General features: G+C 41.7%; 2 protein-coding genes and 1 pseudogene across 2 annotated transcripts; all 3 read right to left on the bottom strand.

The window, feature by feature from the left end:
• LOC147342127 (pregnancy-associated glycoprotein 1-like) overlaps positions 1–2642 on the bottom strand; it is a 13375-nt pseudogene extending 10733 nt beyond the window's left edge.
• Positions 2643–26575: 23933 nt separating this feature from the next.
• Positions 26576–37015, bottom strand: LOC147342126 (pregnancy-associated glycoprotein 1-like). The gene is made up of 9 exons (XM_086384335.1): positions 36915–37015; positions 35691–35841; positions 33037–33154; positions 32819–32937; positions 31444–31637; positions 30401–30517; positions 28592–28733; positions 28406–28504; positions 26576–26725 (listed from the first exon to the last, which is right to left on the bottom strand). The coding sequence occupies exons 1-9, from the start codon at positions 37013–37015 to the stop codon at positions 26576–26578; spliced, it is 1191 nt and encodes a 396-aa protein (XP_086240461.1).
• A 22859-nt stretch (positions 37016–59874) lies between these two features.
• Positions 59875–69672, bottom strand: LOC147342125 (pregnancy-associated glycoprotein 1-like). Its single transcript, XM_086384334.1, has 9 exons — positions 69572–69672; positions 68348–68498; positions 67257–67374; positions 67039–67157; positions 65654–65847; positions 64617–64733; positions 62045–62186; positions 61859–61957; positions 59875–60186 (listed from the first exon to the last, which is right to left on the bottom strand). The coding sequence occupies exons 1-9, from the start codon at positions 69670–69672 to the stop codon at positions 60037–60039; spliced, it is 1191 nt and encodes a 396-aa protein (XP_086240460.1). The 3' UTR covers positions 59875–60036.
• Positions 69673–72089: the final 2417 nt, after the last annotated feature.

Genomic DNA, 72089 nt, shown 5'->3' with positions numbered 1-72089 from the left:
GGCCCCTTTTGCCCACTGTTTCTGCCTCCTGCAGGAGCCGCAGCCCCAACATCCCAAGGGGCATATCCAGATGAGCCCCCATGCTAAGATGGAGCACCAGGGGGCGCTGTGGAGCACCATCCTCCCAAAACACTCACATCCATGATGTTCCTCAGGGGGTGAATAGTTATATTTGAGCCACGAGAAGAAATCTGAGACAGTCTGTAAGCATGTTCCTTGAGGAAATTGTTCAGCATTTTTTTTCACTGAAGGTATTTCTCATGGTTTTCACTTTCCTTAGGGGTATTCTTTCACCAAACATTTGACAAAGAAAACAAAGAAGATGCTACAATTAGCTGTCAGTGTTAAGCTATAACTGTCATTGTAATGGCACTGTGTATTTTCTCATCATTTTTATGAGTAACCTTATTATAAGAATTTTATTCATATTCCATGGCAAAGACATAGGTTTGAATAAAGATTCTATTCTATAATGTTGGGTGACCACGTGGGGTCTCAGTCTCCCCTTTGGTAAAATGGTGGAATGTAACAATTCAAACCTTGCAAATAGAATATCTTGGGGAAAAGTGAAGTGATGGATGTAAGGCACCAGATAAATAGGAAGTCTCAACAACGACAGCCATTAGCATTGCTGTTGCCATCCCACTGTATCCTTCTCAAAGAAGCTCAGGGAAGGAGGTAGAAGGGGGATTCTTTTTTTTTTTAATTTTATTTTATTCAACTTTACAATATTGTATTGGTTTTGCCATATATCAAAATGAATCTGCCACAGGTATACATGTGTTTCCTATCCTGAACCCTCCTCCCTCCTCCCTCCCCATACCATCCCTCTGGGTCGTCCCAGTGCACCAGCCCCAAGCATCCAGTATCATGCATTGAACCTGGACTGGCAACTCGTTTCATATATGATATTATACATATTTCAATGCCATTCTCCCAAATTATCCCACCCTCTCCCTCTCCCACAGATTCTTATCCTCTTTTACAGGGGAGGAGTTTAAAATGCAAGAGGCTTGTGAATTGGATATGGACACACTGCTTGTCAGATATAAAGCAGTGTATAAGCAGCTCTCCCAATCTATCTTCAAGTTGAAAGACAAGAGAGAGTTGAAAGAAGAATCCAGGAGATAGGGAACAAGTTCAGGAAATGTAGAAAATTAAAAGAAAAGTTAAAAGAAAACACCACAGAGAAAAATACACTCACAGAGACTTCCAAAGGGATGGAGAGATAAATGATAGTGATACAGAGGTGCAGACATAGACATATACACACTGAAGTAGAGAGGGAACAAAGAGGACATGCTAAATAAAAGGTAGAAAAGTGCTATTCCACAGGACCACACCTACATCTGCATTGATGGTGCACTGAACAATTGCAAGGAGTTCCAATTTCAATAGGTCATGACATGACTAGACCCCAGAGTTGTGCAACTATGCAAATCTACACCAAGAACCTTGAATCTCACAGTTCCTATAGCAGGGTACTTATCAATAACTAAGGGTTAAACTTTAAGATTGTCAGGGAAATATTCCATTCCATTCTAAACGTGATGAGTAGAAGAATAATCAGGTGAAAAGAAAAATCACAGAAAGGAAGATGATGTGGCTTACAGTTTCCATACTTACATGACTCTGCAATCTGAGAAGGCCACCAGCCCGAGGAGCACAAGCCACTTCCTGCTTCTTTCCTGGCTCTGAGTACTCAGGGAATTTCAGGTTCTTAGCATGTAGTGGTGACAGGGAGCCCCTAGTTATATATGCTCTGACATGCCCTAGTTTAGCCATTTAGGCCAATAATAGGCCTGAAAAAAACACAAAGGTCTTGATGAAATCTTTACCTTCATCAGTGTCCTTGGCGAGTGGACTTTGAAGCTTCACAGAATACAGAGAAGTGAACTGTAATGTCTTTCTTGAAGCTTGGCTGGAAAATCAAACTGATCTGCATGGACATCTAAGAAGATGGAGAACCTTGCCTACTTGGAGAAAAAAACTGCTATAAAACATCATAAAAATGGATACTAAGGGCCATGCTCGACATTCGTGGTTTCATGTCTTCTTCCTAGATACTTCATGAGGTATGCATTGCTATCTTCATTGGAGAGGAGATTGCTAGGAGGATAAGTTGTCAAATGACAAAGTGAAGACCTCAGGGACAGCCCAGGGACATACAACTGGCTTTAGGTAGGGGGTCTAATGGCATACATCAGGGGCACTTATGATGCCAGACTGCATTAAATATTTAGGGCAGAGCAGTGCCTGGAGAATCCCAGGGATGGGGAAGCCTGGTGGGCTGCCATCTATGGGGTTGCACAGAGTCGGACACGACTGAGGTGACTTAGCAGTAGTACCTCAATTGCATGGTATCAGTATTGGAAGAAATGTCATATGCATCCACAAGATATTTTATATCATCCAACAAATGTACAAGGAAGAATTGTATGCTAGGTTCTGGGTTAAAGGCTTCAAAGTCAAAGTTGATGAAGACAAAAGTAGTCTTTATCCTAAGAGTGCTAGCAGTCTAGTTCTCACAAATTCATGGCCCCAGGAGGCAGGAGATATGATACCAGGACTAGGTGGCCGTGTTTAACCCTAGGCCACACAGGCCTTACCACTGGGATCAACCTTTCATCCACTTCACCCATGCGGGAAAGGAAGGCAGTTGGCCATGTTTTCAAGAGAATCGGAACTTAGGATATTTATGTACAATCTACTGATTTTAATGTTAGCAACTAATTTTTTTCCAAAAAAACAGTGGTAATGAAACCTTCACAGTGATGTGCTGGAATCAGCCTTCACTTTCTGCAGGTTTTTATTTCTTGCCTACAGTTGGGAGTGCAATGGGGACAGAGAGGAATTTAATTCATGTCGGTTGATTTAAAAAGAGACTGCATACTGAACATGTGTGTTTCCTTTATATTTATAAAGAAAGATCATCAGCGACATACAACCCAACAAAATTTAACTGCTGAAGATAAATGGATATATTTCTTATATAATTTCCCTTAGGGTCTATGTCATGAAAAATTTTCTCTGCCAAACCAAACATAGAAGAAAACAATTTTGAAAAGTCTTCCCAATCAAAGAAGACAAAACTACTGTGGCAGCCATAGTAAAGACAATCGTGTTTAATGATTCATCCAAGACTCCCAGGGCCTATTCCTGCTTGAGATCTATCCATGCCTGCCCCTTGAATACAACAGGGGCCTCTCCTGTTGCCAAGTGTGTTTACATGGGGCACTGTCACTTAATCCTAATTTTTGCATGTTGTTTAAATTCAGTTCTCCTGGTTAAATCCCAACAGGGGGAATATGACATCACTGACAAAGGACACACCTATATGCCTTTTGAACTATGGTGTTGGAGAAGACACTTGAGAGTTCCTTGGACTGCAAGGAGATCAAACTCATCCATCCTAAAAAAAATCAGTTCTGAATATTCACTGTGAGGACTGATGCTGAAGCTGAAGGTCCAATTATTTGCTCACCTGATGGGAAGAATGGAAACATTGGAAAAGACCATGATGTAGGAAATATTGAAGGCAGGAAGAGAAGGGGAAGATAGGATGAGACGGCTGGATGGGCATCAGCATGTCGATGGACATGAGCTTGAGTAAGCTCCGGGATTGATGATGCTTAGGGAAGCCTGGCATGCTGCAGTCCATGGCGTTGCAGAGAATGACACAACTGAAAAGACTGAACTGAACTGAACAAATTGAGAACAAAGAGACCAATAAATCTAATTGTATCAAGCTGGTGATTAGCTGTCCATAACAACACATTACTTAAGTGGCTTTAAAATTCAGAATTATGGCTACGGGAATATCTTCTAAGGAAAAACAAAAATACTGCCCATCCAAAAGAAATCAAAAGAAAAACAGGAAAGAAATCTGAAACTATATTCAACAACTTATTGTTCCTCATAACTTCTGTTATTGTGACAGAATCATAAGCATGTTAACTGGTAAAAGCAAGACAATAATCAATACTGATATTCTGAAGTAATCCTTTCAGTGGCTAGAAAAAGAGGTTCACACATAACATAAAGAAGTTTAATTCAACCCTGCTGTCTTAAATCTTGAACTGAAAGCATAAGTTTGTACCAACTAATTATATTTATCTTTATTTTATTTTTTAAGGAAAATGTGTACTTCCTACTCTGACCAATGTAAAGCCTACAAGCAATGACAGCTTGATAACAGTGACTATTCTGAGGTCTAACATGTAGCTTCTAAATACATTTCCCATCAGATAATGCATGGATTCTTAAAGAGATGGCTGATTTCAGGACTGGGTAAATAAATGCACAAAATAATCTTGGGAAATGTGAAGGACCAGAAAGCTAAGGCACTTCGAAGCCCAATGGGGACTGGAAAGAAAGTTTAGGAATCCAAAGGAAAAAGCCAAACATCTACCAGTGTGTTGGGCAGAATGATGTTTCTGCTTCTCAATACACTGTTTATGTTTGCCATACCTTTCCTGCCAAGAAGCAAACATCCTCTGATTTCATGGCTGAAGGCACCATCCACAGTGGTTTTAGAGGTTAAGATGAAGAAATATGTCACTGCTTCCACCTTTTATCCTTCTATTTTCCATGAAGGATGGGGCTGGATCCCATGATCTTAGTTTTATAATATTCAATTTTAAGCTGGCCGAATGTGTCCAGATGTTAATAGGCAACATCTAATTTGTTGCTGTGATAGATTGCTAGGGCACCAACTCACCATTCTGAGCACTGAGAAAGGAAAATGATCATGAATATTTATGCTATTTTTGTTTCTATTAAGCATATGTTATGTAACTACAAACAGTTCCAGGAAAACAAGCTAGACTGTCCCTTCTGGGAGTGATGAGAGAGTGACGGGGAGCAGCTATAATACAGAAGAAGCCTCACTCACTGGCCTGCAGCTCACCTACTGCTGTGGAGGTCTGGTTCCTAACAGACCAAGGACTGGTATTGGTCCTGACCCACTGTGCTGGTATTGTGGACTCCTGCTCTAAACCCAATAGTGGGACATTCTGTAAGACAAACCACCCTGTTTCCACCCAGTTTCTGAATAAATAAAAGGCATTAAAATTGGGAGAGGAACAGCGATTTATTCTTAAAGGAGAACAACCAAGTGCAACATATGACTACATTCTTTCAAGAAACTCTGAAAACTGCCTTTTGAGAATCAGGGATATTTGTACATGGACTGGATATTAGATGTTAATTTTATTGGGAACAAATGAGCATTTTTTTCACATCCTATCATTTTACCCCAAATACTCATTATGTATAATTTGTGAAATGTTCATCTTGTCCCTAAAATACTTCAGGAAAAATGAATAAGGAGTAAAAGAGAGAATGAAATGAGGGTCTGTCTTGATTTAAAAACAGAACTGCATAGCTGCTATGGATTGAATTGTGTCCACCCTTGACTCCCAGTGTGATGATATTAGGAAGTAGGGCTTTGAGAGGTACACAAGTTGACATGGGGTTTTGATGGTGGTCCCTAATGATAGGAGTATCCTCTCCCTCTTTTTCTCTGTTATTCTCCCTTTCGTCCTTCTCTTCCCCACCACAAATGAGAACATAGCAAGAAGAGAAAGATCTGATGCAAGTCAAGAATGTCTTCACTGGGAACTCAATTGGCCACCACCTTGATGTTGCACAGTCTCCGGTTTATGAAAACCTGTGAGAATAAGAAGTTAGTTTTTTAGTTATTGATGCCAAATGGTGAAATATAGGTTTCATGACCCTCTTCTTTATTATATTTGTTATGTTTGAAATCGTTTTGTAGTAAGAAGTTTATAGAATGAAGTTTTTGTCTTAATGATACCCTGAGGGGCCCAAGATAGCAGATTCAGGCAGGTCCCTGATGAGTGAGTGTTTGGAGAATCACATGCTTCTTACTCCGACTCTTCTCTTGTCATCTGAAAACCATCCCCCCATAATTGACAACCTTACCTTCAACGCTATCTGTATCTCCACTCCCCTGCTAAGCTACTGACTCATCTTGTTGGAGATCTAGATGATTCAGGACAGGCTCTGGAAGGAGAAGGAATACAGACAGTTTTAGAAAGAATGATCTGGACAGACCCTGCCTTGGTTTTCCCTTCTTTGTTGCCATCTGCAGGTGAGGGATAGGACCTGGGTAGAGAGGAAGCCACAAGTGAGACTGCATGGATATTTGCCAGAGAAGGGAGGAGGAATTCACAACCCAATAACCAGGAAGTGGGCAGCTTGCACAGGACCCAGGAGGGAAGGAAGAAGCACTGGGAAAAGAATTGCCTACCTGAGGGCCAGACATACTTGAATCTTCCTGTAAAACTTGGAGGTTGCATCCTTCCTGCTTTAATATCTGCTCCAGATGTAGAGGGGATAGAGCTGTACTCACTGCTAATGAGTCACAGGGAGAGGGACAGCCTCCCCAAGGAGCCCTTTGATTCCACTCTAACTGTGGGTATCATCCCAAGCCAGAGAGCAAATGGCAGGTCATCCAAAAGATGACCTACTTTAAATAGTATTTGAAATGCTACAAAATTTGTCTAAGAGTTCTGGCATATCTTGTTCCCAGTGTTTTTTAGGAGAGATGATTCATTAGCCTAATTTGAGTTCTGCTGAGGATTCTACAAGCTTCTGCATTGGTAACTTCTGACTTATAACTACCTGATCTGATCCCACTGAAACCATATGATGGTAAGTTCCAGTGGGCAAGGCCTCTAAGGTCCTCGGTGTCACAGCAGCTGTGTGCCAAGTGGTCTACCACTCCCAGTCCTGAGCCAAGAACCCATGAATATTACCAGACAGTTACATCCCCCTGCCTACCAGAGGCAGCCTCAGCATCCCCAGTGACACCCACCTCTGAGCCACTTGTCCACTGATTGGCACTAAGCTTTAGTCTGGAACAAGTATTTTGGAGCAAGTCCAGTCTCCCTCATCCAAGAGGTGGGAAACTGAACCCTGGGGTGTTTGATTAACCTTAAGGCTGCAGGTAAGTTAGTGAAGACTTGGGACCCAGGAACTCAGGTTCCCAGGCTAGGAGACTTCCAGGAATGGAAAGATGAGAGAAAGCTCAATTGCATCATACTGATGGGTAGATTTCAGATGTCTGCAAGCACCAGAGTGGAATTTCCATTCCCTTTGCCCCTGGAGTCTGGTTCCAATTTTATCAGCAGAGCTGCCTCCATGTAGCAGCACAAAAGCAATATTCAGGGCTGTTTCTTTTGGGTTCCAGGCACAGTGGGGGTACCCCAGCTGTAGTGACCTAAAGAGGCAGTCCTGCAGGTGGTTACAACTCAATCCGAACTCAGAATTCAAAGAGCTCCCAATCCTCATTCACACAACACAGACCTTGGGTGACTGGATAACATGCACCTGCATTCAGGCGAGAAGCATTCCTTTCTCAGCCTTCTGGTAACTTAGATAAGTGTCTTATGTTTCCTCATGGAACCCCTGTGTGAGCGAGGGTGGGGTTTGAGACTAGCCTGGATGAAACGGATGTGTTCCCACTTTGATGCTCAAAATAGACCTTGGGGCTTCAAAGGCCTTGAGAGGGTTACAATCACACTTATATTTTTTCAGGACTTTGCTTTATGAATCTGGTTGGAGAAAAAGGACAGAAACACAGGACAAGGCTGGACATCTCTGGGTCCCAGCTGATTGTGAGTTGAGTTTCATTCACCAGGCTTCAGAGTCAGGTGCTGATGTTATTCACAAGCCACCTTTGAAGAAGGAATAGATTAAAGAGTTTTTGGGCAGAGAATAGTGTGGTCAAAGGGCCGTGGGAATCACACAGGGTGAGATGAAACAAGAGTCATTACTTGTTTCTTTGCTCTATCAGTTCCTTGGCGTTTCTACTCATGAGAACAAGTACATGGAAATAGAGGCATTGGTGATGCTCCTGGCACCTGATGCTCCTGGTAATAACCAGTTTGTGGACACATCCCTCAGTCCACAGCATATTCAGCCTCATGATAGCCCTAGGTTCTCCCTTCTTGGGAAGGCTTACATGCCTCATTGCTGCTAACTCACAAGTGAAGCATGGGATGAGGTCATGGTGGTTGACCTGTAGGCCAAGTTCCAAGCATGGAAGGAAGGTTGGCAGTAGAAGGGTAGCTATTTATTAAGCTTTTTTTCCTTGGTACTTAGCAGGGTCTACTTCCCACATCTAAAATGATTTTCTCCCAGCATTTGCATGGCCAGGTCCTTCTCAACATTTACCATCATCTCAAATGTGTCTCTCTCAGGCTTGCTTTCCCTCACCACTGCACTCTCTCAACACAGACCCTGATCCAAAAAGTGCCTATAAACACTTCCCTCCATCAAAACAATAATTATAGTTATCAAAGTGGAAAGGTGGGAGAGGTATAAATTGAGAGTTTGAGATTAATATATGTATACTACTTTATTTAATAGATAATCAACAAATACCTACTGTACAGCACAGGAATTTTGCTCAGTAGTCTTTAATAACCTGTATGGGAAAAGAATCTAAGAAAGAATGGATACATGCATATGTATAAGGGAATTAATTTCCCATACCACTAATATTAATACAATACTGTAAATTAACTATACTCCTATATAAATTAAAAGCTGAATTTTGAAAAATGCTTATGTCTAGAGAATCATGGAGATCTTTAAACTCACAGGATTCCAGATATGATGCTGGAGATGGCAGAGTGGGGGCAGAAATCGAGACATTATCTGAGGTTGCATTTTCCTGAGCTTTGGTGTCTTTTTGCTTCTAGTGTCACCTTTGATTTGTCTTTGGAGGATCTAATACAAAGGCTCTGAGACACCAGTTCAGAGTTAGTTGAAGGATGAGAGGGAGGTGCTAGTGGGAGAGTGAAATCCCAGCACCCTAGTCTTGGGTTGGGGCACGTTTGAGGCATATCTTATGTCCAAAGTTCCCTATGAAAACAGGCTGTAGCTTCCCTCTGCACGACTTGCATGATATCAGATGCAGACTGTTTCATCCATTTTCATGTCCTGCTTCCCCTGATACCTAATTTATGTCTCTTTAAGAATATTTTTAATATAAATTGATTTACTTTAATTGGAGGCTAGTTACTTTACAATATGGTAGTAGTTTTGCCATACATTGACATAAATCTGCCACAGGTGTACATGTGTTCCTCATCCTTAACCCCCCTTCCTCCCCCCTCCCCATCAAATCCCTCTGGGTCATCCCAATACACCATCCCCAAACACCCTGTCTCATACGTCAAACCTGGACTGACAATCCATTTCACATATGATAATATACATGTTTCAATGCCATTCCCCGAAATCATCCCACCCTCACCCCCTCCCACAGAGTCCAAAAGACTGTTCTATACATCTGTATCTCTTTTTCTGTCTTGCATATGGGGCTATCATTACCATCTTTCTAAATTCCATATATATATGTTAGTATACTGTATTGGTGTTTTTCTTTCTGGCTTATTCATTCTGTATAATAAGCTGCAGTTTCACCCACCTCATTAGAGCTGATTCAAATGTATTCTTTTTAACGGCTGAGTAATATTCCATTGTGTATATGTACCACTGCTTTCTTATCCATTCGTCTGCTGATGGACAGCTAGGTTGCTTCCATGTCCTGGCTATTATATACAGTGCTGTGATGAACATTGGGGTACATGTGTCTCTTTCAATTCTGGTTACCTTGGTGTGTATGCCCAGCAGTAGGATTTCTGGGTCACATGGCAGTTCTAGTTCCAGTTTTTTAAGGAATCTCCACACTGTTCTCCAGAGTGACGGTACTAGTTTGCATTCCCACCAACAGTGTAAGAGGGTTCCCTTTTCTCCACACCCTCTCCAGTATTTATTGTTTGTAGACTTTTGGATAGTAGCCATTCTGACTGGCGTTACATGGTACCTCATTGTGGTTCTGACAACACCGAAATCAGATTGATTATATTCTTTGCAGCCAAAGATGGAGAAACTCTATACAGTCAGCAAAAACAAGACAAGGAGCTGACTGGCTCAGACCATGAACTCCTTATTGCCAAATTCAGACTTAAATTGAAGAAAGTAAGGAAAACCACTAGACCATTCAGGTATGACCTAAATCAAATCCCTTATGATTATACAGTGGAAGCTAGAAATAGATTTAAGGGCCTAGATCTGATAGATAGAGTGCCTGATGAACTATGGAATGAGGTTTGTAACATTGTACAGGAGACAGGGATGAAGACCATCCCCATGGAAAGAAAATGCAAAAAAGCAAAATGGCTGTCTGGGGAGGCCTTACAAATAGCTGTGAAAGAAGAGAAGTGAAAAGCAAAGGAGAAAAGGAAAGATATAAACATCTGAATGCAGAGTTCCAAAGAATAGCAAGAAGAGATAAGAAAGCCTTCTTCAGTGATCAATGCAAAGAAACAGAGGAAAACAACAGAATGGGAAAGACTAGAGATCTCTTCAAGAAAATCAGAGATACCAAAGGAACATTTCATGCAAAGATGTGCTTGATAAAGGACAAGAATGGTATGGACCTAACAGAAGCAGAAGATATTAAGAAGAGATGGCAAGAATACACAGAAGAACTGTACAAAAAGATCTTCATGACCCAGATAATCATGATGGTGTGATCGCTGACCTAGAGCCAGACATCCTGGAATGTGAAGTCAAGTGGGCCTTAGAAAGCATCACTATGAACAAAGCTAGTGGAGGTGATAGAGTTCCAGTTGAGCTATTCCAAATCCTGAAAGATGATGCTGTGAAAGTGCTGCACTCAATATGCCAGAAAATTTGGAAAACTCAGCAGTGGCCACAGGACTGGAAAAGGTCAGTTTTCATTCCAATCCCAAAGAAAGGCAATGCCAAAGAATGATCAAACTACCACACTATTGCACTCATCTCACATGCTAGTAAAGTAATGCTCAAAATTCTCTAAGCCAGGTCTCAGCAATATTTGAACCTTGAAATTCCAGATATTCAAGCTGGTTTTAGAAAAGGCAGAGGAACAAGAGACCAAATTGCCAACATCCACTGGATCATCAAACAAACAAGAGAATTCCAGAAAAACATATATTTCTGCTTTATTGACTATGCCAAAGCCTTTGACTGTGTGGATCACAATAAACTGTGGAAAATTCTGAAAGAGATGGGAATACCAGACCACCTGATCTGCCTCTTGAGAAATTTGTATGCAGGTCAGGAAGCAACAGTTAGAACTGGACATGGAACAACAGACTGGATCCAAATAGGAAAAGGAGTACGTCAAGGCTGTATATTCTCACCCTGTTTATTTAACTTATATTCACAGTACATCATGAGAAATGCTGAGCTGGAACAAGCACAAGCTGGAATCAAGATTGCCGGGAGAAATATCAATAACCTCAGATATGCAGATGACACCACCCTTAGGCAGAAAGTAAAGAGGAACTCAAAAGCCTCTTGATGAAAGTGAAAGTGGAGAGTGAAAAAGTTGGCTTAAAGCTCAACATTCAGAAAACGAAGATCATAGCATCCGGTCCCATCACTTCATGGGAAATAGATGGGGAAACAGTGAAAACAGTGTCAGACTTTACTTTTCTGGGCTCCAAAATCACCGCAGATGGTGATTGCAGCCATGAAATTAAAAGACACTTACTCCTTGGAAGGAAAGTTATGACCAACCTAGATAGCATATTCAAAAGCAGAGACATTACTTTGCCAACAAAGGTCCATCTAGTCAAGGCTATGATTTTCCAGTAGTCATGTATGGATGTGAGAGTTGGAATGTGAAGAAGGCTGAGCACTGAAGAATTGATGCTTTTGAACTGTGATGTTGGAGAAGACTCTTGAGAGTCCCTTGGACTTCAAGGAGATCCAACCAGTCCATTCTAAAGGAGATCAGCCCTGGGATTTCTTTGGAAGGAATGATGCTAAAGCTGAAACTCCAGTACTTTGGCCACCTCATGTGAAGAGTTGACTCATTGGAAAAGACTCTGATGCTGGGAGGGATTGGGGGCAGGAGGAGAAGGGGACGACAGAGGATGAGATGGCTGGATGGCATCGCTGACTCGATGGACGTGAGTCTGAGTGATCTCCGGGAGTTGGTGATGGACAGGGAGGCCTGGCATGCTGCGATTCATGGGGTCGCAAAGAGTCGGACGCGACTGAGCGACTGATCTGATCTGATCTCATCTGATAATGAGCGATGTTGAGCAACTTTTCATATGTTTGTTAGCCATCTGTATGTCTTCTTTGGAGAAATGTCTGTTTAGTTCTTTGGCCCATTTTTTTTGATTGGGTCATTAATTTTTCTGGAATTGAGCTGCAGGAGTTGCTTGCATATTTTTGAGATTAATTCTTTGTCCATTGCTTCATTTACTATTATTTTCTCCCAGTCTGAAGGCTGTCTTTTCACCTTGCTTATAGTTTCCTTTATTGCGCAAAAGTTTTTAGTTTAATTAGGTCCCATTTGTTTCTTTCTGCTTTTATTTCGAATACTCTGGGAGTTGGGTCATAGAGGAGCCTGCTGTGATTTATGTCGGAGCATGTTTTCTCTGTTTTCCTCTAGGAGTTTTAGAGTTTCTGGTCTTATGTTTAGATATTTAATCCATTTTGAGTTTATTTTTTTTTTGTATGGTGTTAGAAAGCGTTCTAGTCTCATTCTTTTCCAAATGGTTGACCAGTTTTTCTAGCAACACTTGTTAAAGAGATTGTCTTTTCTCCATAGTGTATTTTTGCTTCCTTTGTCAAAGATAAGGTGTCCATAGGTGTGTGGATTTATCTCTGGGCTTTCTATTTTGTTTCACGGATCTACATTTCTGTCTTTGTGCTAGTACAAGTACAATACTGTTTTGATGAATGTAGCTTTTTATTAGAGCCTGAAGTCAGGCAGGTTGATTCCTCCAGTTCCATTCTTCTTTCTCAAGATTGCTTTGGCTATTCGAGGTTTTGTATTTCCATATCAATTGCAAAATTATTTTTTCTAGTTCTGTGAAAAATACCATTGGTGGCTTGCTAGGGATTGCATTGAATCTATAGATTGTTTTGGGTAGTATACTCATTTTCACTATATTGAATCTTCTGATCCATGAACATGATCCATCTATTAGTGTCCTCTTTGATTTCTTTCACCTGTGTTTTATAGTTTTCTATAGATAAGTCTTTTGTTTCTTTAGGTAGATACATTCCTACATATTTTATTCTTTTCATTGCAATGGTGAATGGAAGTGTTTCCTTAATTTCTTTTTTATTTCCTCATTATTAGTGTATAGGAATGAAAGGGATTTCTGTGTGTTGATATATATCCTGAAACTTTACTATATGCAGTGATTAGCTCTAGTAATTTTCTGGTGGAATTTTTAGGGTTTTCTATGTAGAGGATCATGTCATCTGCAAACGTTGAGAGTTGTACTTCTTCTTTTCCAGTCTGGATTCCTTTTATTTCTTTTTCTGCTCTTATTGATGTGGCCAAAACTTCCAAAACTATGTTCAATACTAAAGATGAGAGTGGACACCTTTGTCTTATTCCTGACTTTAGAGGAAATGCTTTCAATTTTTCATCATTGAGGACAATGTTTGCTGTGGGTTTGTCATATATACCTTTTATTATGTTGAGGTGGGTTCCTTCTATTCCTGCTTTCTGGAGGGTTTTATCATAAATGGATATTGAATTTTTAAAAAGGCTTTCTCTGCATCTATTGAGATAATCATATGGTTCTTATCTTTCAATTTTTTAATGTAGTGTATTATGTTGATTGATTTGTGGATATTGAAGAATCCTTGCATCCCTCAGATAAAGCCCACTTGTCATGATGTATGATCTTTTTAATATGTTGTTGGACTCTGTTTGCTAGAATTTTGTTAAGGATTTTTCCATCTATGTTCATCAGTGATACTGGCCTATATGTGGCATCTTTGTCAGGTGTTGGTATTCGGGTGATGGTGGCCTCATAGAATGAGTTTGGCAGTTTGTCTTAATCTGCAATTTTCTGGAAGAGTTTGAGTAGGATAGGTGTTAGCTCTTCTCTAAATTTTTGGTAGAATTCAGCTGTGAAGCTGTCTGGTCATGGGCTTTTGTTCGTTGGAAAATTTCTGATTACAGTTTCAATTTCTGTGATAGTGATGGGTTTATTAAGATTTTCTATTTCTTCCTGGTTCAGTTTTGGAAAGTTTTTTTTTTTTTTCTAAAAATTTGTCCATTTCTTCCCAATTGTCCATTTTATTGGCGTATAGTTGCTGAGAGTAGTCTCTTATGATCCTTTGTATTTCTGTGTTATCTTTTGTGATCTCTCCATTTTCATTTCTAATTTTGTTGATTTGATTCTTCTCCCTTTGTTTCTTGATGAGTCTGGCTACTGGTTTGTCAATTTTATTTATCCTCTCAAAGAACTAGCTTTTGTCTTTGTTGATTTTTATTTTGGTCTCGTTTGTTTCTTCTGCATTTATTTATGCCCTAATTTTTAAGTTTTATTTCCTTCTACTAACCCTGGAGTTCTTAATTTCTTCCTTTTCTGGTTGCTTTATGTGTCAGATCAGTTCAGTTCAGTCACTCAGTTGTGTCCGACTCTTTGCGACCCCATGAATTGCAGCACGCCAGGCCTCCCTGTCCATCACCAACTCCCGGAGTTCACTGAGACTCACGTCCATTTATTTGACTTTTTTCTTGTTTCTTGAGGTAAGCTGTATTGCTATGAACCTTCCCCTTAACACTGCTTTTACAGTGTTCCATAGTTTTGGGGTTGTTGTGTTTTCATTTGTATTCGTTTCTATGCATATTTTGATTTCCTTTTTTTATTTCTTCTGTGGATTGTTGGTTATTCAGCAGCTTGTTGTTCATCCTCCATATGTTGGAATTTTTAATAGTTTTTGTCCTGTAATTGAGATCTAATCTTACTGCATTCTGGCCAGAAAATATGCTTGAAATTATTTCAGTTATTTTGAATTTACCAAGGTAAGATTTATGCCCCAGGATGTGGTCTATCCCAGAGAAGTTTCCACGTGCACCTGTGAAAAAGGTGAATTTCATTGTTTTGGGGTAAATGTCCTATAGATATCAATTAAGTCTAACTGGTATATTGTATCACTTAAAGTTTGTGTTTCATTGTTATTTACCTGTTTAGTTGATCTATCCATAGGTGTGAGTGGGATATTAACGTTTCCCACAATTCTTGTGTTATTGTTAATTTCTCTCTCTCTCTCTCTCTCTCTCTCTATATATATATATATATATATATATATATATAAATTTTGGCTGCACTAAGACTTCATTGCTGCTCAGAACTTCTCTATTTGCAGCGAACTGGGGCTACTCTGTAATTTCAGTACACTGGCTTTTCAATCCTGTGTTTCTCTTGATGCAGATCACAGGCTCTAGGGCACTCAGTCTTAGTAGTTGTGGCCCGCCGGTTTTGTTGCCCTGGGGCATTTGAAATCTTCCCAAGCCATGTCTCAAATGCGTATCTTAAGCACTGGATCAAAAGGGAAAACACTCTGGAAGGAATTTGAAATTCATCACTTTTACATGAAACTGGCACCATGGCCTATTTTTAAGGAGACCAATAGAGGATTGTCCGCTACTTCAAGTAACCTCCTGAGACCAGGACTGATTTAGGTTCCCCTCCCAAGTGTTCCTACAGCATCTTGAAGCTGTCCACACCATGTCGCTTTGTTCTTGCTTGAGTTTATGAAACCCACAGTAGACCACAGCTTCCAGAGGGCAGGCTGTCACTTGAGTCACTTGGAAGTAAATCAGTAGATCTTGTCTCATTATACAAGACTCTAATGTCAAGACAAGGCTAACACAAAGATCACTTATTCTATTATGAGTGTTAGGGTACAGGTTCAACTACTGTAATCGAACCTTAAATAACATTGTCTTAAATACAATACAATTTCAATTCTCTTTCATATAATATTAGTGTAGGTCTCTCTACAGAAATGGGGACCTGCTTCTTTCTTCTTACATCTTCCACCTTTGCTACTTACCTCTGGTCTAACATGGCTGCTCCAGCTCCTGTCATTACATCTGCATTCCAGCTAGTGGGAAAGAAAATAATACTTCAATTTGGAAGTGACATATCACCTTTACTCAAATTCCACTGGCCGAAGTATCTTCCATGGTCGTGGAAAGCCTGGGGGTGGTGGGTCCACAGAAGGGCAGGGGAATTTGATCCTACTACAGAACATACATGATGAATAACAGGGGCCACCACCCTTCATTCATGTCCCTCTAATGAATTCTTCTTTGGTTCTCCCCAGACAGCTTTCAGCCTGTTTTGGTCTGCAGATATAGATATGGATGAGGTTATAAGAGAGGAAATAGCCAAGGCTGTAAAAATATGGAGAAAACAAGAAAGGAAAGAAGATAAGAAAGTATAAAAATGCAAAATCTATAGCAAAGTATGATTATAATAATAATTTTTCAGTTATAAAATTTAGATATACCTGTGGTTGATGAATCAGTTTATAAGATAAAAAATAAGAGAAATGTAAAATATAAATATATTCACTAAACCCAAGAAAATAATAAGCCTATATCATATTAAACACATGGTATTATCAGGATTAGTTTGGATATACATTGCAAAAAACTAAAACAACCATAACTTTAGCAAGATAAACTTGATTTTTCTCTCCCACTGAAACAAAGCTGGAGGCGAGCCAGTGAGAGATTGGGTGGTATCTATCTCCAACGTTACATGATTATCCAACACAACTGCAGGAGTTCCAGCCATCACAACTAAAATCCAGGGAGCAGTTAGGAAGAAGGTAAGGAAGGGAAGAGACTCATCTCTCAGCTAAACCAGCTCTTTTAAAGCAGTTTTCCAAGAAATCCCTCTTACAGGTCTGCTTGCATCTCAGTCACCAGTCATGACCAAGAGCACGGATGGGTAGGAAATGCAGTCCTGTAGCTACTGGGCTCATGGCTATATAACACACTATTTTCAGTTTTCAAAAATAAGCAGAGAATAGACCATTTTGTAGGCATCCAGCAGTGTCTGCCTTAAATAACAAACCTTTTCTGTATATATTAGTCTGAACAGCTGGGCACAATGTGGGAGCCAGGAGGAAGGAGCTTCAATGAGAGACAGCTGGATGGATCTGAACTGTGCTCAGAAAAAAAAAAAAAAGACAGACTGGTCAGTAGAGATCTTCTTAGGACTAAAATGAGGATTATACATACCACATGGCTCAATTTGGTTTGAAAATTGCTTTTCCAACTCAGGTCCCAAATCTCTCTCAATTCTTCAGTTTCTAAATACCTTGTTTTTGTTACCTCACATTCTGACCTACCTGTCTCACCTTCCCTACTTCTGTTCACATCACTTATCCACCTAGTCCACCAGCATTACAATCTCCAGTACTGAGGAGTTAGCAACACTTTATAGAAGTATGTAGAAACACAATGACTATTTACACTTTAATATTAGTTTCTCCTAATCAAGGTCTTTTGAAGGACTGATATGGCTAGAATTATAGAGATCTCACACTTGAGGCCTTTTAAAAAACATTTCTTCTTACATTTGTCTGTTGGTGGTGATGCAGTCTCATAGTTGTTGTACATCTTAGCAAGTATTTTACCTTGTTTTTGTTATGTATTTTTCTTCGGTATAAAATTCTGAGTCAATTATATTTCTCTCAGCATTTTAAGATGTGGTGCCAGTGTCCTCTGGCTAACATTGTTTCATATGCCTAATCTGCTGTCGTTCCCATTTTTTGTTCTACTGTATCTGTTTTTCCTCCTGGTTACATTTCTTTGGTTGATTGTTTTAAACAATGAATTATCATGTACCTTTGAACAGTTGTCCTATTTCTTGTCCTTGAATTAATTGAACTTCTGTGTTGATGAGTTTAAAGCTTTCATCACATCTGGAAATTTTTCAGCCAGTAATTATGAAATTCTTTTCTCTATTCTCCTTCTTTCATTTCCTGTGGGATTCCATTCTCATATATTTCAGTGTTATTAAAGTTGTTTCAAATTTCTGTGATGCACAATTAAAATTTTTTCCCACAGTCTTTTCATTCCTATTTTCCATGTCTCTATTTAACACACTCAATATTCTTCAGCTTCATGACTATAAAGATTATTATTCCAGGAAGCATTTTAATGTCCTCCCCTGCTAATTATGTAATGTATATTTTAACTGTGTTTTTACTAATTGATTTTCCCTCATTATGCATATTTCCTTGCTTCCTTACACATTAGAAATTTTTTTCTTTTTAAATTTATGTATTTATCCTAAGTAGAGGATAATTACTTTACAATATTTGGATTGATTTAGGACAAATATTTTCACAATTCATATGGAAACTTTAAATTGGATATTGGATTAGAAAGATGGTAATGATTATCCTGTATGTGAGACAGCAAAGGAAACACAGATGTATGGATACGGCAATTTTTACTCTTTGGATGCTGGATATTCTTAATTTTTATAAATTATTCCTGGCACTCTTTGCAAACACTTTTAATTTATTGGAAACAATTGCATTTTTTGAAGGCTTGCTGTTCAGGCTTTTTAGCTGATATAACACCAGCCTTTAGACCAGGTTTACTATTCCCCATTAGTAAGGCAATATTGTCTTCAGGGCCATACTGATGTCATGGGAATTATGAGTAATTTCCATGATGGTGGGTGTGGATACCAATAGACTTGGTGCAATTTGAGACTCAAGGATTGTTCCTTATAATCCTGACCAGTACTATCAACTCTCTGCTGAAAACTGGAAGGGTATCACCTGTACACTCACACAGTTCTCTGTGTGTAGCTCTCTCCTGTGAACTCTAACTATCTAGAGTCTCAAATCTCTCTTCTTGAGGAGACCATTTGTCTCTGCCTAGATAGCCCTTCCATGTAGGTGTTGGAAACTATTTCTAGAGTTGGGGCAATTGTAGAACTCACCTTGCTTGCTCCCTGCCTCTGGAATCCATTCTCTGATGCCTGACATTTGATGTAAAAAACTGCTCTTTTATTTATCTCATCTACTTTCAAGTTGTTTGAGACAGGAGGATAAATGTGTCATTTACTCCTTTATGTCGACCAAAATGGAGGTTCCCCTGCAATCAGAACTCACTGAACGCCTTGTGAATGCTAGGCAGTGACTTCTGTGCATGGGTGCAGACTAACTAGGGATATGTGTTGGGGCTTTGGGGAGCCCCATACTGCTGGAGAAACATGACAATTACAACTAGCATTTGCTATGGGGTATGTTCAGTTCAGTCACTCAGTCATGTCCGACTCTTTGCAACCTCATGGACTGCAGCACGCCAGGCTTCTCTGTCCTTCACCAACTCCTGGATCTTGCTCAAACTCATGTCATCGAGTCAGTGATGCCATCCAACTACCTCATCTTCTGTCATCCTCTTCTCCTCCTGCCTTCAATCTTTCCCAGTAATAGGGTCTTTTCTAATCAGTAAGTTCTTCACATCAGTTGGCCAAATTATTGGAGTTTCAGCTTCAGCATCAATCCTTCCAGTGAATATTAATGATTGATTTCCTTTAGCATGGATTGTTGGATCTCTTTGTAGTCCAAGGGATTCACAAGAGTCTTATCCAAAACCACAGTTCAAAACCTTCAATTCTTCATTACTCACCATTCTTTATGCTCCAAATGTGCCATCCATACATGAAAACTGGAAATATCATAGCTTTGCTTGTACTGAACTTTTTCAGGAAAGTAATGTCTCTGCTTTTAAAAATGCTGCTAGACTTGTCATAGCTTTTCTTCAAACAACCAAACATCTTTTAATTTCATGGGTGCAGTCATCATCTGCAGTGGTTTTGGAGCCCCCCAGAATAAAGTATCTCATTATTTCCATTGTTTCCCCATCTATTTGCCATGAAGTGATGGGACGAAATGCCATGATCTTCATTTTCTGAATGTGGAGTTTAAGCCAGATGTTTCACTCTCCTTTTTCATTTTCATCACGAGGCTCTTTAGTTTCTCTTCAAGTTCTGCCATAAGACTGGTGACTTCTGCATATCTGAGGTTATTGATATTTCTACCAGCAAACGTGATTCCAGCTTGTGATTTATCCAGTTGGGCATTTCACATGATGTACTCAGCATATAATTTAAATAAGCAGGGTGACAATATACAGCCTTTACATACTCCTTTCCTGATTTGGAACCAGTCTGTTGTTGCATGTTCAGTTCTGAATGTTGCTTTTTGACCTGCATACAGATTTCTCAGAAGGCAGGTAAGATGGTCTGGTATTCCAATTTCCATAAGTTTTCTACAGTTTGTTGTGATCCACACAGTCAAAGGCTTTTGCATGGTCAATAAAGCAGAAGTAGGTATATCCATCCAATGGAGGATGTCAATTTGATGTCTTGTTCTTCTGCCTTTCCTAAATCCAGCTTGAACATGTGGAAATTCACAGTTCATGTATTGTTGAAGACTTGATTGGAGAAATTACTTTTGTAGCATGTGAGATGAGTGCAACTGTGTGATAGTTGAACATTCTTTGAAATCGCCTTTCTTTGGAATTGCAAAGAAATCGACCTTTCCAGTCCTGTGGCCACTGCTGAGTTTTCCAAATTTGCTAGCCTATTAAGTGCAGCATTTTAACATCATCATGTTTTAGGATTTGAAATAGCTCAACTGCAATTCCATCACCTCCACTAGCTTTACTCGTAGTGATGCTTCTTAAAGCCCTCTTGACTTCACATTTCAGAATGTCCAGCTCTAAGGAAGTGATCACACCATCATGGTTATCTGGGTCATTAATATCCTTTTTGTATAGTTCTTCTAATATTCTTTCAACTTCTTCTTAATATATTCTGCTTCTCTTAAGTCCATGCCATTTCTGTCTTTTATTTGGTCCATCTTTGCATGAAATGATCCTTCCCTACCTCTAATTTTGTTGAGCAGATCTCTGGTTTTTCCCATTCTATTTTTTCCTCTATATCTTTGCAGTGATCACTTAGCAAGGCTTTTTAAAAATCTCTTCTTGCTATCTTTGGAAATCTGCATTCAGATTGGTATGTGTTTCTTTTCTCTTTTGCCTTTTGTGTCTCTTCTTTTTTAAGTTATTTTTAAGGTATCTTCAGACAACCATTTTGCCTTTTTGCATTTCATTTTCTTGGGGATGGTCTTGATTAGGTATGTACAGATCAAAAAAAGAAGATAACTGCATCTAGTTCCATTATTTTATGGCAGATATTTGGAGAAACAATGAAAGCAGCAACAGACTTTATTTCCCTGGGCTCCAGAATCACAGTAGATAGTGACTACAGCTGTGGGAAAAAAAAGACACTTGGTCCTTGGAAGAAAAGCTATGAAAAACCTTGACAGTATACTAAAAAGCAGAGACATTACTTTACCAGCAAAGGCCTGTATAGTCAAAGCTATGGTTTTTCCAGAAGACTTGAGCAGATGTGAGAATTGGACCATAAAGAAAGCTGAGTACCAAAGAATTGATGCTTTTGAACTGTGTGTTGGACAAGACTCTTGAGAGTCCCTTGGACTGCAAGGAGATCCAACCAGTCCATCCTAAAGGAAATCAGTCCTGAATATTCATTGGAAGGACTGATGCTGAAGCTGAACCTCCATCACTTTGGCCAATTGATGGGTAGAAATGACTCATTATAAAAGACCCCATTGCTGGGAAAGATTAAAGGCAGGAGACAAAGTTGAAGACAGAAGACAAAATTTTTGGGTGGCATCATCAAATTGATGAACATGAGTTTGAGCAAGCTCTGGGAGTTGGTGATAGACAGGGAAACCTGGCAAGCTGCACCCCATGATATAGCAAAGTTTGGACATTACTGAGAGATTGTTCTGAACTGATGTACAGAGGACAATCAGGGAGCAGGCAGAATTCTTTAAAGAAGGAGGAAAGAACAGTTCCTGGATAGCTGAAAATTTTGGGTCAGTAGGCCATTTCAAGCTGGAGAAGCTCTAGGGAAGAAATTCTATGCCAGGTGGAGAGAATGGTAAGAGAAAGGCAGGGTGGCAGTGCTGGGATTTCCCAGATGACTAGATCCCACTTCTATTAAACTTTATCAATAGTCAATATTGTTAGGTGATTAGAAACATGAGTTTTGTTTTTAAGTAATAGAGCAATATTCAGTGGAAGGACTGATGATGAAGATGAAGCTCCAACACTTAGGCCAATGATGTCAAGACCAAGCTCTTTGGAAGAGACCTTGATGCTAGGAAAGATTTTGGACAGAATGAGAGGAAATAAAAGGATGAGATTGTGAGATGGCATCACCTACTCAAAGGACATGAATTTGAGGAAACTACACAAAATAGTGAAAGACAGGGAAGGCTGTTTTGTTGCCAAACATGTAATCACAAAGAGTCAGACATGACTTAGCAACTGAATGATACCAATGAGGACACAGGGTCCAGTGAAGGCTCTAGTCCTGGTTGGAGTAGAGAAAGCCTTAGTTGGACGGGGAGGCTTCCCATCCTGTGGTGCAGGTCCTTGAATCCAAGGCAAGGAGCACAAGATTTTGAATGTGTTACCAAGTATTGTTTTCTAAAAAACAATATTTTTTATGCAGGAAAGAGAGCTTTGACTGAGTTTGTTCTCTAGATTTTACTGAGGGATGTTGAAGGGATCTGGAGTGGGATAAATCTGAAAAAACCAGGTGACCAGCTGCTGAAGGACGAAGCTTGTGGTAGACATTCTGCACTAGATGGAAAACTAATCCAGAAAAAGTGTCCCTTCTGGCGTGTACATGCCAATCTATCCCATTGTTTCAGCAGATCACTTCCATGTTGTTTTGGGGCAAGCAAGAAATGGATGGGTGGTTTGCTTTTGTAAATTCCTTTGAGTAGTTAGATGACTAAATGTTTGGTTATTTCATTGCATGGTTTGAATCATGCTTGGGAAAGAAAACTAGATCAAATCCACACATATTTGGTGGTTAAACAGCAAGCATAGGAAGGTTTCTAAGGCAACTGTACACAATTTAAACATGAAGGGCCAAATGGTGACAGTTTCATTTAACAGGCTGAGATTGGACTCTACAGGTTGCCATAGTTGTTGCTATGACAAGTAGCCATAACAACTACTTCTTGCTACACTGGAGATGTGGGAAACCGAAAAGAGATGAAAAGCCTTAGAACTCTCCTTGCAGTGTGATTTCAGGCTAGAAGTAGTTGACAGGGAAAGGCTGACTGGTAAGGTTGGGAAGGGAGCAATCTGAGCCTGTAATCATTAGCTCTTTTGGGGGCCCAGAAAACAGAAGCTTTGGCACAGTCAGAGTTCTAGGTCAGGGTTCAGAGATAGATGTCATTTGGCTTGAATCAGTATTTAGCCTTGGGGATGGTAGCCATAACCTCTAAACAGAAGATTTCCTTCTCCCCAGGTGACAGAATAATTCATATTTGTTCCAGACTTAGGAACCCAGTAGGCCATCTCAGGGCCACCTGTTCTTAGTGGGCACACATGCATCTAGAGGTGGAATTATCACCATTGTGCCCATTGACCAGATGAGAATACTGAGGTTAAGGTACTTGATCAAGGTCACACAGCTAAGCACATGAAAAGCCACAAACCCAGGGTAACAGTTCTCATATTGTGTGTTTTTGCTCCACATCCAGTGGGAGTGGTGGGTGGTGATCTGGCAACAATGCTTAGGCAGAAGCAAGCAGTATTCAGGCTTAAATTGAAGTAAGTAAGGAAAAGCAGTAGAACATTCAGCTATGACCTAAATCAAATCCCTGATGATTTGATAGTGGAGATGAAAAATAGATTCAAGGGATTAGGTCTGGAAGCCGGAAAAACCATGGATGGAGGTTTGTAACATTGTACGAGAAGTGGTCACCAAAATCATCCCCAAGAAAAACAAATGTGAGAAGGAAAAGGGGTTGCCTGAGGAGGCCTTAAAAACAGCTGAGAAAATAAGAGATGTGAAAGGAAAAGGAGAAGGGAAAGATATACCCAATGGAATAGCAAGGGGATATAAGAAAGTCTTCATAAGTGAACACGGAAAGAATTAGAGGAAAATAATAGAATTGTAAAGTGTATAGATCACTTCAGGAAAATTGGAGCTACCAGAGGAACACTTCATGCAAGGATGGGCACAATAAAGGACAGAAAAGTCAAAGACCTAACAGAAGGAGATGAGATTAAGAAGATGTGGCAAGAATGCACAGAAGAACTGTACAAAAACAGTCATAAAGACCTGGATAGTGATGATGCTTGGGTCACTCATGTAAAGCTTGATATAGTGGACTATGAAGTCAAGTGGGCCTTAGGAAGCATCACTACAAACAATGATAGGAAAGGTGATGGAATTCCAGCTGAGCTACTTAAAAATCCTGAAGAATGAGGCTGTAAAAGTGCTGCATTCAATATGTCATCAAATTTGGAAAACTCATCAGTGGCCACAGTGCTGGCAAAGGGCAGTTTTAATTCCAATCCAAAAGAAAGGCAAATCTAAAGAATGTTCAACCTATCATGCAATTGCGCTCATCTCACTTACTAGCAAGGTAATGCTCAAAATCCTTCAAGCTAAGCTTCAACACTACATACACTGAAAACTTCCAGATGTACAAACTGGTTTGAGGAACCAGAGATCAAATTGCCAACATCCATTGGATCATAGAGAAAGCAAGGGAATCCCAGAAAACATTTCCATCTGCTTCACTGACTATGATAAAGCCTTTCACTGTGTGGACCACAACAAACTGTGGAAAATTCTTAAGGAAATGTGAGTACCAGATCACCTTACATGTCTCCTGAAAAGTCTGTATGCAGCTCAAAATGCGGCACTTAGAATCAGACACAAAACACCTGAAAGATTTACAAGGGGGAAAGAAGCATGACAAGGTGTACATTCTCACTCTGGTTATTTAATTTCTATATAGGAGAAATCATTCGATATGCTGGAATGCATAAATCCCAAGCTGAAATAAAGATTGCTGGGAGAAATATCAACATCGACAGATATGAAGATGACATTGCCCTAATAGCAGAAAGCAAAGAATAACTAAAGAGCCTCTTGGTGAGGAGAGGAGATGCAAAAACTGGCTTAAAACTCAAAGTTCAAACAACTATTCACAAAAATATACTCAACATTCATGGCATCCGATCCCACCACATCATGGCATATAAATAAGGGAAAAGTGGAAACAATGTCAGATTTTATTTTCTTGGACTCCAAAACCACTATGGACCTTGACCGCAGCCACAAAATTAAGACACTTGCTCCTTGGAAAGAAGAAAGGCTATGTAAAACCTGCACTGTGTATTAAAAAGCAGAGACTCACTTTGCTACAGAGGTCTCTAGTGTCAAAACTATGATTTTTCCAGTAATCATGCACAGATGTGCAATCTGGACCATAAGAAAGGGTGAATGCCAAAGAATTGAGGATTTGAACTGTGGTGCTTGAGAAGATTCTTGAGAGTCCCTTATCCAACAAGAAGATCAAACCAGTCAATATGAAAGGAAATCAACCTCTGACACCTGCTGTCTCAGCTGAGGCATCTACTGAGGGCCTCCAGGTGGAAAGAACAGATGCTTCCACTTCAAAAGTGCCTAACCATGGCAGGTCCAAGCAAATAGTTTGTAGCTCCACCCCTGGAGGAAGGTCAGAAAGGCTGAAGGCTCTGTGTAACCTGAGTCCCCCGATACATGTGTTGCATTCTCCCCAGCAGCATTGGAGGCAAGAAAGGGGCATTCTGGACCCTGGAGTGGGGGGGGATGGCTCAGGGGTCCACTGTGGCCACCAATTGCCAAGTGAGACTGTAAAGGCAGAGCAGGCGTATGTGGCAGAGAGCTGGTGACTGGGGTGTGGGAACAAGAGGGAACCAGCTCTGCATGAAGTACCTCACCTAAACTCCCCTGGAGGTGAAGCACAGTGATAAGATCATCTGAGATGGAATAAAGAGAGTCTGTTTCATTATCCCTTATAATTCCTCCGAATGAGGAGGTGGTGGAGTTGGTGGGTCATCACAAACTCTTCCATGGCCTAGACCATCTGCCAGTCGCTATCCTTGGGGCTGCCTCTCCCCCGCTTCAGTTGTGTAGTTTTGGAGGAAACTGACAATCATGTGTGCTGCTAAGTCAGGACCAAGACCGTGTAAAGCCAGACATAAGACCCCATGTCTCTGCCAGGATGACTGATCTAGGGGTGTACATGTGATCTGAGGTGAGTCATTCAGAGAACACCCTTGAACTCTGATGTCTGCAATTTCTTTCCTTACTAGGTGACGCTTTTGGGATTTAAAACCCTAGGGCAGGTAGCTTGGATTCCCTCACTAGGTGTAGAAGCCTTAAGGAAAAAAGTTGCCAGGCTAAGACCATCAAAGTAAACTGAAGGGAAAGAGTGAAGGTGAAAGAATTGATGACTTCTGCTTTCTTGGGACTAGTCACTGAGATCTTTGTATTTGCTCTGATTCTTGTATCTTATATTCCCAGAATAATTTCAGTGAGTCTCCGTTTTTCTTGAAGCCAGTTGGAGTAAGGCTTCTCTCAATTTTGATTCAGACTTGGTTCTAGATCCTTCATTCCCAGACACAGAGGCAGCCATTTGTTTCAGCACCATTAAGAGTGAAACCCTTTATTCTTTACTGAGAATAGGGTGTACAGACCACCAAATACAGTTTACCAGCATCCTGGGCAGGAGTGCCTAAAGTGTGAGTGAATGTGTGTTAGGAGTGTTTTACTGATTCCTGAACCACTCCAAGCATTTACACTGCTGGTGCCAGGCCAATCCTGTCATTTCCTTGATCAAAGACTGAGAAATACAGCCTCAGGAAGACAGCACCCAGGATCCAGGTCTCTGTAGATGAACTGAATCGGTGCTCTCTAAAGGTGGTATAGCAGCGGCCTCTAGAATCCTGGGGGAGTCAGAGACACACACCAATCAGCATGAGCCCTTAGGAGTGACTTCCGCCAATATCCAGACCCAGCACAATTCTTTGTTTTATTTCCCTCTTTTGGTAAGTATCAAGGGGTTTTCTCAGCAGCAGGGGATGTGAGAGTTAATCCAAAAGCAAAGAGCGCCAAGACATGAGGTTGTCATGAGGAAGGGTGTGGTGAATGGAGGACTGGGAGTTGGGGAAACAAAGGAAGAAAAACAACAAAGTCCTACTGTAGACCATAAGGAACTATATTCAATATTCAGTGATAAGCCACATGAAAAAGAATAAGAAAAATATATTTTTTATGTGTATAACTGAGTCACATTGTTGTGCAGCAGAACTTAATGCAACACTGAAGATTAGCCACACTTCAATATAATTAGAAAAGAACAAGTGTGTCCATAGTTCCCCTCACTCCCTGTTTCTTTTCTTTTGACTCCTGCTCCTTGTTTTCTCTGCAGAGAATGCTGGTTCTCCTCCTGCATCCCCACAATCCATACTTTATTTAAAAAGTTTTTTGTATTGGAGTATAACTCATTAACAATATTCTGAGTTTCAGGTGGACAGTACGGACTCAACCATGTGTATCCAGGTATCCTGGTCCCAAGGACACCCCTCCTATCCAGGCTGTCATATAACTGAGGGGAGTTCCCTGTGCTACAAAATAACTCATTGTTGGTTATCCATGTTAAATAGAGCAGTGCCCACAACAATTCTTGAAGACTTAACTCAGGAACTCTGAGAAGCCTCCTTCGGCCCGCACTCATCCTCTTTGGCCACTCCAGGCTTGGGTGGGTAATGTACTCTGGTTCCCCATCCCCACTGGTCAGTCTATAGCCCTCATTACCCCGAGTAAGTCCCCAGTGACCCAGTGCAGACCACCTTGAGATGCCATTTGCATGAAATCCAGTGCAGTTTTGCTTAGAACCAAGCAAAACTCCCTAGGCTTAATGAGTTTGTGGTTTTAGAATTCCTGAAATTCCCTCTTCCTCAAAGCCTTCTTTGAGCCCTTCAGCCTGCTCTGAACTGTCGTAGGGAGCTGACATGAAGCCTCCACCCTGTGCCGGGGCTGAGCAGTCACTGTGCACCATTTATTCAACTTAGGGCCCAACCTCCCCACAGAGGGGACAGGTACCCCAACTCACAAAGGAGGCACCTGGCCAGAGCAATGGGAAGATGCAGCCAAGAGCTAGGCTGACCATGCAATTTATCATCCAAACCAGGAGAAGTTTGAGAAGGGAAGGGACACTGTTAACTTATGCTGGGACATCACACTGGTACTGTCCCCAGCCATTCTCCTTGTAACATGGCCTATTTCAGGGACTGCTAGAGCTGACTTTCATGTTCATGCACCTTTGTGTTCAGATTGAATTGAAGCTCTTTGAGGACTGACAACCTTAGTGTTCCCCTCTCCTTGTGACTCCCACCATGCCATATGGTATGGCATCTCCACATTTATTTCAGGAAGATCAGTGTCCCACACAGCCCTTACTTCTCAAGTTACCGGTTTTGTGGGAGGTACTGGCCCAGGCACAGGGCTCAGCAGCATCTGCAATGGTGTGACATGGCCTCCAGAGGGCGCCCTCCTCCCAGCAGCGGCCCATGGGTTCCTGCAAATTCCAGTTTGAGAACCAACCCTCAGTATTGTCCCCTCACCTTGAGGATGTAGGCTCGAGCTGGCACTGGGTAGTTGATGCCATTGATGGTGAAGATAATAGAGGGCAGGGTATTGACAGCAGAACATGAAATGTAGTACTGTTAGAGAGAGAGGGTGAGAGGTTGGCCCTGGAGATCCTTGTTGTGTGTGGAGACTGGGAGTGACCCTGGGGCATGACCCTTCACCTCGGAACCCCGTGGTGTGGCACCGATGAGCTTCTGTATGTTATTGACCAGTCTTCTTGGGCCTGCGATATCTGATGTCCCAGTGTCCACAAGGGCCTTGTAGCCGTCAGAGCAAGCAATAATCTTTCTTTTCATGGAGATGCTGAGAGACAATGGAAGAAAGCGGGCATCAAGGTCACTGTGAGTCTCTCCAGAGTTGTCCCCTTCCCTACTGTCTCATAAATAGCCCTTCATCTCTTGCCCTCTTTTCCTTTAATCTTGACACAGCACCTTTCTTGACATCCTCGAATGCAGTACTTGAACACACCAGGATCTTTTGTACCTTGACACAAGCTGATCTTCCTTCCTGGAAGACTCCACTCCCCTTTGACTAGCAAATTTCTTCTCCTCTTCCAGATTACGCTTTAATTGTATTATTTTCGTGAAGTCTTTCCCTCGGTGTTTATTAGTCTCGTATCTTGGTCGCTCTCTGTAGAACCCTCCTCATGTGTGCTACTGCTGCTGCTAACTGACTTCAGTCATGTCCAACTCTGTGGGACCTCATAGAGGGCAGCCCACCAGGCTCAGCTGTCCCTGGGATTTTCCAGGCAAAGTACTGGAGTGGGTTGCCATTGCCTTCTCCTCCTCGTGTCTAACATGTACCAAAGTCACAATTCACTATGTGGGCGAGTCACTTCATGTACATCTGCCTTCTTAGATGTGACAGTGAGTTTTATTCTCCTTGGCTCCCTAAAGTGCCTGACACACAGTGGATGCCCAGTGCTTGTCTGTTCATTGAGTTAATGAAGACTGAGAAAACAATAAGAAATATCCAGAGAGCTGTATCTGATGGGGAACAAATAACAGGTCGCACACAGAGTGAAAATGGAAATTCATAGGGGCGTGAGATTCTCATAGTAGGGGGAGAGAGGGGCTCCTCTGGGAGAGGGTGTCTCCCAGCACTGCTCCTACAACCAGCTCACGCCCTGAGACCCTGGCAAGGAAATACATGACTAGGCCACAGAAACTCCAAAGGATAGTTCAGCTTTTGTCTGAGGGTATCACACAGAATCCTATCAATTATGCCTCTTGTCCTCAGGTCGCTCCTGGATCCCACCTTCCTGATTCTCTGTTATAGACCCTGTCCCACTGTGTGCCCAAGAATGTGGGGTGTCCTTTTTATTAGTTGCTTTCACATCTTAAGACTGCAGCCCACCTCTCTCCACTGATGGGTAGCTGCTCCCTAAGAAGACCAGTTTTCCCCATTTTCTCACTGTCCCTGTTTTTAAACTGACATTTATCTGTACTGAGAACTTCCTATGTCCTAGGTAGCCCTGGACAGACGGTCATCTTATCATAACTCTGTTCAGGCTGGTGAAATTCTCCCTGATTCTCTGTTCAACACACTGTAGAGTCCTCTAACCATGCTCCCCACCTCAAAGGGCAGTGGGTGCAGCCCTCTCCTAGCTGCACAGACCTCTCTGGACCCTTTTAGGACCCTGGTCAGAACCTTTCTCAGAAGGCCTGGGGATTATGAACCCATGGGTTGTTTGTGTATCTATGTGCTTGTGTGTTTGTTTGTATGTGTGTTTGTATGTGTCTCTGTGTGTGCTTGTGTGTCTCTGACTAGCTATGCATGTTTTTATGTGTCTCTGTGTATGTTTATATGTGTCTGCTTGTGTGTTTCCATATGTCTGTGTGTCTGTGTTGTTGAAGGTGGTGTATATGTCTGTGTGACTGTGTGTCTGAGAATGCATTTGTGTGTCTGCCTGTGTCCATGTACAGTAGTGGGAGCATCACTTGGGCTGACCCTCAGATGGAGAGGCTTACCGGTCCATGTGTACACTCCAGTCACCTGCTTTGATCAATGGTACCCAGTTGAGCTCTCCATCATAGTAGCGGTGGTCCACCCCACCAAACATCACCACACTGCCCTCCTGTTTGTCTCTGTAGAGAGAAGTGAGGGGGGGGGGCGGCGATCCTTGGAGGACAGTAACAGCAGCACTGTCTGAGAGCTGTGCTTGTCCACCCATCAAGGCTCTAATAAGGTCTCCATGTACAGATGCAGAAATAGCATCTAGGAGAGAGTGAGATCCAGACAGAGGTCTGTTACTGGCTAGTAAGTGACACAGAGGAGGTTAGAAGCTGAATCACTTGGCTGGGCTCCACCTACTATGTCTTCTGAAGACTCCCTGGACCTCCAGTGACATGAGTGCTCAGACACCGTCAGAGGACACGGTGCTGAAGTGTTTTGGTTTCCCCTTGTCCACCTTGTCATTTTTCAGGAAAATCAAGGCCTGGGGTTTCTAAGGGTGTGGGTTCAGTTCACCCAGAGTTGGCTCCACTGGCCTGTGACCTACACTGTCCAAAGGGCCCCACACTCAGAAGGGACCCCACCTCTGCTCTCCCTGTCTTGAAATGCCTAATATTTCTTGAACAAGGGGTCCCACACTTTTGTGTCCCACACTTTCACTTCTCACTTGCTCCTACAAATTGGGTAGCTGGTCCTGGGCTCCCAGTGTAATTCTAATGAAGAAATAAAGATATCCACCATCCTTCTCCTTCCTTCCTTATCAAATTCATAGGCGAATAATACCTTTTCCTTCAACTTATTTCCTGTTTCCTTCCATTAGCCTTCCTCCTCACTCACTCCCCTAGACCATGTTACTGGTCTTGAGCCCAGGAGTAGGGTTGTGTTCCAATAAATTTTTATTTATTAAAGCCACGGTGAAGCCAGTTGGGGCCTGGGGCCATAGTTATCCTGGGTTAGATTATCTCTCAGGATATTTCTTTATCAAGTGTTCTATAATTTTCATGCACCTGAAAGCATTTACAGCTAATTTGGAGAAAGGGATTGCCCATCTCAGACTTACTTGCTCAAGTAGAAGGCAAAAACAGGCTCAGAAATGGCACCTTCATTCTTCAGCTTGTAAAAGATGGGGATGGCTCCAGAGAAGGATATGTTGCAGTAGCTCAAGCCCAAGATGCCATCAAAACTTACGCCCTCAAAACCAGATTCTTCCATGCATAGACCTAATGGCTGGTCAGTACTTACAAGGTTCCCAATCTGTGGGAGAGAAGAGTGTTCCCACTTACAGATACATCAAGTGGGGCTAAGACTGGGCTGGGGTGCATTGTCATTAGATCCTCAGAGAAGAACTGAGGCTGGCATCTGTCTTCCGTGTCCCAGAGATGGTAGATCAAGTTGGGAGGGGAATTTGGGTTCCATTTTAGAGAGGTTGTGAATTTTAAAACATCTGCCCCTCTGAAAAACACCACCTAGGTGAGTCAAGTCCGTCCAGGTGAGGCAACCAAGAGTCAGGCCATGTCTCATTGGTACCACCTTAGAGACAAAGCAATCAGGAGCAAGATAGCCTTCTCTTTGGCATCACTGTGACCTAATGACAGGAATGGACTGCATTCTCTGTAATGTACTGTGGATTCTGCATCTGTCGAGGAAGACAGAAGCCAAAAACACAATCTTGCTTGCACGGTTCTGTGAAATTACTGCCTGGGGAATTCACTTTTGGAGATATGTGTATATTTCTTGAGTGTGTATGACAAAGAAAGAGAAAGAGGGGAACTACTCAGTATTTTGGGGGAGGCAAGCCATAGGTTTCTTAGACTCTCAAGGGTCGTCTAGAGTGAGAACTCATTTATCAGGCCCCTTGACTTCTCAGAGCCTCATTTCCCACTCTGGATACATGAAGCCCTTGACTGCCCCCAGGATCCCCAGATTAGTTTTATCCTGTCCCCAAACACCCAACAGCAACTTCAGTCCTGAAATGGCAGCCTAACTCCACCACTTACCACATGTGTGCCCTCAGCAAGGCCCTTGCTGTCTGCACCTCAGTTTCCTCATATGTCTCATGAGCTAATCAGAGTAACTGCTGTGTGGGGTTATTGCAGGATTAAACCAGTTATCACCTGAAAGTGCCTGTAATATTCAGTGAATATAAAAGTGGGTGCTTTTATCCCTTGTTCTCGCTCCTCGCAAAATGAACCTTGAACTGCTCATGGGCAGAGGAGCTGCAAGTCCACACCTCAAGCCACTCTCTGGGTTAGCTAATTTGTTTGCTCCTGTGTCACCAGGGGCACTACCTCCCCAGAGACATGATCCTGTGGATAAGATGGACAATATCTATGGGAGTTAGGCTAGGAAGAGTCCTGCCAGATGGTCCTGCATCTGTTTTTCAAGCAGTGACCACTCCATAGCCAGTCCTGACTCAGCATTTGTTACATTCTTACCTGAACTGTGTCATGAACAACAACTCCTTTAATTCTCCCAGATCCATAGGTGATGCTGAAGGTCTTATTGATAAGCTGGAAGGTGGAAGACTGAAGATGTCTGAACCTAATGTGTGTAGCTGCAGACACAAGAGATGAGTGTCATCAGGTGCCAAGGGTGGAAACAGGGTGGCATGGCAAGTGAAAGATGGTCCGGGTATGGGGGTGTCTGTACTCACAACAGGTTGAACTGTTGCAAAAGATGGAGGGCACCCACAAGAAAAATGAGCCTGTAACTAAAATAACCTGGAATTTCTGAGGGGGTGTTCCAATGGTGATGTTACCCACGTAGAACAACTACAGGGAGAAGGAAGGAGTGGGATAGTGCAGAACTGGCTACCTTTTATTCCCAAACTGATGCCTCCCTCTGGGTGTCAAATCTCTCTCTCTTTTTTTAATTTAATTTTATTTTTAAACTTTACAATATTGTATTGGTTCTGCCTTATATTGAAATGAATCTGCCACATACATGTGTTCCCCATCCTGAACCCTCCTCTCCTCCCTTCACATACCATCCCTCTGGGTTGTCCCAGTGCACCAGCCCCAAGCATCCAGTATCGTGCATTGAATCTGGACTGGCAACTCATTTCATATATGATATTATACATATTTAAATGCCATTCTCCCAAATCATCCCACTCTCTCCCTCTCCCAAAGAGTCCAAAAGACTGTTCTATACATCAGTGTCTCTTTTGATGTCTCATATACAGGGTTATCATTACCATCTTTCTAAATTCCATATATATGCGTTAGTATACTGTATTGGTGTTTTTCTTTCTGGCTTACTTCAGTCTGTATAATAGGCTCCAGTTTCATCCACCTCATTAGAACTGATTCAAATGTTCTTTTTAATGGCTGAGTAATACTCCATTGTGTATATGTACCACAGCTTTCTTAGCCATTCATCTGCTGATGGACATCTAGGTTGCTTCCATGTTCTGGCTATTATAAACAGTGCTTCAATGAACATTGGGGTACACGTGTCTCTTTCAATTCTGGTTTCCTCAGTGTGTATGCCCAGCAGTGGGATTGCTGGATCATAAGGCAGTTCTATTTCCAGTTTTTTAAGGAATCTCCGCACTATTCTCCACAGTGGCTGTACTAGTTTGCATTCCCACCAACAGTGTAAGAGGGTTCCCTTTTCTCCACATCCTCTCCAGCATTTATTATTTGTAGACTTTTGGATCACAGCCATTCTGACTGGCATGAAATGGTACCTCATAGTGGTTTTAATTTGCATTTCTCTCTTTTCTGACCACAATGTAGTAAGATTAGATCTCAATTACAGGAGAAAAACTATTAAAAATTCCAACATATGGAGGCTGAACAACACGCTGCTGAATAACCAACAAATCACAGAAGAAATCAAAAAAGAAATCAAAATCTGCGTAGAAACGAATGATAATGAAAACACAACAACCCAAAACCTGTGGGACACTGTAAAAGCAGTCCTAAGGGGAAAGTTCATAGCAATACAGGCATACCTCAAGAAACAAGAAAAAAGTCACATAAATAACCTAACTCTACATCTAAAGCAACTAGAAAAGGAAGAAATGAACACCAGGGTTAGTAGAAGGAAAGAAATCTTAAAAATTAGGGCAGAAATAAATGCAAAGAAACAAAAGAGATCATAGCAAAAATCAACAAAGCCAAAAGCTGGTTCTTTGAAAGGATAAATAAAATTGACAAACCATTAGACAGACTCATCAAGAAACAAAGGGAGAAAAATCAAATCAATAAAATTAGAAATGAAAATGGAGAGATCACAACAGACAACACAGAAATACAAAGGATCATAAGAGACTACTATCAGCAATTATATGCTAATAAAATGGACAGTGTAGAAGAAATGGACAAATTCTTAGAAAAGTACAACTTTCCAAAACTGAACAAGGAAGAAATAGAAAATCTTGGCAGACCCATCACAAGCACATATCTCTTGAGATGACTTTCTAACCACCGTGCAGCTCACAGACTTTGGTCACAGAGGTATCTGCATTTGATATATTTTTCCTGTGCTACACTGTATGCAGGATATTGACTCTATGAACAGGCTTTGAAGTGGTACCTCCTGCATGGAAAGCCCAGAGACATAACCACGGGGCATCCAGGACCGCTGGACACCCAGGGAAGTCCTGGTGCCTTCATTTGAGAAGCTCTGTAGTCTCTTCAAATTCAGCCTTAGCACTCGCTTCTTTAGGAGGTCCTTGACCAATGCCAGCCACTCCCTCTAAACTCAGACCACATCCAATCAACAGCACACAGTTGACCCTCTAATTTGACATGTGTTTACTCTTTCCTTATGTCTCAGGCTAGCCTGGGCATTTTTTAAGACATCCTGAAGAAAAAGTAAGCCCTTTTTCTAATCTAAAAACAGAAACCACAGGGATTCTTATGGCCATACTCAGAATACAGGTTCAGTAACTTTTTACTGCTGTGGTTCTTGCATCTGTGGAAACTGAATTACTCTACCTGGAGATTCACAATTGCTTTGCAGTTGGTTCTGCCTTTTGATAAGTGATGGTTCACTCTTTATCTATAACTGAGTGGCTCACTTAGTTCAGAAGGAACAATCACCCGCAAACTAATGACACATCTTTGACACAGAAATGGATGTTTACCTGCCACCTGGTAATTGCCAGGCCCAGTCACAAAGACCAACAGTTGAGGATGAGAGTGCCTTCTCCTCTGGGTGGGGTCTCTGTTTTCCAGTGTCTTTGCCTCCTGCAGGTACCCCAACCCCAACATCCCACCTGACACCTCCAGATGAGCCCCAGTGCTAAGCTAGAACACCAGGGGGCGCTGTGGGGCACCATCCTCCCAAAATACTCACATCCCTGATGTTTCTCAGCGAGTGACTAGTTAGATTTGAGCCACGAAAAGAAATATGGGACAGTCTGTAAGCATGCTCCTTCAGGAAATTGTCCAGCATGTTTTTTCCACTGACGGTATTTCTCATGGTCTTCACTCTCCTTAGAGGTATTCTTTCACAGAGCATTTGACAAAGAAAACAAAGAAGATGCTACAATTAGCTGTCAGTGTTAAGGTATAACTGTTATTGTAATTTCCCTGTGTATTTTCTAATCATTTTTATGAGGTGCATTATTATCGGAATTTTATGCATATACCATGGCAAAGACATATATTTGAATACAGGTTCTGTTCTGTAGTCTTGGGTAAGCCATATGACCATGTGGTGTCTCAGTCACCCCTTCAGTAAAATGGTGGAATGTAATGATACAAACCCTCCAAATAAAATATCTAGGGGATAAGTGAAGTGATGGATATAAGGTATCTGATAAATATGAAGTCTCAACAATGACAGCCATTAACATTGCTGTTGCCATCTCACTCATTCCTTCTCATAGAACCTCAAGGAAAGAGGTAGAAGGGGGACTTTTATCCTCTTTTACAAGGGAGCAATTTGAAATGCAAGAGTTTTCTGAGTTGACTGTGTTCACACTGCTTGTCCAATATAAAGTGTAAAAGAGTGTTTTTCTCCAAGTTGAAAGAGAAGAGAGAGTTGAAAGATAAATCCAAGATATAGGGAATAAGTAAGGGAAATTCTGAGGCTTGAAAAGGAAGTAAGAGTCAAATGAAAAATTAAAAGAAAACCACACAAAGAGAAATACACTCCCAGTGACTTCCAAAGAGATGGAGAGATAAATGATAGTTATACCGAGATGCAGACATGGGCATATACACACTGAAATAGACAGGGAAAAAAGAGGACATATTGAATAAAATGTAGAAAAGTGCTATTCCACAGGACCACATTGACATCTGCATAGATTATGCACTGAACAGTTGCAAGGAGTTGCATTTTCAATAGGTCACGACATGACTGGACCCCAAGAGCTGTGCAACCCAAATCTACACCAAGACCTTGGGATCCACAGTTCCTCTAGCAAGTTACTTATCAATAAGAAAGAGTTGAACTTTAAGACTCTTAGGGAAATATTCCATTCCTTTCTAAACCTGATGGCTGGAAGAATAATCAGATGAAAACAAAAATCTGAGAAAGGAATATGATGTGACTTACAGTCCCCATACATACTTGACTATGCACTCTGAGAAGGCCACCAGCCCGAGGAGCACAAGCCAATTCATGTTTCTTTCCTGGCTCCAAGTACTCAGGGAAGTTTGGGTTTTTAGCATGTAGTGGTGACCAGGAGCCCCTAGTTATATGTGCTCTGACTTACCCTAGTTTTCCCCTTTAGGCCACTAAAAGATCTGAGAAAAACACAAAGGTCTCGATAAAATCTTTACCTTCATCAGTGTCCTTGGCGAGTGACCTTTGAAGCTTTTCAGAATACAGAGAATTGAAGTGTAATCTCTTCTTTGAAGCTTTGCTGGAAAATCAAACTGATCTGCATGTACATCTAAGAAGACAGAGAACCTTGCCTACTTGGAGAAAAACTGCTAAGAACATCATGAAAATGGATACTAGGGGCCATGCTAGACACTTGTGGTTTCATGTCACCTTCTAGCCACTTCATGAGATATGCATTGCTGTTTTCATTGGAGAGGAGAAAAGCTGGAGGTGGACCAGCCAGAGCTTGGGTGCTATCCATCTCCAAGGTTACATGATTGTCCAGTACAACTGCAGGAGTTCCAGCCATCACAACAAAAATCCAGACAACATTTAGGAAGTAGGTGGGGAAGGGAAGAGTCTCATCTCTCAGCTGAATCAGCTCCTTGAAAGCAGTCTTCCAAGAAATCCCTCTTACAGATCTGCTTGCATCTCTAAGTCACCAGTCATGACTAAGAGCATGGGTGGGTAGGCAGTGCAGTCCTGTGGCTACTGGGCTTATATTTATATAACAAACTATTTTCAGTTTTGAAAGAGAACTAGAGAATACATCATTGTGTAGGTAGCCTGCAGCGCTTGCCTTAAAGAACAAAAACAAACAAACAAAAAAGGATGGAATAGCCTGAACAGCTGGGCAAAGTGTCGGAGCCAGGGGGAAGGAGCAGCAATGAGAAACAGCTAGATGGATATGAACTGTGCTCCAGAAAATAGAGGCAGACTGGTCAGTACAGATCTTCTAAGGACTGAAGTGAGGATTACACATACCACATGACCCAATTTGGTTTGAAACTTACTTTTCCAACACAGGTCCAAATCTCTCTCAATTCTTCAGCTTCTGAATACCTTGTCTTTGTTACCTTATATTCTGACCTACCTGTCTCACCTTCTTTATTTCTGTTCACATCACTTATCCATCTAGTCCACCAGCATTACAAGATCCAGTATTGAGAACTTAGCAACATTTTCTAGAAGTGGGTAGAAACACAATGACTATTTCTACTTTAGTATTTGTTTGTCCTGATCAAGTTCTTTTGAAAAGACTGAAATGGCTAGAATTATGGAGATCTCACGTTTCCTCTGAATTCCCAAACAACAATGTGACTTCCTTGGACCTGGAGGGGATGCGTTCACTTTTGGATCTACAGATGTTAGCAGAACAGTAAGTCCCCTGTATACTAACAAGTTGCATTTGAAAAGGGTGTTCAAAAATCCCAATTTCTTCATAAATCCAGCAAAGGTACTTAGGTAGCCAATTAAGACAATTGGCTATATATTACTATAGTTTAATAGCTTTATGATGCTTTTCACATAAATAATACATAAAAAAACAAACACAATAAAAGAAACATTTTTAATCTTGCAGTACCTGGAAAGGGCATGACAACCCACTCCAGTATTCTTGTCTGGAGAATCCCCATGGCAAGAGAAGTCTGGTGGACTGCAGTCCATATGTTGAAAATTCAGACACAGCTGAGCAACTAAGCACACCTTTAAAAATAGAATAGTAGTACCATCTACATTACCACTGTATTTATGCTTCCTTGTAGACAGTGTAGGCTTGAAATAAAAGTCCTGCACTATTGTACTCCATACATTTCTGTACAGTAAAGTACACAAATACACATCAACTTGTCTTGGATATGCCCATGACAATGTGTGTCAGATCTGTGAACTAACTAATGTGATTGCACATGCAAATGCACTTTTACATGTTTGAAAGTTTTCAACCTGAACGTTTGTATGTAATAAACTTGCTACACAGGTTTTCAGTGAATGTATGTAGTGAAGGATAAAGAGAGGAAAGTAAGGAGCTGCCTGTTCTTTCCCTTTTTGTGTGTATTATGACCACTCTGAATAGGAATTTCATTGGGTGTAATTTAGGCCCAGTGTATTTGAACATGCCTACCAATGACAGAGGACCAGAATCCCAGGAGGTAGGACAAGAGCCATGGTTGGTTGAAAAGAGCCAAGAGTGCAAAATAGGAGGAAACAAGTTTTCACTGGTTTATGTGAAAGACTCGGCAAATATCATCCGGATTTGTGTTTAGTGATTGAGCTGTGGTTTAGAGGAGCAGTCTCTGTTACCCAAGATGAGCATAAGAGGAGAAGAGAGAATACGCTGAACCTTGAAAATCAAACATGAATGTCTAGTATTGTCTATGTATGTCAAGTATATCTAGTATTGAAGAGATGTAAGCCTTGTCAATTTACCTGCTCCCTCCTGAGAAGAATTAGAGTTGTAAAAGAGGGCAGGTCTGCACTATGCTAGCACCTTCTTCTTCTGTCCAGTGAACATTGATTTCTAATGTCATTTCTTTATAAATAGAGGATGTACTTTGTATAATTGAAGTCTTCTGATTTACTGTTCCATAAAAACTTTTGATGCTGTTCTGTGCGCAGGGACATGGGGCTCTGAGGCCTGGAAGCCTCTGTTTCAGCTGCACAGTGCAGTATATGGGGATCTGCTGTCGTCTGGGCCCTGGGTTATATCTTCAGTCTGGGTTCACATCTGAGGGGTTAACTCTGCTACTGCTACTGCTACTGCTAAGTTGCTTCAGTCGTGTCTGATTCTGCGGCTCCCCCGTCCCTGAGATTCTCCAGGCAAGAACACTGGAGTGGGTTACCATTTCCTTCTCCAATGCATGAAAGTGAAAAGTGAAAGGGAATTTGCTCAGTCATATCCGACTCTTTGCGACCCCATGGACTGCAGCCTACCAGGCTCCTCTGTCCATGGGATTTTCCAGGTAAGAGTACTGGAGTGGGGTACCATTGCCTTCTCCAGTTGTGTTTAATTCAATCATCTTGCTCTTTATCTTCAGTTTGTCCTGTGTTCTGTCTTTCCATGTCTCTTTTTATCCCTGACTTCTCTGTGACTGAGTAGTTTTTCTGATTCCCTTTTATATCCTTTGACACTTTATTAACTGTAATTTTTTTTAGTAGTTTTAAGATCCATGGTATGCATCTTTAACTTGCTAGTCTATCATTATTAATTAAGATAATTATTAAATTATTTATTCATTTATGATTTCTTTGTCTGTATTGGGTCTTAGTGTGGCATGCAGGATCTTTCTTGTGGTAGGGACTCTCTATTTGAGGAGGAAAAGTTCAGTACTCGCAGCATGTAAACTCTATTTGAGACATGCAGGTTTAGTTTCTCAGTGGCATGTGGGATCTTAGTTCTCTGCTAAAGGAACAAAGCTTTGCCATTTGCAAATACTTTGCATTGCAAAGCAGATCCTTAACCACTTGACCACCAAGGAAGTCCCTATATTACATTTTGAGTACTGTTCATTCCCCCTGTAGATCCAGATTTTCACTTGGATTTAAATCCCTTCTGACGTGAAAACTTAAAAAAAAAAAACAAAAAAAACATTAATTTCATTGGTCCGTTGCTGGTGATGCAGTCTTGCAGTTGTTGTATGTCTGAAAAAGTATTTTATCTTGTTTTTGATATGTATTTTTCTTGGGTATAGAATTATGAGTCAATTATGTTTCTCTCAGAATTTAAGATGTGGTGCCAGTGTCCTCTGGCTAACATTGTTTCTTTTGCCTAATCAGTTGTCATCCCCATTTTTTGTTCTACTGTGTTTGTTTTTCCTTCTGGTTACATTTCTTTGGTTGATTCTTAAACCATGAATTATGATGTGCCTTTGTATAGTTGTCATATTTCTTATCCTTGACTTAATTGAGCTTCTGTGTTAAGGGGTTTAAAGCTTTCATCATTCCTGGAAATTTTTCAGCCAGTAATTATGCAGTTCTTTGCACTCTTCTTCTGTCTTTAACTTCCTGTCGGATTCCATTTACATATATTTTAGCACTCTTAAAGTTACTTCAAAGCTCTCTGATACACAATTAAGTTTTTTTTCCCCACAGTCTTTGCATTTTTATTTTACATGTCTCTATTTAACATACTCAATGTTCTTCAGCTTCATGTATATAGGATTATTGATTATCACTCACCCAGAGCCAGATATCCTAGAATGTACAGTCAGTAGGCCTTAGAAAGCATCACTATGAACAAAGCTAGTGGAGGTGAGGAATTTCAGTTGAGCTATTTCAAGTCCTGAAAGATGATGCTGTGCAAGTGCTGTGCTCAATATGCCAGCAAATTTGGAAAACTCAGCAATGGCCACAGTATGTAAAAAGGTCAGTTTTCATTCCAATCCCAAAGAAAGGCAGTGCCAAAGAATGCACAAACTACTACACCATTGCACTCATCTCACACACTAGTAAAGTAATACTCAAAATTCTCCAAGCCAGGCTTCAGCAATATGTGAACCATGAAATTCCAGATGTTCAAGCTGATTTTAGAAGAGGCAGAGGAACCAGAGATCAAATTGCCAACATCTGCTGAATCATCAAAAAAACAAGAGAGTTCCAGAAAAACATCTATTTCTGTTTTATTGTCTATGCCAAAGCCTTTGACTGTGTGGATCACAATGAACTGTGGAAAATTCTGAAAGAGATGGGAATACCAGACCACCAGACCTGCCTCTTGAGAAACCTATATATAGGTCAGGAAGCAACAGTTAGAACTGGACATGGAACAACAGACTGATTCCAAATAGGAAAAGGAGTACATCAAGGCTATATTGTCACAGTGCTTATTTAACTTATATGCAGAGTACATTATGAGAAATGCTGGGCTGGAAGAAGAACAAGCTGGAATCAAGATTGCCAGGAGAAATATCAATAACCTCAGATATGCAGATGACACCAGCCTTATGGCAGAAAGTGAAGAGGAACTAAAAAGCCTTTGATGAAAGTGAAAGAGGAGAGTGAAAATGTTGGCTTAAAGATCAACATTCAGAAAACGAAGATCATGGCATTCAGTCCCATCATTTCATGGGAAATAGACGGGGAAACAGTGGAAGCAGTGTCAGACTTTATTTTTCTGGGCTCCAAAATCACTGCAGATGGTGACTGCAGCCATGAAATTAAAAGACACTTACTCCTTGGAAGGAAATTTATGACCAACCTAGATAGCGTATTCAAAAGCAGAGACATTACTTTTCCAAAAGAAGTCCATCTAGTCAAGGCTATGGTTTTTCCAGTGGTCATGAATGGATGTGAGATTTGGACTGTGAAGAAAGCTGAGCGCCGAAGATTGATGCTTTTGAACTGTGGTGTTGGAGAAGACTCTTGAGAGTCCCTTGGACTGCAAGGAGATCCAACCAGTCCATTCTAAAGGAGATTAGCCCTGGGTGTTCTTTGGAAGGAATGACATAGAGGCTGAAACTCCAGTACTTTGGCCACTTCATGTGAAGTGTTGACTCATTGAAAAAGACTCTGATGCTGGGAGGGATTGGGGGCAGGAGGAGTAGGGGAAGACAGAGGATGAGATGGCTAGATGACATCATCGACTTGATGGATGTGAGTTTGAGTGAATTCCGGGAGTTGGTGATGGACATGGATGCCTGGCATGCTGTATTTCATGTGATCGCAGAGTCGGACATGACTGAGCAACTGAAGTGAACTGAACTGATACATTTTAATGTCCTTCCCTGCTAATTATGTAATATATATTTTACTTGTGTTTTTGCTAATTGATTTTTCCCTCGTTATGGATTTTTTTTGCTACTTTACACATCTGGATTTTTTTTTTAATTATTTATTTTTCTTATTCTGAGGATAATTACCTTACAATATTGAGATGAAACTAAGACAAATACTTGTCCTAGTTTTAAATTGTATTATGGATGTCCTAGATTGTTGATGTGCTCACTTTACCTTTGGATGCTGGATTTTTTTTTAATTTTTATAAATGATTCCTTTCACTGTTTGCAAACGCTGTTAATTTCTTGGAAACAATTGCATATTTTGAAGGCTTGCTGTAAAGTTTTTTAAGCTGAGGTGAAACCAGCCTTTAGACCAGGTTTACTATTCCCCACTAGCAAAGCAATTTTGTCTTCAGAGCCCTATTGATCTCATAGGAATTATGAGTAATTTCAGGGGCAGTCCTAAGATGGCGGAGGAATAGGATGGAGAGACCACTTTCTCCCCAACAAATTCATCAAAAGAACATTTGAACACTGAGTAAATTCCACAAAACAATTTCTGATGCAGGCAGAGGACATCAGGCACCAAGAAAAGCAGCCCATTGTTTTCAAAAGGAGGTAGGAAAAAATGTAACAGATAAAAAGAGAGGCAAAAGAGGTAGGGACAGAGATCCGTCCTGGGAAGCGAGTCTTAAAAAAGAAAGAAGTTACCAAACACCAGGAAACACTCTAACTGGTGAGTCTATGGAGAGCCTTGGAACCTCAGAGGGCAACATAACTGGGAGGAAAAATAAGTAAAAAATTTAAATGCACAGATTACATGCCCAATGGTAACTCCCAGTGGAGAAGCTGCACAGACACCTGCATCTGCCACTAGCAACAGGGGGCTGGGCAGGGAGGTGTGGGCTGCATTGCTTAGAGTAAGGACCCGGCCTGAACACCCCGAGGGCAATCTGAGGGAACTAACTTGAGACAGCAAACCAGACCCTGGGATAGCTACCCCAGGGAAAAACCCTAAACTAAGATACTGCCAGGCCTGCTCACAGAACAAAGGACTGAGCAGAGATAGGCGCTGCGGACCAACCCATCCTCTGCCAGAGACAGGGGATCGAGGGCAGCCAGAGCCAGAAGGGGGCAATCGTGGCCGCAGAGAGGCATCATCTACCAAACTGCAAGCAGGCTTTGTTGCTAACCAAGATTTCTTGGGATTCTGGACGGTCAATATCCGTCTGAGAAGGTGTGCTGATTGTACACCCAGAAAACTGAGCGGCATGGATGGGAGAGGTGATAAGTCGCAGCAACCGCGCTCGCCAAACACGTGATCTGCTGAGCGGCTCGGACCTGGGAAGGGCACAAAACGCAGGCCCAATTGAGTCTGCACCTTTGAGGAGTACCAGAGTACCTGGACCTGAGTGGCTTAGACCTGGGAAGTACATGCAACCCAGGGCCTGCCTCAGATAGTTCCTGGCAGAGCAACCTAGAGCCTGAGCAGTGTAGACAGGGAAAGCATACATGCCGTGAGCGGGGGCAAACCCAATGTGACCGAATTACTGCGAGCACATGCCAGTGTTATCTGTTGGCAGTGACCCTCCTTCCCCACAGCACAACTGAACAAGTGAGCCTAAAAAATTGTCCACGACCACCCCTTTGCATCAGGGCAGAAATTAGATACTGAAGAGACCAGCAAACAGAAGAAGCTAAAACAGAGGGAACCACCCTGGAAGTGACAGGTGCAATAGATTAAAACCCTGCAGTTATCTCTGACTACATAAGAAGGGGCCTATAGATCTTTAGAAGTATAAGCTGGATGAAGGAACTAACTGAAAGTGAACTGACCCCACACTGTCCACAACAACACCAGAAAAAGTCCTAAATATATTTTTACTATTTTCATTCTTTAAATTTATTTTTTAAATTTTTAAGTCCTCTACTACTCCTTTAATTTCATTTTTATAAGCTACTATTAGTTTGAAAAAAGACCTTATTTCTTAAAACAAAATTCATATATAAATATAAATATATATATATATATAAAATAAATTTTGTGACTTTGTTTTTTCCTTTAATATTGTATTTTTGAGAATCCAACCTCCACTCTAGATTTTTAATCTTTGCTTTTTGGTATTTGTTATCAATTTTGTACCTTTAAGAACCCAATCTTCAGCAACGATTTTTACTTGGGAGTGAGATCAGTGGCCTGATTGCTCTCTCCCCCTTTGGATCTCCTTTTTCTCCACCAGGTCACCTGTATCTCCTCCCTCCCCCTTCTCTTATCTACCCAACCCTGTGAATCTCTTTGTGTGTTCCGGACTGTGGAGAACATTTAGGGAACTGATTACTGGCTGAAACTGTCTCTCTCCTTTTGATTCCCCCCTTTATCCCCTTGGCCACCTCTGTCTCCTTCCTCCCTCTTCTCTTCTCTGTGTAACTCTGTGAACATCTCTGAGGGATCCAGAATATGGAGAACACATAGGTAAGTGATTACTGGCTAGCTTGCTCTCTCCCTTTTTAACTTCCCCTCTTCTCCCCCTGGTCACCTCTATCTCCATCCTCCCTCTTCTCTTCTCTGTGTAACTCTGTGAACAACTCTGAGGGATCCAGACTGTGGAAAGCACATAAGGAGTGATTACTGGATAGTTTGCTCTGGCCTCTTTTGATTCCCCCCTTCTACTCCTGGTCACTTCTATCTCCCACCTCCTTCTTCTCTTTCCCATGTAACTCTGTGAACTTTTAGGGGGTATCCCTCACTGTGGAGAAATTTTTCATCTTTAACCTAGATGTTTTATCATTGGTGGTGCTGTATAGATGGAGAAGTCTTGAGGCTACTGTAAGAGTAAAACTGAAAACCAGAAGCAGGAGGCTTAAGTGCAAATCCTGAGAACACCAGAGAACCCCTGACTGAACCAGGGAACATTAATTGACAGGAGCTCATCAAACACCTCCATACCTACACTGAAACCAAACACCACCCAAGAGCCAACAAGTTCCAGGCAAGACATACCACGCAAATTCTCCAGCAACACAGGAACATACCCTTAAGCTTCAATACAGAGGCTGCCCAAAGTCACTCCAAACTATTGACATCTCAAAACTCATTGCTGGACACTTATTGCACTTCAGTGAGAAGAAATCCAGCTCTACCCCCCAGAACACCGACACAAGCTTCCCTAACCAAGAAACCTTGACAAGCCACCTGTCGAACCCCACGCACAGGGAGGAAATTCCATGATAAAGAGAACTCCACAAACTGCCAGAATACGGAAAGGCAACCACAAACACAGCAATATAAACAAGATGAAGAGGCAGAGGGATACCCAGCAGGTAAAGGAACAGAATAAATGTCCACCAAACCAAACAAGGGAGGAAGAGATAGGGAATATATCTGATAAAGAATTCTGAATAATGATAGTAAAAATGACCCAAAATCTTGAAAACAATAAGGAATTACAGATAAATAGCCTGGAGACAAGGATTGAGAAGATGCAAGAAAGGTTTAACAAGGACCTAGAAGAAATAAAAAGAGTCAATATATAATGAATAATGCAATAAATAAGACCAAAAACATTCTGGAAGGAACCAAGAGTAGAATAACAGAGGTAGAAGATAGGATCAGTGAGGTAGAATATAGAATGGTAGAAATCAATGAAACAGAGAGGAAAAAAGAAAAACGAATTAAAAGAAATGAGAACAATGTAAATGGGTTGAATGTCCCAAACAAAAGACAAAGACTGGCTGAATAGATACAAAAACAAGACCCCTATATATGTTGTCTACAAGAGAACCACCTCGAAACAAAGGACACATTCAGACTGAAAGTGAAGGGCTGGAAAAAGATATTCCATGCAAATAGAGACCAAAAGAAAGGAGTAGCAATACTCATATCAGATAAAATAGACTTTAAAACAAAGGCTGTGAAAAGAGACAAATAAGGACAATACATAGTGATCTAACTATCAACCCAAGAAGAGGATATAACTACTATAAATATAAATGGACCCAACATAGGAACACCGCAATGTGTAAGACAAATACTAACAAGTATGAAAGGGGAAAATAACAATACCACAATAATAATGTGAGAGTTTAATACCCCACTCACACCTATGGACAGATCAACTAAACGGAAAATTAACAAGGAAACACAAACTTAAATGATTCAATAGACCTGTTATACCTAACTAATATCTATAGGACATTTCACCCCAAAACAATGAATTTCATCTTTTTCTCAAGTGCACGCAGAACCTTCTCCAAGATAGATCACATCCTGGGCCATAAATCTAGACTTGGTAAATTAAAAAAAAAAAAATTGAAATTATTCCAAGCATCTTTTCTTTTTCTTTTTAAATTTACATTCTTATTTATTTTATTTTTTAACTTTACAATATGGGTAGGGAGGAGGGAGGAGGGTTCAGGATGGGGAACACATGTATACCTGTGGCAGATTCATTTTGATATATGGCAAAACCAAGCATCTTTTTCTGACCACAATGCAGTAAGATTAGATCTCAATTACAGGAGAAAAAAACTATTAAAAATTCCAACATATGGAGGGTGAAAAACACGCTGATGAATAACCAACAAATCACAGAAGAAATCAAAAGAGGAATCAAAATATGCATAGAAATGAATGAAAATGAAAACAAAACAACCCAAACCCTGTGTGACACTGTAAAGGCAGTGATAAGGGGAAGGTTCATAGCAATACAGGCTTAACTCAAGAAACAAGAAAAAAGTAAAAAAAATGACCTAACTCTACATCTAAAGCAACTAGAAAAGGAAGAAATGAAGAACGCCAGTGTTAGTAGAAGGAAAAAAATCTACAAAATTTGAGCAGGAATAAATGCAAAAGAAATAAAAGAGATCATAGCAAAAATCAACAAAGCCAAAAGCTGGTTCTTTAAGAGGATAAATAAAGTTGACAAACCATTAGCCAGACTCATTAAGAAACAAAGGGAGAAAAATCAAATCCATAAAATTAGAAATGAAAATGGAGAGATCACAACAGACAACACAGAAATACAAAGGATCATAAGAGACTACTATCAGCAATTATATGCCAATAAAATGGACAACTTGGAAGAAATGGACAAATTCTTAGAAAAGTACAACTTTCCAAAACTGAACCAGGAATAAATAGAAAATCTTAACAGACATATCACAAGCATGGAAATTGAAACTGTAATCAGAAATCTTCCAGCAAACAAAAGCTCAGGAACAGACGGCTTCATAGCTGAATTCTACCAAAAATTTAGAGACGAGCTAACACCTATCCTACTCAAACTCTTCCAGAAAATTGCAGAGGAAGGTAAACTTACGAATTCATTCTATGAGGCCACCGTCACCCTAATACCAACACCTGACAAAGATGCCACAAAAAAAGAAAACTATAGGCCAATATCACTGATGAAGATAGATGCAAAAATCGTTAACATAATTCTAGCAATCAGAATCCAACAACACATTAAAAAGATCATACATCATGACCAAGTGGGCTTTATCCCAGGGATGCAAGGATTCTTCAATATCCACAAATCAATCAATGGAATACACCACATTAACAATTTGAAAAATAAAAGCTACATGATAATCTCAACAGATGCAGAGAAAGCCTTTGACAAAATTCAACATCCATTTATGATAAAACCCTCCAGAATGCAGGAATAGAAGGAACATACCTTAACATAGGAGAAGCTGTATATGACAATCCCACAGCAAACATTATCCTCACTGGTAAAAAATTGAAAGCATTTCCCCTAAAGTCAGGAACAAGACAAGGGTTCTCACTCTCACCACTACTATTCAACATAGTTTTGGAAGTATTGGCAACAGCAATCGGAACAGAAAAAGAAATAAAAGGAATCTAAATTGGAAAAGAAGAAGTAACACTCTCACTGTTTGCAGATGACATGATCCTCTACATAGAAAACCCTAAAGACTCCACCAGAAAATTACTAGAGCTGATCAATGAATATAGTAAAGTTGCAGGATATAAAGTTAACACACATAAATCCCTTTCATTCCTATACACTAATAATGAGAAAATAGAAAAAGAAATTAAGAAAACAATTCCACCCACCATTGCAATTAAAAGAATAAAATACTTAGGACTATATCTATGTAAAAAAAACGAAAGACTTATATATAGAAAACTACAAAACACTGGTGAAAGAAATCAAAGAGGACACTAATAGATGGAGAAATATACTATGTTCATGGATTGGAAGAATCAATATAGTGAAAATGAGGATATTACCCCAAACAATCTATATATTCAATGCAATCCCTATGAAGTGACCAATGGTACTTTTCACCGAGCTAGAACAAATACTTTCAGAATTTCTATGGAAATACAAAAAGCCTTGAATAACCAAAGGAATCTTGAGAAAGAAGAATCGAACTGGAGGAATCAACCTGCCTGACTTAAGGCTCTACTACAAAGCCACAGTCATGAAGACAGTATGGTACTGGCACAAAGACAGAAGTATAGATCAATGAACAAAATAGAAAGCCCAGAGATAAATCCATGCACCTATGGACACCTTATCTTTGACAAAGGAGGCAAGAACATACAATGGAGAAAAGACAATCTCTTTAACAAGTGGTGCTGGGAAAACTGGTCAACCAATTGTAAAAGAATGAAACAAGAACACTTTCTAACGTCATGCTGCTGCTGCTGCTGCTAAGTCACTTCAGTTGTGTCCAACTCTGTGCGACCCCATAGATGGCAGCCTACAAGACTCCCCTGTCCCTGGGATTCTCCAGGCAAGAACACTGGAGTGGGTTGCCATTTCCTTCTCCAATGCATGAAAGTGAAAAGTGAGAGTGAAGTCGCTCAGTCGTGCCCAACTCTTAGCGACCCCATGGACTGCAGCCTACCAGGCTACTCCACCTATGGGATTCTCCAGGCAAGAGTACTGGAGTGGGTTGCCAGTGCCTTCTCCATTCTAACATCATACACAAAAATAAACTCAAAATAGATTAAATATCTAAACGTACAACCAGAAACTATAAAACTCCTAGAGGAGAACATAGGCAAACACTCACGGACATAAATCACAGCAGGATTCGCTATGATCCACCGCCCAGTATATTGGAAATAAAAGCAAAAAGAAAACATATGGGACATAATTAAAATTAAAAGCTTCTGCACAACAAAGGAAACTATAAGCAAGGTGAAAAGACAGCCTTCAGATTGGGAGAAAATAATAGCAAATGAAGCAACTAACAAAGAATTAATCTTAAAAATATACAAGCAACTCCTGCAGCTCAATTCCAGAAAAATAAACGACCCAATCAAAAAATGGGCCAAAGAACTAAACAGACATTCTCCAAAAAAGATATACAGATGGATAACAAACACATGAAAAGATGCTCAACATCACTCATTATCAGAGAAATGCAAATCAAAACCACAATGAGGTACCATTTCACGCCAGTCAGAATGGCTGCAATCCAAAAGTCTACAAGCAGTAAATGCTGGAGAAGGTGTGGAGAAAAGGGAACCCTCTTACACTGTTGGTGGGAATGCAAACTAGTACAGCCACTCTGGAGAACAGTGTGGAGATTCCTTAAAAACTGGAAATTGAACTGCCATATGACCCAGCAATCCCACTGCTGGGCATACACACCAAGGTAACAAGAATCGAAAGAGACACGTGTACCCCAATGTTCATCACAGCACTGTTTATAATAGCCAGGACATGGAAGCAACCTAGATGTCCATCAGCAGACAAATGGATAAGAAAGCTTTGCTACATATGCACAATGGAATATTACTTAGCCATTAAAAAGAATACATTTGAATCAGTTCTAATGAGGTGGATGAAACTGGAGCCTATTAACCAGAGTGAAGTAAGCCAGAGAGAAAAACACTAATACAGTACACTAACAGCAAGAAGAAATTTTAAAAAGCCTTCCTCAGTGATCAATGCAAAGAAATAGAGGAAAACAACAGAATGGGAAAGCCTATAGATCTCTTCAAGAAAATTAGAGATACCAAGGGAAGATTTCATGAAAAGATGGGCTCGACAAAGGACAGAAATGGCATGGACCTCACAGAAGCAGAAGATATTAAGAAGAGATGGCAAGAATACACAGAAGAAATGTACAAAAAGATCTTCACAACCAAGATAATCACGATGCTGTGATCACTCACCTAGAGCCAGATATCCTGGAATGTAAAGTCAAGTGGGCCTTAGAAAGCATCACTACGAACAAAGCTAGTGGAGGTGATGGAATTCCAGTTTGAGCTATTTCAAATCCTGAAAGATGATGCTGTGAAAGTGCAACACTCAATATGTCAGCAAATTTGGAAAACTCAGCAGTGGCCACAGGACTGGAAAAGGTCAGTTTTCATTCCAATCCCAAAGAAAGGCAGTGCCAAAGAATGCTCAAACTACAGCACAATTGCACTCATCTCACACGCTAGTAAAGTAATGCTCAAAATTCTCCAAGCCAGCCCTCAGCAATATTTGAACCGTGAAATTCCAGATGTTCAAGCTGGTTTTAGAAAAGGCATAGGAATCAGAGATCAAATTGCCAACATCCGATGGATCATCAAACAAACAAGAGAATTCCAGAAAAACATCTATTTCTGCTTTATTGACTACGCCAAAGCCTTTGACTGTGTGGATCACAATAAACTGTGGAAAATCCTGAAAGAGATTGGAATACCAGACCACCTAATCTGCCTCTTGAGAAATTTGTATGCAGTTCAAGAAGCAACAGTTAGAACTGGACATGGAACAACAGACTGGCTCCAAATAGGAAAAGGAGTACATCGAGGCTGTATATTGTCACCCTGCTTATGTAACTTATATGCAGAGTACATCATGAGAAACGCTGGACTGGAAGAAGCACAAGCTGGAATCAAGATTGCCGGGAGAAATATCAAGAACCTCAGATATGCAGATGACACCAGCCTTATGGCAGAAAGTGAAGAGGAACTAAAAAGCCTTTGATGAAAATGAAAGAGGAGAGTGAAAAATTTGGCTTAAAGCTCAACATTCAGAAAACGAAGATCATGGCATCTGGTCCCATCACTTCATGGGAAATAGGTGGGGAAACAGTGGAAACAGTGTCAGACTTTATTTTTTTGGGCTCCAAAATTACTGCAGATGGTGACTGCAGCCATGAAATTAAAAGACGCTTACTCCTTGGAAGAAAACTTATGACTAACCTAGATAGCATATTGAAAAGCAGAGACAGTACTTTGCCAACAAAAGTCCATTTAGTCAAGGCTATGGTTTTTCCAGTGGTCATGTATGGATGTGAGAGTGGGACTATGAAGAAAGCTGAGCGCTGAAGAATTGATGCTTTTGAACTGTGGTGTTGGAGAAGACTCTTGAGAGTCCCTTGGACTGCAAGCAGATCCAACCAGTCCATTCTATGATACTGGTTGCTTGGGGCTGGTGAACTGGGATGACCCAGAGGGATGGTACGGGGAGGGAGGAGGGAGGGGGGTTCGGGATGGGGAATGCGTGTATACCTGTGGTGGATTCATGTTGATGTATGGCAAAATCAATACGATATTGTAAAGTAATTAACCTCCAATTAAAATAAATAAATTCATATTAAAAAATAAAATAAAGGAGATCAGCCCTGGGAGTTCTTTGAAAGGAATGATACTGAAGCTGCAACTCCAATACTTTGGCTACCTCATGGGAAGATTTGACTCATTGGAAAGGACTCTGATGCTGGGAGGGATTGGGAGCAGGAGGAGAAGGGGACGACAGAGGATGAGATGGCTGGATGTCATCACCGACATGATGGACGTGAGTTTGAGAGAACTCCGGAAGTTGGTGATGGACAGGGAGGCCTGGAGTGCTGTGATTCATGGGGTCACAAAGATTCGGACACGACTGAGCATCTGAACTGAACTGAATGCACATATATGGAATTTAGAAAGATGGTAATAACCCTGTATGTGAGACATCAAAATAGACACAGATGTATAGAACAGTCTTCTGGACTCTGTGGGAGAGGGCGAGGGTGGGATGATTTGGGAGGATGGCATTGAAACATGTATATTATCATATGTGAAACGAATCACCAGTCCAGGTTCGATGCATGATACAGGATGCTCGGGGCTGGTGCATTGGGATGACCCAGATGGATGGTATGGGAAGGGAGGTGGGAGGGGGAACAGGATGAGGAACACGTGTACATGCGTGGCAGATCATGTCAATGTATGGCAAAACCAATACAATATTGTAAAGTAATTAGCCTCCAATTAAAGTAAATAAGTTTATATTTTAAAAAAAGAGTAATTTCCACACTGGTGGGTGGGGACACAATTAGACTTGGTGCAATTTGAGACTCAAGGATTGTTCCCTATAATTCAGACCAGTACTATCAACTCTGCTGAAACCTGGAAGGATATCACCTGTACCTTCCCACAGTTCTATGTATGTAGCTCTTTCCTGTGAACTCTAACTATACAGAGTCATAAATCTCTCTTCTTGGGGACACTGTTTGTCTCTGCCTAGGTACACCTTCCATGCATGTGTTGGAAACTATTTCTAGAGTTGGGGCAATTGTAGAACTCTCCTTGCTTGCTCCCCGCCTCAGGAATCCATTCTCTGCTGCCAGATGTTTGAGGTAAACCAATGCTCTTTCATTTGCCTTTTCTATTTTGGAGTTATATGAGACAGGAGGATAAATGTGTCCTTTACTCCTTTATGTCGACTAAAATGGAGGTCCCCCTGCAACCAGAACTCACTTAATGCCTTGTGAATGCTAGGCACTGACTTCTGTGCATGGGTGCAGACTTGACTGGGGATATGTGTTGGGGCCTTAGGGAGCCTCAGTCTTGCTGGAGAAACATGCCAATTACAAATAGTATTTGCTATGTGGTATGTTTAGTTCAGTTCAGTTCCTCAGTCATGTCTGACTCTTTGAAACCCCATGGACTTCAGCACGCCAGGGCTCGCTGTTCCTCACCAACTCTTGGAGCTTGGGCAAACTCATGTCCATCGAGTTGGTGATTCCATCCAACCATCTCATCCTCTGTGATCCTCTTCTCTTGCCTTCAATCTTTCCCAGTAACAGGGTCTTTTCTAATGAGTCAGTTCTTTACATCAGTTGGCCAAAGTATTGGAAGTTCAATTTCAGCATCGGTCCTTCCAATAAATATTCAGGATTCATTTCCTTTAGGATGACTGGGTGTATTTCCGTGCAGTCCAAGGGACTCTCAAGAGTCTTATCCAATGCCACAGTTCAAAACCATCAATTCTTCATCACTCACCATTCTTTATGGTGCAACTGTCACATCCATACATGACAACTAGAAAAATCATAGCTTTGATTATAATGAAATTTTCAGCAAAATAATGTCTCTACTTTTAAAAAATTTATATAGGTTTGTCATAGTTTTTCTTCAAATGAGCAAGCATCTTTTAATTTCATGGTTGCAGTCATCATCTGCAGTGATTTTGGAGCCTCCAAAAATAAAGTCTCTGTTTCCATTGTTTCCCCATCTATTTGCCATGAAGTGATGGGGCCAAATGCCATGATCTTCATTAGCTGAGTGTGAAGTTTAAACCAGATGTTTCGCTCTCTTATTTCATTTTATCAAGAGGCTATTTAATTTTGCTTCAATTGCTGCCATGAGGGTGGTGTCTTCTGCCTATCTGAGGGTATTGATATTTCTCCCAGCAATCTTGATTCCAGCTTGTGCTTCATCCAGTTGGGCATTTCACATGACGTACTTTACATATAAGTTAAATAACCCAGGTGACAATACACAGCCTTTATGTACTCCGTTCCCGATTTGGAACCACTCTGCTCTTCCATGTTCAGTTCTAACTGTTGCATCTTGATCTGCATACAGATTTCTCAGAAGGCAGGTAAGATGGTCTGATATTCCCATCTCTGTAAGTTTTCCACAGTTTGTTGTGATCAACACAGTCAAAGGTTTTTTCATGGTCAATAAAGCAGAAGTAGGTGTTTTTCTCAAATTCTATTCCTTTTTCTACGATCCAACAAATGTTGACACTTGGATCTCTGGTTCCTCTGCCTTTTCTAAATCCAGCTTGAACATATGGAATTTCACAGTTTATGTACTTACTGTTGAAGACTTGCTTGGATAAATTACATTTGTAGCATGTGAGATGAGTGGAACTCTGTGGTAGTTGAACATTCTTTGAAATCACCTTTTTGGGAGATTGCAATGAAAACGACCTTTCCAGTCCTGTGGCCAATGCTGACTTTTCCACATTTGCTGGCATATTGAGTGCAGCACTTTAACAGCATCATCTTTTAGGATCTGATATAGCTCAACTGCAATGCCATCACCTCCACTAGCTTTGCTCTTAGTGATGCTTCTGAAGATCCATTTGACTTTGCATATCAGGACTGTCTAGCTCTAGGTGAGTGATCACACCATCGTGGTCATATGGGTCATTAATATCTTTTTTGTGCAGTTCTTCTATGTAGACATTACTATGTAGACATACTTCTAAGAGACATTACTTTACCAACAAAGGTCTGTATAGTCAAAACTATGGTTTTACCAGAAATTGTGAGTAGATGTGAGAGTTGGACCACAAAGAAAGCTGAGTACCAAAGAACTGATGCTTTTAAACTGTGGTGTTGGACAAGACTCTTGAGAGTCCCTTGGACTACAAGGAGATCCAACCAGTCCATGTTAAAAGAAATAATTCCTGAATATTCATTGGAAGGACTAATGCTGAAGCTGAACCTCCAATACATTGGCCACCTGATGGGAAGAACTGACTCATTAGAAAAGACCCTGATGCAGGGAAATATTAAAGGCAGAAGGCAAAGGGGAAGACAGAAGATGAAATTGTTGGGTGGCATCACCGACCTGATGAAGATGAGTTTGAGCAAGCTCCAGGAGTTAGTGATGAACAGGGAAACCTGGCATGCTGCACCCCACGATATAGCAAAGAGTTGGACATGACAGAGAGTAAACTGAACTGATGTACAGAGGATATCAGGGAGCAGGCAGAAGTCTTTCAGATCCAGTAAAGCCTGTGGCCCTGGTGGAAGTGGTGAAAATTTAGGTGGAAGGGGAGACTTCCCATCCTCTGGTGTAGGTCCTTGAATCCAAGGCAAGGAGCACAAGATTTTGAATGTATTACCAAATATTGTTTTCTAAAAATACAAAAAACAAACAAACAAACAAAAAACTGTTTTCTGCAGGAGTGAGAACTTTGACTGAGCCTGTTCTCTAGATTTTACTGAGAGATGTGGAAGGGATATGGAGTAGGCTGAGTCTGCAAAAAGTAGGTGACCAGCTGCTGGAGGGCCAGGCTTATGGTAGACATTCTGCACTAGATGGAAAACAAATCCAGAGAAAAAGTGTCCCTTCTGGAGTGTACATGGCAATGTATCACATTGTTTCAGCAGATCACTTCAATGGTGTTTTCGGGAAAGCAACAAATGCATGATGGGTGGTTTGCTTTTGTCAATTCCTGTGGGTAGTTAGATGACTAAATGTTTGGTTACTTAATTGCCAAGTGGAATGATTGGAATTATGCTTAATGGTTGGAATTATGCTTTGGAAAGCAAACTAGATGAGGTCCACACATATTTCGACATTAAACAGCAAGCATAGGAAGATTATTAAAGCAACTATAGGTAATTTAAACATGAGGGGCCAAATAAGGAAAGATTAATTTAACAGGCTGAGATTGGACTGTACAGGTTGCCATAGTTGTTGCTATGATAAGTACCCATAACAGCTACTTGTTGCTATGCTGGAGATGTGGGAAACTGACATGAGACCAAGAGCCTTTATGACTTTCCTTGCAGTGTGATTTCAGGGGAGAAGTAGTTGACAAGGAAAGGCTGACTGGTAAGGATGAGGAAGGGAGTAATCTGAGCCAATAATCATTAGCTCTTGTGGGAGCCCAGAAAACAGAAAGAAGTACCAGCTCAGTCAGAGTTCTGGGTCAGGGTTCAGAAATAGATGTCATTTGGCTTGAATCAATATTTAGCCTTGGGGATGGCAGCCATAACCTCTAAACAGAAGATTTCCATCTCCCCAGGTGGCAAAATAATTCATACTTTTTCCAGACTCAGGAACCAAGTAAGCCCTCTCAGGGCCACTTCTTCTTAGCAGACACACATGCATCTAGAGGTGGAATTATCATCATCGTGCCCATTGACCAGATGAGAAAACTGAGCTTAAGGGACTTGATCAAGGTCCCACAGCCAAGCACGTGAAAAGCCAAGCACAAACCCAGGGTAACAGTCCCCAAATTGTGTGTTTTTGCTCCACACCCACTGGGAGTGGTGGGTGGTGATCTGGCAACAATGCTTAGGCAGAAGCAAGCAGTATTCAGGCTTTAATTGAAGTAAGTAAGGAAAACCAGTAGAATATTCAGCTATGACTTAAATCAAATCCCTTATGATTCTATAATGGAGATGAAAAATAGATTCAAGGGATTTGGTCTGGAAGCCTGAAGATCTATGGATGGAGGTTTGTAACATTGTACGGGAGGTGGTCACCAAAACCATCGCCAAGAAAACCAAATGTGAGAAGGAAAAGGGGTTACCTGAGGAAGCCTTAAAATAGCTGAGAAAAAAAGAGAAGTGAAAGGCAAAAGAGAAAGGGAAAGATATATTAAATGGAATGCAGATTTCCAGAGACTAGCAAGGGGATATAAGTCTTCATAAGTGAACACTGCAAGAATTAGAGGAAAATAATAGAATTGTAAAGAATATAGATCACTTCAGGAAAATTGGAGCTACCAGAGGAGCACTTCATGCAAGAATGGGCACAATAAAGGTCAGAAAAGTCAGAAACTTAACAGAAGCAGATGAGATTAAGAAGAGGTGGCAAGAACACACAGAAGAACTGTACAAAAACAGCCATAAACACCGGGATAGGGATGATGCTTGTATCACTCATGTAAAGCCAGATATACTGGAGTATGAAGTCAAGTGGGCCTTAGGAAGCATCACTACAAACAATGATAGGAGAGGTGATGGAATTCCAGCTGAGCTATTTAAAAATCCTAAAGAATGAGGCTGTAAAAGTGCTGCATTCAATATGTCAGCAAATTTGGAAAACTCAGCAGTGGCCACAGTGCTGGGAAAAGTCAATTTTCATTCCAATCAAAAAGAAAGGCAATTCCAAAGAATGTTCAACCTATCATGCAATTGTGCTCATCTTACTTGCTTGCAAGGTAATGCTCAAAATCCTTCAAGCTAAGCTTCAACACTGCATGAACTGAGAAATTCCTGATGTACAAACTGGTTTGAGGAACAAGAGATCAAATTGGCAACATCCATTGGATCATAGAGAAAGCAAGGGAATCCCAGAAAGTATTTCTGTCTGCTTCACTGATTATGCTAAAGCCTTTCACATAAAGGACCACAACAAACTGTGGAAGATTCTTAAGGAAATGGAAGTACCAGATCACCTTACCTGTCTCCTGAAAAGTCTGTATGTAGGTAAAAAAGCCGCAGTTAGAATCAGACACAGAACAACTGACAGATGTAAAACTGGGAAAGAAGCGTGACAAGGTGTACATTCTCACTCTGGTTATTTAACTTCTATATAGGATACATCATTAAATACGTTGGACTGCATAAATCCCAAGATGGAATAAAGATTGCTTGGAGAAATATCAACATCCACAGATATGAAGATGACACTGCCCTAATGGCAGAAAGTAGAGAGGAACTAAAGAGCCTCTTGATGAGGAGAGGAGATGCAAAAACTGGCTTAAAACTCATTCAAAACACTCTTCACAAAAATATACTCAACATTCATGGCATCCGGTCCCACCACATCATGGTATATAGATGAGGGAAACGTGGAAACAGTGGCAGATTTTATTTTCTTGGGCTCGCAAACCACAATGGACCTTGACTGCAGCCCAAAAATAAAAGACACTTGCTTCTTGGAAGGAAGAAAGGTTATGAAAAACCTGCACAGTGTATTAAAAAGCAGAGACTCGCTTTGCTACAGAGGTCTGTAGTGTCAAAGCTATGATTTTTCCAGTAATCATGTACAGATGAGCGATCTGAACCATGCGAAAGGGTAAAGGCCAAAGAATTGAGCTTTTGAACTGCGGTGCTTGAGAAGATTCTTGAGAGTCCCTTATAAACCAAGGAGATCAAACCAGTCAATCTGAAAGCAAATCAACCTCTGACCATTGCTGTCTTAGCTGAGGAATGTACTGAGGGGTACAGATGGAAAGAACGGATGCTTCCACTGAAAGGTGCCTAACCATAGCAGCTCCAAGCAAATAGTTTGTAGCTCCACCCCTGGAGGAAGCTCAGAAAGGCTGAAGGCTCTGTGTACCCTGGGTCCCCCGATACATGCATTGCATTCTCCCCAGCAGCATTGGAGGCCAAGGAAGTGGCATTCTGGGCCCTGGAGGAGAGATATGGCTCAGGGATCCACTGGGCCCGCCACCACTTACCAAGTGGGACTGGAAAGGACAGATCAGGAATATGTGGCAGAGAGCTGGTGACTGGGGCATGGGAAAAAGAGGGAACCAACTCTTCATAAAGCACCTCACCCAAAAGTCCCCTGGAGGAGAAGCCCAGTGAGAAGTTTGTCTGAGATTGGATGATAAGAGTCTATTTCATTACAACTTATAATTCCTCTGAATGAGGAGGTGGTGGAGTTGGTGGGTCATCACAAACTTTTCTATGGCCTAGACCATCTGCCAGTTGTTATCCTTGTGGCTGCCTCTCCCCAGCTTCAGTCATGTAGTTCTGGAGGAAATTGACAATCATGTGTGTGGCTGGGTCAGGAACAAAGACCATGTAAAGCCAGTCATAAGACCCCATGTCCCTGCCAGGATGGCTGATCTAGGGCTGTACATGTGAACTGAGGTGGGTGATTCAGAGAACACCCTTGAACTCTGATGTCTGCAAACTTTTTTCCTTACTAGGTGATGCCTTCAGGATTTAAAACCCTAGGGCATGTAGCTTGAACTCCCTCACTAGGTGTAGAAGCCTTAAGGAAAAAAGTTGCCAGGCTAAGACCATCAAAGTAGACCGAAGGGAAATAGTAAGGCTGAGGGAGAATTGACGCCTGCAGATTTCTTGGATCCAGTCACTGAGATCTTTGTATTTGCTCTGATTTTTGTATCCTGGATTCCCAGAATCATTTGCATGAATCTCCCTGTTCCTTGAAGCCAGTTGGAGTAGGGCTCCTCTCAATTTTGATTCAGACTTGGTTCTAGATCCTTCACACCCAGACACAAACAGAGGCAACATTTGTTTCAGCACCAATAAGAGTGAAACCCTTTATTCTTTACTGAGAATAGGGTGTACAAACCACCAAATACAGTTCACCAGCATCCTGGGCAGGAGTGCCCAAAGTGTGAGTGACTGTGTGTTAGGAGCGGCCTTACTGATTCCTGAACCACTCCAAGCATTTACACTGCTGGTGCCAGGCCAATCCTGTCATTTCCTCGATCAAAGACTGAGAAATACAGCCTCAGGAAGACGTCACCCAGTAACCAGCTCTCTGTAGATCTCCTCACTCTTTGCTCTTTAAAGGTGGTATAGCAGTAACCTCTAGAATCCTGGGGAAGTCAGAAACAGACACCAGTCAGCATGAGCCCTTACCAGTGACTCCCCCCCAATATCCAGACCCAGCAAAATTCTTTATTTCCCTCTTTTAGTAAGTATGAAGGGGTTTTCTCAGCAGCAGGGGATATGAGAGTTCATCCAAAACCAAAGAGGGCCAAGACATGAGGTTGTCATGTGGAAGGGTGTGGTGAGTGGAGGACTGGGAGTTGGTGAAACAGAGGAATGAAAAACAACAAAGTCCTATTGTAGAGCGTCAGGAATTATATTCAATATTCAGTGGTAAACCACATGAAAAACAATAAGAAAATAATATATTTCTATGTGTATAACTGAGTCACATTGTTGTGCAGCAGAATTTAATGCAACACTGAAGATTAGCCACACTTCAAAATAATTATTTAGAAAAGAACAAGTGTGTCCATAGTTCCCCTCACTCCCTGATTCTTTCATTCTGATTCCTGCTCCTTGTTTTCTCTCCAGAGAATGCTGGTTCTCCTCGTGCATCCCCACAATCCATACTTTATTAAAAAACTTTATTTTGTATTGGAGTATAGCTGATTAACAATATTATGAGTTTCAGGTGGACAGTAAAGGGACTCAGCCATATGTATCGAGGTATCCTTGTCCCAAAGATACCCCTCCCATCCAGGCTGTCATATAACTGAGTGGAGTTCCTTGTGCTACAAAGTAACTCGATGTTGGTTATCCATCTTAAATAGAGCAGTGCCCACAACATGTTCTTGAAGACTTAACTCAGGAACTCTGAGAAGCCTCCTTTGGCCCACACTCACCATCTTTGGCCACTCCAGGCTTGGGTGGATAATGTACTCTGGCTCCCCATCTCCACTGGTCAGTCCGTAGCCCTCATCACCCCTAGTAATTCCCCAGTCCCTTAGTGCAGACCACCTTGAGATGCCATTTGCATAGAATCCAGTGCACCTTTGCCTAAACCAAGCAACCCTCAAAATGGCTCAATGAGTTTGTCATTTTAGAATTCCTGAAATTTCCTCTCTTCCTCAAAGCCTTCTTTGAGTCCATCAGCCTGCTCTGAACTCTCACAGGGAGCTGACATGAAGCCTCCACCCTGTTCCAGGGCTGAGCAGTCACTATGCACCCTTTATTCACCTTATTATCCAACCTCCCCACAGAGGGGTCGGGTATCCCAACTAACAAAGGAGGTACCTGTCCAGAGTAAGGGGAAGATGCAGGCGAGGACTAGGTTGAGCATGTAATTTATCATTCAAACCAGAAAAATCTTGAGAAGGGAAGGCAGACTGTTAAATTATGCTGGGATATCACACTGGGATTGTCCCCAGCCATTCTCCTTGTAACATGGCCTATTTCAGGGACTGCTAGAGCTGAATTTCATGTTCTTGCACCTACGGGTTCAGATTGAATTGAAGCTCTTTGAGGACTGAGGACCTTAGTGTTTCCCTCTCCCTGACTCCCACCATGCCATATGATGTGGCCTCTCCACATTTATTTCAGGAAGATCAATGTCCCACACAGTGATTGGTATTGTGGGAGGCACTGGCCCAGCCACAGGGCTCAGCAGCATCTGCAATGGTGTGACATGGCCTCCAAAGGGCACCCTCCTTCCAGCAGCAGCCCAAGGGTTCCTGCAAGCTCCAGTTTGAGAACCAACCATAAGTATTTTCCTCTCACCTTGAGGATGTAGGCTGGAGCTGGCACTGGGTAGTTGATGCCATTGATGGTGAAGATAATAGAGGGCAGAGTATTGACCACAGAACATGAAACGTAATGCTGTTAGAGAGAGAGGGTGAGAGGTTGGCCATGGTGATCCTTGTCGTGTGTGAAGACTGGGAGTGACCCTGGGGCATGACCCTTCACCTTGGAACCCCGTGGCGTGGCACCAATGAGCTTGTGTATGTTATCGATCACTCTTCCTGGGCCTTGGATAAGTGATGTCCCAGTGTCCACAAGGGCCGCACAGCCATCAGAACAAGCAATAACCTCTCTTTTCATGGTGATGCTGAGAGACAATGGAAGAAAGCAGACATCAAGGTCACTCTGAGTCTCCTTAGCGTTGCCCCCTTCCTGATTGTCTCTTAAACAGCCCTTTGTCTCTTGCCCTCTTTTCCTTTGCTCTCAACATAGCACCTTTCCTGACATCCTCAAATGTAGTACTTGAATACACCAGGATCTTTTTTACCTTGACACAAGCTGGTCTTCCTTCCTAGAAGACTGCACTCCCCTTTGACTACCAAATTTCTTCTTATCTTCCAGATTCCAGCTTAATTGTATTGTTTTCTGGAAGTCTTTCCCCTGGTGTTTATCAGTCTCCTGTCTTTGTCACTCTCTGTAGACCCTTCCTCATGACTGCTCCTGCTGCTGCTGCTAATTCACTTCAGTCGTGCCCGACTCTGTGTGACCTCATAAAGAGCAGCCCACCTGGCTCTGCCGTCCATGGGATTTTCTAGGCAAAGTACTTTAGTGGGTTTTCATTGCCTTCTCCTCCTCATGTCTAGCATGTACCAAAGTCACAATTCACTATGTAGGCGAGTCACTTCATGTACATCTGCCTTCTTAGATGTGAGGGAGAGTTTTATTCTCCTTACTGAGAGGGTAACAGGCAGGAAGGCCAGGGGTCTGCAAACTGAGGAAATAGCCTGCAAGTGTCAGACATTTTTATCTCTCTTAAGCGGCAGGAGGAAACAAACTAGTGATATTTTTTCCTTCTCTATATAAATTTAAAAGGAGGTGTCTCTTAAAATACTGTGTTGCCATAATGAAACCTGGTTTCACCTGAAGTTAACTATGCTCAAACCTAGAGATAACCAATGCCTTTTTCTTATGGAAATGTTTATCTTAAGCTATGCTAATGTACTATACATTTACCCCAAAGTCTGTCTTCAAGTCTGTTCCTCCTTTGTCTCAGAACCTGCTTGACAAACCAGTACGTTATACTCAGATATTGTTCCCCTAATCTATGTAAATGAAACTATTTGTATGGTGATCTACCCTTCTTCAAGATTCACGTTAATCATTTTATGGCCCAGGATGAACCATTTGGTGCCAAGATTATCCCAGAATGCATCTTATGGGTGAGGGGCCTAGTGCCATTCTGAGTTTTAAGACATTCCTTTCTTTCATTAACAGACTGCTAGTGACTATGTAACATCCAGCTGAAGACTAGCAGGGGGGCACTCTTTCTGCCCCCTTCTGATGCCTATGTCAGAAGCTTTCTCTATCTCCTTTATACTTTAATAAAACTTTATTACACAAGAGCTCTGGGTGATCAAGGCTCATCTCTGGCCCGGGATTGAATTGTTCTCCTTTGGGGCCAAGAATCCCCACGTCTTTGCGTGATTCAACAACAACCTTTCATTGCCTCCCTAAAGTGCCTGACACACAGTGGATGCCCAATGCTTATCTGTTCAATGAGTGAATGAAGAGGAGAAAATAATAAGAACCCTCCAGAGAGCTGTATCTGGTGGGGAACAAATAACGGGTCACACACAGAGTGAAGATGGAGATTTGCAGGGGCAGCAGATTCTCATAGTAGGGGGAGAGAGGGGCTCCTCTGGGTGAGGGTGTCTCCCAGCACTGCTCCTGCAACCAGCTCAGACCCTGAGACCTTGGCCAGTAAATACATGACTAGCCCACAGAAACTCCAAAGGAGAGGACAGATTTTGTCTGAGGGTATTACACAGAATCCTATCAATTATGCCTCTTGTCCTCAGGTCACTCCTGGATCCCACCTTCTTGATTCTTTGTTATAGACCCTGCACCACTGTGTGCCCATGAACATGAGGTGTCTTTTTTATTAGTTGCTTTCATGTCTTAATACTGCAGCCAACCTCTCTCCACTGCTGGGTAGCTGCTCCCTAAAAAGACCAGTTTTCCCCATTTTCTCAGGACTGTCCCTGTTTTTAAATTGATATTTATCTGTACTGAGAACTTCCTATGTCCTAGGTAGCCTTGGACAGTCGGTCATCTTATCATAACTCTGTTCAGGCTGGTGAAATTCTCCTTGATCCTCTGTTCACCACACTGTAGAGTCCTCTAACCATGCTCCCCACCTCAAAGGGCAGTGGGTGCAGCCCTATCCCAGCTGCACAGACCTATCTGGACCCTTTTAGGACCCTGGTCAGAGCCTTGCTCAGAAGACCGGGGATTATGAACCCATGGGTTGTTTGTGTATTTATGTGCTTGTGTGTTAATTTGTATGTGTGTTTCTATGTGTCTCTGACTAGCTATGCATGTTTTTATGTGTCTCTGTGTAGGTTTATATGTGTCTGCTTGTATGTTTCCAAGTGTCTGTGTGTCTGTCTGTGTCATTGTGGGTGGTGTATATGTCTGTGTGACTGTGTATCTGAGAATGAATTTATGTGTGTCTTCCTGTGTCCATGTACATTAGCGGGAGCATCACTTGGGCTGACCCTCAGAGGGAGAGGCTTACCGGTCTACGTGTACAATCCAGTCACCTGCTCGAATCAGTGGTACCCAGTTGAGCTCTCCCTTGTAGTAGCGGTGGTCCACCCCACCAAACATCACCACACTGCCCTCTCGCTTGTCTCTGTAGAGAGAAAAAAGTGGGGGGAGGTCCTTGGAAGACAGTAACAGCAGCACTGTCTGAGAGCTGTGCTTATCCAACTATGAACACCCTAATAAGGTCCCCATGTACAGATGCAGAAATAGCGTCTAGGAGAGATTGAGATCCAGACTGAAGTCTGTTAATGTCTCATGAGTGGCACAGAGGAGGTTAGAATCTGAATCACTTGTCTGAGCTCCATCCCCTATGTCTTCTGAAGACGCCCTGGACCTCCGGCGACCTGAGTGCTCAGACACCCCCATAGGACATGGTGCTGAAGTGTTTTGGCTTTCCTCGTGTCCACCTTGTCATTTTTCAGGAAAATCAAGGCCTGGGAATTCTAAGGGTGTGGGTTCAGGTCACCCAGAGTTGGCTACACTGGCCTGTGACCTACACTGTCCAAAGGGCTCCACACTCAGAAGGGACCCCACCTCTGCTCTCCCTGTCTTGAAATGCCTAATATTTCTTGAACAAGGGGTCCCACACTTTTGTGTCCCACACTTTCATTACTCACTGGCTCCACAAATTGTGTAGCTGGTCCTGCCAGTAAAGCACTAATGAGGAAGGAAAGATATCCACCATCCTTCTCCTTCCTTCCTTATAAAATTCATAAGCAAATCGTATTGCTTTTTCCTCCAACTTGTTTCCGGTTGCCTTCCATTAGCCTCCCTCATAACTCACCCCGCTAGACCAAGTTATTGGTCTTGAGCCCAGGAGTAGGGTTGTTTTCCAAAAATATTTAACTTATAAAAGCCAGTGCTGAAGGCAGGGAGGGCCCTGGGGCCATAGTTATCCTTGGTTATATTATCTCAGGATACTTCTTTATCAAGTGTTCTATAATTTTTGTGCAACTGAAATCATCTTACAGATAATGTGTAGAAAGCAATTGTCCATCTCAGACTTACTTGCTCAAGTAGAAGGCAAAAACAGGATCAGAAATGGCACCTTGATTCTTCAGCTTATCAAAGATGGGAATGGCCCCAGAGCAGGATAGATTGGGGTAGTTCAAGCCCAAGATGCCATCAAATCTTCTGCTCTCCAACCCGTATTCCGCCATGCTTAGGCCGAACGGCTGGTCAGTACTTACAAGGTTCCCAATCTGTGGGAGAGAAGCGTGTTCCCACTTACAGATATGTAAAGTGGGGCTAGGACTGGGCTGGAGTGCATTGCCATTAGATCCTCAGGGAAGAACTGAGGCTGGGCTCTGTCTTTGTTTGCCCGCAGACAGTTAGAGCAAGGTGGAAGGGGAATTTGGGTTCCATTTGAGAGACACTGAATTTTAAAACATCTTCCCCTCTGAAAAATACCACCTGAGTGAGTCAAATTGGCCTCGTGGCTTATGTACAGGAGGGGCAACCAAGAGTAACACCAGGTCCTATTGGTGCCACCTTATGGACAACACAATCTAGAATAAGATAGCCTGCTCTTTGCCATCACTGTGACCTAATGACAGAAATGGACTGCATTCTCTGTAAGGTACTGTGGATTCTACATCTGTCCAGGAAGACAGAAGCCAAAAACACAATCTTGCTTGCAGGGTTCTATGAAATTACTCCTGGGGAATTCACTTTGGGGAATATGTGTATTTGTGTGAGTGAGTATGAGAGAGAAAGAGAGAGAGGGGAACTACTCAAGAATTTTGGGGGAGGCAAGCCATAGATTTATTAGATTCTCAAGGGTCCTCTAGAGTGAGAACTCATTTATCAGACCCCTTGACTTCTTAGGTCTCCAGTTTCCCACTTTGGATACCTGAAGCCCTTGACTGCACCCAGGGTCCCCAGATCAGTTTTATCCTGTCCCCAAACACCCCACAGCAACTTCAGTCCTGAAAAGCCAGCCTAACTCCACCTTTTATCGCATGTGCGCTCTCAACAAGGCCCTTGCTGTCTGGACCTCAGTTTCCTCATAAGTCGTGTGAGCTAATCAGAGTAACTGCTTTGTGGGGTTACTGCAGAATTAAACCAGTTATCACTGGAAAGTGGTGGGAACGGTCTATTAATATAAAAGTGGGTGGTTTTATCCCTTCTCGCTCCCAGCGAAATGAACCTTGAACTGCTCATGGGCAGAGGAACTGCAAGTCCACACCTCAATCCACTCTCTGGGTTAGCTAATTTGTTTGCTCGTGTGTCACCATGGGCACTTCAGCCCCAGAGACATGATCCTATGGATAAGATTACCAATATCTATGGAAGTTAAGCTAGGAAGGGTCCTGCCAGATGGTCCTGCATCTGTTTTGCAAGCAGTGGTCACCTTATATCCAGTCCTGACTCAGCATTTGTTACACTGTTACCCGAACTGTGTCATGCGCAACAACTCCTTTCATTCTCCCAGATCCATAGATGATCCTGAAGGTCTTAGTGGTAGGCCGGAAGGTGGAAGACTGAAAATGTCTGAACCTAACGTGTGTAGCTGCAGACACAAGAGATGAGCGTCATCAGGTGCCAAGGGTGAAAAACAGGGCGGCAGGGCAAGTGAAGGATGGTCCAGGTATGGGGTGTCTGTACTCACAACAGGCTGGACTGGTGCAAAAGTCAGAGGGCACCCACAAGTCAGATGAACCTGTGTCAAAGACAACCTGGAATTCTTGAGGGGGTGTTCCAATGGTGATGTTACCCACGTAGAGCATCTACAGGGAGAAGGAGGGAGTGGGTTAGTGCAGAACTGGCTACCCTCTATCCCCACACTGATGCCTCCCTCTGGGTGTCACATATCTCTTGAGACCACTTTCTAACCACTGTGCAGCTCACAGACTTTGGTCACAGAGGTATCTGCATTTGATATATTTTTCCTGTGCTATATTGTATGCAGGATATTGACTCTATGACCAAGCGTTGGAGTGGTATCTCCTGCATGGGAAGCCCAGAGGCATAACCACTGGGCTCCCAGGACTGCTGGACCCCCAGGGAAGTCCTGGTGCCTTCATTTGAGAAGCTCTGTAGTCTCTTCAAACCAAGCCTTAGCACCCCCTTCTCCAGGAGGTCCTACTTGATCAACCCCAGCCACTCCCTCTAAACTCAGACCACATCCAATCAACACCACAGAGGTGACCCTTTCATTTGACATGTATTTACTCATTGCCTATCTCTCAGGCTGGCATGGGCATTTTTGAAGACAAAATAAGCCCTTTTTTAATCTAAAAACAGTAAGCACTGTGTTAGATTCTTATGGCCATATACAGAATACAGGTTTAGTAACTTTTTCCTACTGTCATTCTTGCATCTGTGGAAACTGAATTCCACTACCTGGGGATTCACAATTGTTTTGCAGTTGGTTCTACCTTTTGATCAGTGATGATTCACTCTTCATCTATAACTGAGGTGCTCACTTAGTTCAGAAGGAACAATCACCCTCAAACTAATGACACATGTTTGACACAGAAATGGATATTTACCTGCCACCTGGTAATTGCCAGGCCCAGTCACAAAGACCAACAGTTGAGGATGAGAGCACCTTCTCTGGGTGGGGTCCCTGTTTTCCAGTGTCTCAGCCTCCTGCAGGAACCCCAACCCCAACATCCCACCTGGCACCTCCAGATGAGCCCCATGCTAAGCTAGAGCACCAGTGGGCGCTGTGGAGCACCATCCTCCCAAAATACTCACATCTCTGATGTTTCTCAGCGGCAGAGTAGTTAGATTTGAGCCACGAAAAGAAATATGGGACAGTCTGTAAGGATGCTCCTTCAAGAAATTGTTCAGCGTGTTTTTTCCACTGAGGGTTTTTCTCATGGTCTTCACTCTCCTTAGAGGTATTCTTTCACCGAGCATTTGACAAAGAAAACAAAGAAGATGCTACAATTAGCTGTCAGTGTTAAGGTATAACTGTCATTGTAATGGCCCTGTGTGTTTTCTAATCATTTTTATGAGGCACATTATTATCAGAATTTTATGCATATACCATGGCAAAGACATAGATTTGAATACAGGTTCTTTTCTGCAATATTGGGTAAGCCATATGACCACGTGGTGTCTCAGTGTCCCCTTCGGCAAAATGGTGGAATGTAACAATACAAACCCTCCAAATAGAATATCTTGGGGATAAGTGAAGTGATGGATATAAGGTACTTGATAAATAAGAAGTCTCAACAATGACAGCCATTAGCATTGCTGTTGCCATCCCACTCATTCCTTCTCAAAGGACCTCAAGGAAGGAAGACTCTTGTTCTCTTTTACAAGGGAGAAAATTGAAATGCAAGAGGTTTCTGAGTTGGCTGTGGTCACACTGCTTGTCAGATATAAAACAGTGTATCTTTCTTCAAGTTGAAATAGAAGAGAGAGTTTGAAAGAAGAATCCAAGATATAGGGAACAAGTACGGGAAATTCAGAGGCTTGACAAGGAAGTAAGAGTCAAATGAAAAATTAAAAGCAAACAACACAAAGAGAAATAGACTCCCAGTGACTTCCAAAGAGATGGAGAGATAAATGACAGTGATACATAGATGTAGATGTAGGCATATACACACTGAAACACTCAGGGTAAAAAGAGGGCAGTTGAACAAAATGTAGAAAAGTGCTATTCCACAGGACCACATCAATATCTGCATAGACTGTGCAATGAACAGTTTCAAGGAGTTGCATTTTCAACAGGTCATGACATGACTGGACCCCAAGTGTTGTGCAACCCAAATCTACACGAAGACCTTGGGATCCAATAGCAGTTGGATAGAAGTTCCTATAGCAAGTTACTTATCAATAAGTAAGAGTTGAACTTTAAGACTCTCAGGGAAATATTCCATTCCCTTCTAAACATGATGGGTGGAAGAATAACCAGATGAAAAGAAAAATCCGAGAAAGGAATATGATGTGACATACAGTCCCCATACTTACTTGACTATGCACTCTGAGAAGGCCACCAGCCCGAGGAGCACAAGCCATTTCATGCTTCTTTCCTTGCTCCAAGTACTCAGGAAAGTTTGGGATCTTAGCATGTAGTGGTGACCGGGAGCCCTTAGTTATATATGCTCTGACCTGCCCTAGTTTTCCCCTTCAGGCCACTAAAAGATCTGGAAAAAAAAAAAAAATACAAAGGTCTCGATAAAAACTTTACCTTCATCAGTGTCCTTGATGAATGGACTTTGAAGCTTTTCAGAATACAGAGAATTGAATTGTAATCTCTTCCTTGAATCTTGGCTGGAAAATCAAACTGATCTGCATGGACATCTAAGAAGACAGAAAACCTTGCCTACTTGGAGAAAAAACTGCTAAGAACGTCATGAAAATGGATACTAGGGGTCATGCTTAACATGCGTGGTTTCATGTCATCTTCCTAGGCACTTTGTGAGATATGCATTGCTGTCTTCATTGGCAAGGACATTGCTAGGATGATAAGTTGTCAAATGGTAAAGTGAAGACTTCAGGGACAGCCCAGGGATATACAACTTGGTTTAGGTAGTAGATATAATGGCAGACATAGGGGCACCTATGATGGCAGGCTGAATCAAAGATTTAGGGCAGAGCAGTACTTCAGTTTCATGATTTCTGTTTTGGAAGAAATATCACATGCATTCGCAAGATATTTTATATCATCCAACAACTATACAAGGAAGACTGTGTGCTAGGTTTTGGGTTAAAGGCTTCAAAGTCAAAGTTGATCAAGACAAAAGTAGTCTTTATCTTAACAGAGCTAGAAGTCTAGTTCTCACAAACTCATGGCCCCAGGAGGCAGTAGATATGATACTAGGAGTAGGTGATCATGTTGGAATCTGGGCAGCACAGGCCTTACCGCTGGGAGCAGCCTTTCCTCCACTTCACCCATGCTGGAAAGCAGGCCAGTTGGCCATGTTTTCAAGAGAATCAGAAGTTTGGATATTTATGTACAATCTACTGATTTTAATGTTAGCAACTAATCTTATTTCCACCCCCCCCCAAAAAAAAAAAAAAATAGTGGGAACAAAATCTCCACAGCAATGTGCTGGAATCAGCCTTCAGTCTCTGCAGTTTTTTGTTTCTGGCCTAGAGTTAGGAGTGCAGTGGGGACAGAGAGGAATTTAATTCTTGTTGGTTGATTTTAAAAGAGACTGAATGCATACTAAACATGTTGACTCATTGGAAAAGACATTGATATTAGGAAAGACTGAAGGCAAGAGGAGAAGCAGAAGACAGATGATGAGGTGGCTGGATAGCATCACCAAGTCGATGGACATGAGCTTGAGAAATCTCTGGGAGTTGGTGATGAAAGGGAAGCCTGGCATGTTGCAGTCTATGGCATTGCAAAGAGATGGACACAACTGAAGGACTGAACAATATACAGCCTTGACATACTCCTTTTCCTATTTGGAACCAGTCTGTTGTTCCTTGCCCGGTTCTAACTGTTGTTTCCTAACCTGCATCCAGGTTTCTCAAGAGGCAGATCAGGTGGTCTGGTATCCCCATTTCTTTCAGAATTTCCCACAGTTTATTGTGATCCACACAGTCAAAGGCTTTGGCGTAGTCAATAAAGCAGAAATAGATGCTTTTCTGGAACTCTCTTGCTTTTTCAATGATCCAGTGGATGTTGGCAATTTGATCTCTGGTTCCTCTGCCTTTTCTAAAACCAGCTTGAACATCAGGAAGTTCACAGTTCACATATTGCTGAAGCCTGGCTTGGAGATTTTTGAGCATTATTTTACTAGTGCGTGAGGTGAGTGCAATTGTGTGGTAGTTTGAGCATTCTTTGGCATTACCTTTCTTTGGGATTGGAATTAAAACTGATCTTTTCCAGTCCTGTGGCCACTGCTGAGTTTCCAAATTTGCTGGCATATAGAGTTCAGCACTTTGACAGCATCATCTTTCAGGATTTGAAATAGTTCAACTGGAATTCCATCACCTCCACTAGCTTTGTTCGTACTTTCTAAGGCCCACTTGAGTTCACATTCCAGGATGTGTGGCTGTAGGTGAGTGATCACACCTTCATGTTTATCTGGGTCGTGAAGCTCTTTTTTTGTACAGTTCTATGTATTCTTGCCACCTCTTCTTAATATCTTCTGCTTCTGTTAGGTCCATACCATTTCTGCCCTTCATCGAGCCCATCTTTCCATGACATGTTCCCTTGGTATCTCTAATTTTCTTGAAGAGATCTCTAGTCTTTCCCATTCTGCTGTTTTCCTCTATTATTTGCATTGATTGTGGAGGAAGGCTTTCTTATCTCTCCTTGCTATTCTTTGGAACTCTGCATTCAGATGCTTATATCTTTCCTTTTCTCCTTTGCTTTTAGGTTCTCTTATTTTCACAGGTATTCGTAAGTTCTCCTCAGACAGCCATTTTTCTTATTTGCATTTCTTTTCCATGGGGATGGTCTTGATCCCTGTTTCCTGTACAGTGTCATGAACCTCCATTCATAGTTCATCCGGCACCCTGTCTATCAGAT

The sequence above is a fragment of the Bos grunniens genome, chromosome 29, assembly GCF_055505025.1.
Source record: "Bos grunniens cultivar Pamir isolate PY7600 chromosome 29, Bosgru_T2T1.0, whole genome shotgun sequence".
NCBI lineage: Eukaryota > Metazoa > Chordata > Mammalia > Artiodactyla > Bovidae > Bos > Bos grunniens.
Note: the sequence above shows the minus strand (reverse complement) of the source record. Positions and strands in the feature narration are given on the sequence as shown.

Excerpts from the sequence above, each read along its gene's own strand:
- LOC147342125 (XM_086384334.1), bottom strand. The coding sequence starts at position 69,672 with ATGCTAAGATCCCAAACTTTCCTGAGTACTTGGAGCAAGGAAAGAAGC. Across the intron at positions 67,375-68,347 it reads CGCTGAGAAACATCAGAGAT|ATGCTCTACGTGGGTAACAT; the intron begins GTGAGTATTTTG and ends TTCTCCCTGTAG. Across the intron at positions 60,187-61,858 it reads CTCCAGCCTACATCCTCAAG|GATTCTAGAGGTTACTGCTA; the intron begins GTGAGAGGAAAA and ends TGACTTCCCCAG.
- LOC147342126 (XM_086384335.1), bottom strand. The coding sequence starts at position 37,015 with ATGCTAAAAACCCAAACTTCCCTGAGTACTTGGAGCCAGGAAAGAAAC. Across the intron at positions 28,734-30,400 it reads TGGAGTGTACACATGGACCG|CATCTCCATGAAAAGAAAGA; the intron begins GTAAGCCTCTCC and ends ATTGTCTCTCAG. Across the intron at positions 28,505-28,591 it reads CCACACCACGGGGTTCCGAG|TACTACATTTCATGTTCTGC; the intron begins GTGAAGGGTCAT and ends TCTCTCTAACAG.